The following is a 52,984-nucleotide window of genomic DNA, read 5'->3' on the forward strand; positions in this document are numbered from 1 at the left end:
AGCTCTTAGAGGAGAATAACACTATTTTGAGGCAAGATATAGTAACAGCCTTATCAGGATTGGCTTCTGTGGTCAAGAAGCTTGACTCCAGAAGAGGTTGCAGATAAAGTAGATCTCTTGGAAGATAAATTTGAAGATATGGAAAAAAAGATGGAAATCTCACAAGATGATATTCTTATGTCTCAGTATAGGGAAATGGAATATGCCCTGAGAATCAGGGGTCTGAAAGAAGATATGAATCAAGATTTGATAGAGATGGTGGTTAATGACCTTGCTGTTGTTTTGAATAGGGATAAAGATGGATTACGTAGAGAAGTGGAAAAAATTTATAGAGCTAACTCTTGGGTTGCGAAGCAAAGGAATTTACCAAGAGATGTGGTGATTTATTTTGCCAAGAGATCTCTGCGTAATGAAATCATACAAGCTTTTTATAATAAGAGGTTCCAGATTGCTGCCCAAGATGTCATCATTCTAAAGGAAATCCCATCTAAAATTTTAAGAAATAGAAAAGACTTTGCTTTTTTAGCTAATGAACTTAAAACAAGATTGATGCCATTCAGATGGGAGATTCCGATGGGTATTGTTGTGAGCCATGCGGGGACACGTTACAGACTTAACACTGTTACTAAAGCAAAAGAGTTTTACAACTCGGTCCTGGGAGCAGGCTCATCTTCATCTATGATTCAGAAAGTTTTGGATGGTAAAGAGGTGGAACAGCAGTCTGAAGGATCAGGTCTGATGGTTGCTGGAAAGTCACAGGTTGAATGGTTGCGACAAACAAGAGATCAAAGAGCAAAGAATGACTCGTGCAGCACATAGACTCAAGGAATAGGAACAACAAAAGAAAGAAGTCAAAGAATCGTCTCAAGAAAGTGTCTCGTTGCCGGTGGGAGGAGCAAGACCCAAGAGTTCTGCAACACATTCTTCAATGGCAGACCTTCAGGTAGTCTTCTCCAGGCTTCTGGTTAAGGGAGATGGTAAAGTTCCTGACCTGGAATGTTAACGGCCTCAACTCCCCCCAGGAGAGAAAGAAAATCTTTCATTACTTAAAGCAACATAACAATGATATTATTTGTTTGCAGGAAACAGATATCTTACCTAAAGATCAAAAATACTTAGTCAATGCTCATTTGGGATCTCATTTTGTATCTTCTGCTCCTGGGAAAAAAGGGGGTGTAGTTATCTATGTTAAGCAAAACTTACCAGTCTGTTTGGTAGAATCAGATCCTCAAGGAAGATATGTTATGATTGAACTTGGTTTATATGGTAAGAAAATACTTATAGTGGGATTGTACGCACCAAACCAACAACAGGAACAATTTTATAGATTGCTACATCAGAAACTAAGTTCGTTGGACTATAGATCTGTGATATTAATGGGAGATTGGAATGGTGTTTTAGATACACAAAGGGATAAAAAAGGATTTTCTACTTTTTTCAAACAGGCTAAATTACCCAAAGCTTTTTTTGATTTGAAAGAGGACTGGGAGCTGAGAGATTATTGGCGTGAATGTAACCAAGAGGAGAGAGACTTTACCTTCTTTTCAGATAGACATCAATCTTTCTCGAGAATTGACTTTTTCCTGATTACAACTGACTTATATTTCAGGGTAAAGAATGTAAAAATTTTTCCTAGGTCGTTGACGGATCATAGTCCAGTTTGGATGGAGTTGGCTGATGAAAAAGAGGAGAGGAGATCGTGGAGGTTGAATGAGAACTTATTTAAACAAGAAAAGAATGTTCAAAAATTAAAGGAGTATTTAAAGGATTATTTTGCTTTAAACATGCATAAGGGGACTTCAATGTCAATGGTATGGGATGCAGGTAAAGCTTTTATGCGTGGGATTTTGATAAAAATGAATAATGTCCATAGACAAAAGCAGATCCAGAAACGTAAGGAACTGGAAGATGAGATTAAATTAAAAGAAAAGTCTTTGATTTTAAATCCTACAGATGAAAAGGTTAAAGAATCTATAAAGTTGTTAAAAGCACAATTCAATATGTTGATGGCGGATCAAACGCAACTAATTTATTGTTTATGAAACAAAATACATTTTGCAATGCTAATAAACCAGGGAGATGGTTGGCTTACCAATTAAGAAAGAAACAGAGACAGAGAATTATAGATAAAATAAATTATAATGGTAAATTAGTGTATCAGAAGGAGTTGATCAAGAAATCTTTTTTAGATTGCTATCAAAAATTATATAAGAGTACTAATGTACAAACTTTAGATATAAATAAATACTTAAGTGAGGCCAACTTCCCTAAATTAACAGAAGATCAGAAAAAAGAAATTAATGGTCTAATTACCAATGAGGAAATTGTGACAGTTATTAAGCAATTAAAATTAGGTAAAGCACTGGGTACGGATGGTTTGACATCCATTTATTATAAAACCTTGGTAGAAGAGATGATTCAACCTTTATGTGAGCTTTTTAATAACATACTACAGGGCTCAGAGATTCCTCCGTCATGGCGTAGAGCTTTTATATCTTTGATTCCAAAAGAGGATCAAGATCTCACTTTACCAAAGAATTATAGGCCTATATCTCTTTTAAATGTAGATTATAAGATTTTTGCAAAAATTTTAGCTAATAGGCTTATGAGGGTTTTGCATCAGCTTATACATAAGGATCAATCGGGTTTTATAACTGGTAGGTATATGAAGAATAATGTTAGACAAATTATTAATTTATTAGAATATTTAGATAAGAATAACCAAATCTCCGCAGGGCTGATATTTTTAGATGCTGAAAAAGCTTTTGATCAATTGAATTGGCAGTTTATGTTAAGATTCATTGAGGAAATGAATTTTGGAGAAAAAATATTACAAGCTTTTGGTGCTATATATCAAAAACAAACGGCACAACTTATTGTTAATGGGGGTTTGTCAGAGGTTTTTACAATAGAAAAAGGTACAAGACAGGGATGTCCATTGTCAACGTTACTGTTTGTTTTAACTCTGGAAATTTTGCTGATTAAAATTCGAGAGTTGCAGGAAATAAAAGGAATAGAAGTTAACAAAAAAGAATATAAATTAAGAGCTTTTGCAGATGACTTGGTGGTTACTTTGTCTCAACCTACTTATTCTGTAGTAAATTTATTACAACTGATTTACCAATATGGACGGGTTTCGGGTTTTAAAATTAATAACAATAAGACTAAAATATTATCTAAAAATATGACTAATTTGGATAAGCAGATTTTGGTTAATCTGACAGACTTTGAAGTTGTTGATAAGATAAAATATTTGGGGATTACCCTATCTGTTTCCAATGTAAAATTGTATAAAAACAATTATGAAAGGCTGTGGGTCAGGGTACAAAAAGATCTGAAAAATTGGAAGAACTTACAGTTATCTCTTATGGGAAGAATTGCTGTGATTAAAATGAATGTCCTGCCAAAATTTCTCTTTTTATTTCAAATGTTACCTATTTTAAAGAATGAGGTTAATTTAAATGAATGGCAGAAAGGTATTAACAAATTTATTTGGGCAGGGAAAAAACCAAGGGTAAAGCTTAAAATTATGCAAGACTTCCGTGAGAGAGGTAGACTCAAGGTACTGAATCTGAAATTATATTATGATGCTGTGGCTTTAACACTAATTAGTGATTGAGTTAATTTAACAAATGTAGAAATACTCCATTTGGAGGGTTGGGATTTACTTTTTGGATGGCATGCCTATTTAATTTTTAATAAAAAAGTGGACCGGGTTTTTAAATCTCATATTATAAGGATTTCTTTACTTCGGGTTTGGAGGAAATATTATAAAAGTGATTTTAAAATACCATATGGGCTATACCTTGGCATGCGATAGAGGGGATAAGGAGAGGAGTTAAGATGGATAGGGTTTCTTATATACAACTACTTAGATGGGATGGTCAAAATTGGCAGTTAAAATATTTGGAAGATTTAGTACATGAAAATATTACCTATTCATGGTTTCAGTATAGACAAATAGTGGATAGATGGAAGATGGATCGTAATACGGGCTTGCTTAGAGAAGATGAAAATCTTTTTAAACAAGTAAAAGATCAAAGGCGAACCCATATTAAGAGAATTTATGGGGTTCTAGTAGAACTGGATTCAGAATCAGAACTAATCAAAGATTGTATGATTAAATGGGCACAAAATTTTGGTGAACCAGTTCTACTGGATACCTGGGAAACTATCTGGGTGAGGAATGTTAAATTTACACAAGCCCAGAACTTAAGGGAGAATTTTTACAAAACGTTTTATAGATGGCACCTTGATCCACAAAAAATGTCTCGTATGTATCCTGACCTACAGCCTAAATGTTGGAGATGTGGTTGTTTGGATGCTGCTTATTATCATATTTGGTGGTTGTGTAAAAATATAAAAGTTTTTTGGATTAAGATATGGTGGAATATTCAAAGAATTTTTAGAAAGAGGGTAAAATTTACCCCACAATTGTTTTTGTTAGGTATTGTTAATGATTGTGATGCTAAGGAAGTTATATTGATGTTAAATTTGATTACGGCCACTAGGCTGTTAGTAGGGCAATATTGGAAGAAGGAATCTTTGCCTACCTTGTAAGAGTGGTTTTTAAAAGTTTCTTATTTGGCGGAAATGGCAAAGATTTCGGCTTTCTTAAAGGAGCAATCGCAAGAGAAATTCTTTGCGGTATGGGAAAAATGGATAAATTTTATACAATATAAATTGGATATAAAAAAATATCATTTAGCTTTTTAATAAGTTGTATATAAATTTTAATATTTTATAGATTGTACTCTTTTTATATCTCTTTTCTTCTTTTTTCTTTTTTTTATTATCTCTTTTTCTTTCAAGTACTTTTTCTTTTTAATACTTATGCTTTTTTCTTACATATATTTTATTGTTAATTACTTTATAAGTTGTTTATGTAAGGTATTTAGATATATTTATGATTTATACTTTTTCAATTTTTTTAAGATTCTTAAAAATTTTAATTAAGCCTATACTGAGCTCTGGGAAGGTTGGGGGGGATGGAGAGGGAGGGTTGGGGTGGGTGGGTTAGGGTTGTTTTTTTTTTGTTTTTTGCTTTTTGTAAAAATATTTAAAAATTTTCAATAAAAAAAAAAAGATGTTACCACCTCCAAAGCTGGTCTCTAGCCCTCTCTCACCACTATTGGGAAAGCTGTGTGTTCTTCGGATAGAATTGATTGTTGAAACCTCACCCTCAGTCTTTTTCCTAGTATCAGGCAGTACAATTGGGGTGGCTCGGCTCACTTGTTCCAACAACATCCGGTCATTCAACCTCACAGGGAAGTTGGTAATATTCCAGACTCTGACTGAGATCCATCCTCTAGCCTGTCACAGGGCCTTTGTGGAGACCACCTCTGGGATTACGTCTACTCTGACATTCTGTCTTCTGGGGTCAGATTCAAGGTTGATGTAGGGCCCAGGCTGCTTCCAGTCTAGTCTGACAGAGGCCCATAGACATGCCACCTCCCCTGATTGTAGTATTCGTTGCTCAGTTCAATTTTCACAGTCGCCCCACACCTTCTGCAGGGGCCTGTTGCTCTTGCATCAGGTGTCAGTATGCTGCCTGCAGTGCGGGATGAATGACCTCTATCACTGAGTCATTTCCTATTGGGACAGTTGGAGTGAGCAGACGCCTAACTAAGTTGGTGTTCATCCCCACAATCAGTGAGCCTTGGCTAGCTCCTGGGGGATGGGTACATACAATGGCCAGGGTGTCGAAGGTTTCAGTGTATCCAACAACTGGGGGGGGGCAAAGGATAGCTGATACCCATCATATGGGAACTTCTCTGTTCCAATGTCCCAAATCTTCAAATTGCCCAATTTTTGTATGGGTTTGTGTGTCAGGTGCCTGTCATGGAAATCCCGGTACAGTAATATCACTTGCATACCTGAGTCCAAGAGGGCCCTTGTATAGATGCCTTCCACTTGTACTGGCACCACTGAAGAAGGGCCCACCAAATGTGTAGGGATTTTGGTGGTGAGAGACATAGCATCTGGTCTGACAGCTCATGCTTGAGTCCCCGAAGGCTGTTGCTGAAGCCTTGTCACTTTGACCTCTGTAGGCCCTAGGATATGGGAGTCCCTCACTAAGGGAGATGCTCCCATCATTCCTATCACTGAGGGGGGGCTTTGAGGGAACTCTGTTCATGAAGGGTGACACCCAAGGCTGCACTCAGCCACTCCTTTGACTGGAACTAGCTAGTATTGCTGGGCACCCAATTTGCTCTCTCACTGAGGCCCCTCTGTAGGTTCCCAACTGGGCCGAATTTCATGGGTTTTGCGGCTTTGTACAAGTATGCTTGTAATGCCCTGCAGCCCCATAGTTATAACATATCACTGGCCTTGCCAACTTGTCAGCTGAAGCAATATAGCCCATTCCTCCACTGACCAGCCTAGCCATACCTCTATTCAAAGGTGAACCATCCATTCCCATCCACAAGGCCATCATATTGGTTAAATTGGATATTTGAGCTTGCATAGTGGTGAACCGGGCATCATCACCTCCAGCTTTCCTCACTTCTGTGCCTGAGGGCCATTCTGGTGGCGAATCAGCTGTAGTCTCTTTGGCCTCCTCTACCACTTCTGTTTCCCTCCTTATGGGTTCATGATACCCCCAGGTGCTCCCTTTGGCTTCAGTCTTTATTTGATTCCAGACTGAGTCAGAGACTAAAGCACCCTGTGACAGTTGCTCCATCCTGGCCCATTCTACTTCAGCTGGATCCATCCCCTCCCTTTCCACAATTTCACATAGTAACTTGTTCAATTGTCTTATGTACTCATACAGCCTTTCACCTCTTTTCTGGTACATTTGCTCAAACTTAAACAGTAGGCTAGAAACTGTTTCGGCAGATCTGAATTCATCACCCAGTAAACAGAGGTAATCATGTACGGTAAAATGCCCTTGGCTGAGTATCAAGCTTCTAATGCAGCGGTTCTCATCCTATGGGTCGTGACCCCATTTGGGGTCAAACGACCATTTCACGGGGGTCGCCAAACAACGCAGTCCGCCATTTTTTTCCCCTTTTCCTTAGCTGTGCTATTCCCTTTTATGCTATTGGCTTTTGAAAGCCAATAGAATAGACTCTCTTGAATAGAGTCTAATTCTATTGGCTTTCAAAAGCCAATAGGAATTGTCCAGGCTGTCTCCGCCCTGCTGAGCCCACCAAAAGTCCCATTCTGCAAACGGTGCTGCAAGTTGTCTGCAGCGAAGGCGAGCTGTCTAGAAGTTTCCACCCCTCCCTGCTGAGCAACTACTAAAAATGTAAGTAAAAAGAGGGCCAGGGGTGGGTGGTGGGAGGCCGGCGAGTGCAGGGAGGGTTGCTGGTGTGTGTGGGGCCCGGCCGGTGCCTTAACTCCCTTGGGCTGGGCCAGCTGGTGGCCCAGCCGGTGGTCACCCTGCGCCGTCGTTGCCCTCGCCAGCTATGCCTCGGCTGGCGCAGGGGGCGGTGCCACGCATGCGTGGCGTTCCCAGGAAGAGAAAGTCCTCGACTTACAACCGATTGGGTAGTCCTTGACTTACAACCAGTTGGGAAGTCCTTGACTTATGACTGGTTGAGTAGTCCTCAACCTATGACCGGTTGGGGGTCACGGCATTAAAAAGGTTGAGAACCACTGCCTTAGAGAGCATTTAGTGGAATTGAAGAGGCCTGGGATCATCCATGAATCTTGGAAGTCCCTACGCCTTTCCCATGGTGGTAGTCTCAAAGAAGAATGGGTCACTGAGAATGTTTATAGATTACCGTACTCTCAGTCGGTGGACCATTTCAGATCAGTACACAACTCCTTGAATTGATGAAGCTCTGCATTGTTTATTGGGAGCAAAGTGGTTTAGTGTGCTGGATTTGAGAAGTGGCGATCACCAGATTCCCATGCATCCAGATAATAGAAAACTGCTTTCATCTGCTCCTTGGGGTTCTATGAATTCAATCGAATGCCTCAAGGGTTATCAGAGACCCTGGCAACCTTTCAGAGACTCATGGAGTGGACTGTGGGAGACATGAACGAGATAAAGATGCTAGTCTATCTAGATGATATCATTATCTTTGATAAGACTCTTGAACAACATGAGGAGCGCTTGGAGAACGTTCTGACTAGGCTCCATGAAAAAGGATTGAAGCTGTCATTAGAGAAATGCCAATTTTACTAACCATCTATCACATATCTGGGTCATGTTGTCTCTGCAGAAGGGATATCAACTGATCCCAGAAAGCTTGAGGCTGTCACTTCCTGGCCCAGACCCCAAAAGTGGCTGAATTGCTATCATTTCTAGGGTTCTGCTCATATTATTGGAGGTTTGTTGAAAGATTTGCAAAGATAACCGGTCTCCTCAATGATCTGTTGAAGAATGAAAAGATAGAGAATGTGTCTGGTCGTTCGAACCAGGTCCATCAGAATAAAGGACCCAGGAAGTCTCGAGAATCCATTCAGGCAGAGTGGACTGAGCAGTGCGAGCAGACCTTTGACCAACTGAACAGGAGACTCACAATTGCCCCCGTCTTGGCCTACGCAGACTCTAACCAGCCATATGAATTACATGTTGATGCTAGTCAGGATGGTCTTGTGAGGGGTACTGTATCAGGAATATGATATACACCTGAAGCCCATTGCATGCATCAGCAGAGGCCTCACTTCAGCCGAAAAGAACTATCCCACCCATAAGCTGGAGTTCCTGGCGCTTAAGTGGGTGGTAGTAGATAAAGGATTATCTATATGGAGCAGAGTTTGAGGTTAAGACAGACAATAACCTACTCACATACCTGCTCACAATAGGCAAACTTAATGCCACAGGGTATTGGTGGCTAGCTGCTCTCTCCGGATTCAGGTTCAGCCTGAGGTACTGGCTGAGTGTGAGGAACAGGGATGCAGATGCCCTGTCGAGGAGACTTTACAGTCTTAAAGCACATGTTGAAGAATGGATCTGATTGATTCCTGATGGTATTCAAGCCCTGTATCAGGGAATCAAACACTGAGTTCGAGGAGCAATTGTGGCAGAAGCAGTAGGAGTCACTACCACAGGTGTTCCTAAGCTGTACTGCAACTCCATTCAAGTTAGAGGGGAGGGCATGCCTTTTTTGACCAAGAAAGACTTGAAAAGGGATCAGGCAGATCCCTTTGTGGCCTGTCTGCAAGGACCTTGAGAAATGGTCAGCAAGAGGCCCTGCTAACTGATTCACCAAGAGGAGCTTAGTTGATGTATAAAGAGTGGGACCGGTTACAGCTCTGAGAAGGTGTGGTTTATTGGAAGGGCCCTTCAGATGGGCCCGAGGAAAAGTGGCAACTGTTGCTCCCAGAAAAACATAGGGAAGCAGTGCTGATTGCACTACATGATGAGCATGGACATCTGGGGCCAGAGAAGATCTTCGAGTTAATGAGGGATCGGTTCTACTGGCCTAGTATGAAGATTGCCTGTGCTGTATCCAAAGAAAGACCCTACTGTCCAGGGCTGCACTGATGGGCCACCTTCAAAGACATGGGCCCATGGATCTAGTTTGCATCAACTTCCTCTGTCTGGAACCAGATACAAGTGGACAGGGGAATGTATTGGTTGTGACTGATCTTTCACTCGCTATGCAGAAGACTTCCCAACAAAGGATCAGCGTGCTACCACAGTAGCCAAGATATTGTAGAAAAGTTCTTTGTACACTATGGGCTACCTCAGCACATACATTTTGATCAAGGCAGAGATTTTGAAAGCAAGCTTGTCAAACAACTGCTGGACATATTGGGCATTCGGAAGTCACACACCACTCCCTATCACCCCCAAGGAGACCCATAGCCTAAGAGAGTCAATCATATTCTTCTTGACATATTAGGGACACTGACTGCAGAGAAGAAGCAACATTGGACACAACACATTTCTACCGTTGTGCACGCATATAATAGCAAGAAAAATGATGCTATGGGGTAGTCTCCATATTGACTGATGCTTGGCAAGGAGGCTCAACTGTGGGTATATATAGCATTTGGCATCTCAGTGGATGAAACCTCATTCAATTCACACCACAGTTATGTGGACAGGTTGAGGATGAATCTGAAGATGGCATATGAGAAAGCTTTAGGCGTTTCAGAAGTTCAAGACCAGAGAAATAGGAGGAATTATGACCTGAAGGTGAGTGTTCAAATTTGCAACCTGGTGATTGGGTATTATTGAGAAAATTGGGCATTCCTGGGAACCATAAACTGGTGGACAGATGGAGTTCTCAGCCATACATTGTCAGTGAGAAGCTACACAGATTGCCAGTGTACCAGATTCAACCGGAAGGGAGTTCAGGGCCTCTGAAAGCATGGCACCAAAATCATCTATTGCCTCTAAACGTGGCAATACGAGCCTCTTGGCCATCTGCTCCAAAAGCAACTGAATCCTGCCTGACAAGGAGACCAGTGACTCGAGCACAACCTGCTCCATCTGCAGAAGGAGAAGAGGAGGACAGTGTAGAAGAAGAGAGCTGTATGAACTGGCTGTGGTCATCTGAAAACATTGCAACAGCTTCCCCCGCATCAGGCACTGAGATGAATAGCTCAGGCCAGATGCCCCTGAGTTTGTACTAAAGCTTGGGAATGGGGAGAAGTTCTTAGAGAACCCAAGTGGAAGGCTGGCGAGCAGTCTGAGCCAGAACTGGAGAGAGTGCCACCAATTACAAATTACAAATAACTTTATTACGATCGTAGATCAGCAATAGCTATCACTTTTTACAATATATTAATAATAATAATAATAAATAGTACTAACATTAATAGTAAATAATAACATCCCTATTAAGAAAATACATGTTCTCAAAATGTTAGGGTCACTCCCTAGTTTATGTGAGTGGATAGTCGATTAGTTTGTGAGTAAATATAATGTTCCAAACATTATTAGAGATATCTCCAAAAAATTGGCACAAGTTGACAGCTATAGATCTGTAATCAATTTTTTTCTTGTGGATATTGCCGCAACACAGTATTTTGCCACTGCATGCGTGATAGAAGGGTTTGAGTCCTGGAGGAGAAAGCCTACATAAAAATTGTCTGCCCTCCCTGGCAATCTCTCCAATAAGGGGAGAATATATACTGTCCTATAAACTCGGTATAACTCACAGTACAATAAAACATGTGAGATATCTTCGACTTCTCCTTTACCACATATACATACCCGTTCTGCTATTGGTGTTCTCTTATACCTGCCCTGTAGGAGTGCTGAGGGAAGAATGTTAAATCTGGCTCTGAAGAAAGCTATTCTTTGTTTTAGGAAGGTCAGATCATTCAGATATCTTGCCGATTCCCACACACCCTGTTTGATTCTATCCCTACTGTGGCAAGGCAACCTATTTAGTTCTTCTTGGAACTCCATGTCCTTTATTCTATTGGATACTACTTGCTTTGCTTGGTCAAAGCCTAGGGACATTAAGAATATCGAAGAGATTCAGGTTCTGGGAGCACGCTCATCACCACCTATAATGTTTAAAGTTTCGGAAGAGAAGAAGGTAGAACAGCAGTCTGAAGAAGCTGTATTGATGAAAGTTGGAAAACTACAGACTGAGGGGTCTCAACAAGTCGAGATGAAGGAGCAGAGAATGACTCGGGCAGTATACAAACGCAAGAAAAAGGAACAACAGAAAAAGGAGGTTAAAGAAGTATTACAAGAATTTGTTTCTGAGCCTGTGGGAGAAGCAAGACCTAAGAGCTCTTTGGTGCAATCTTCAATGGCAGATCTTCAAGCAGCTTTCTCAAGGTTATTGGATAAGAGAGATGGGTAAAGAATGTAAAGATTGTTCCAAGGTTATTGACAGATTATAGCTCATTGGGATAGAACTGGTTATTGGAAAAGAGGAGAGAAGATTATGGAGACTGAATGAAAACTTTAGATAAGAAGTGTATGCTTAGAAACTTAAGGAGCATTTAAAGGAATATTTTGTTTTAAATATGTATAAGGGAATTTTAATGGTATAAGTAATGCTTATATGTGTGTTGATTGTGATGACAAAGAAAGATGGATAAACTTTATATAATATAAGTATGATATTAGAAAATATTGTTTAGCTTTCTGAATAATTTATATTTAAATTTATACTTAAAGTTTATAATATTTTAATGGTGTACTAGATTCCAATTAATTTACTTTATATGAAATATGATATTTTGTAATGTTATTAAATTAGGGAGATGATTGGTTTATTAACTGTGAAAGAAACAGAAGTTGTGAATTATAGATAAAATAAATTATAATGGTAAACTGGTAGGATTGTAATGACAAATTATTTTAATGTTAATTTTTTTCTTCTTTTTCTCTTTCTGTTTTTCATACATAATGGAGTTAAAGTACTTAATAATTCGTTTATTGAATGTAATTATATTTGTTTGAGGTTTATTTGAGTTTAAAAGTTTTTCCTTTTAAGTTCTAGTTAACCCTGTATTCAGCTCTGGGAAGAAGGGGGGAGGGTTTTGGGGAGGGTTGGGAGGGATTGGGGAAGGGGGTTTTTTATTGTAAAATTGTAAAAATTTATAATAATAATAATAATAAAAAAAGAATATCGAAGAGAGCCCATAAGAGCCCAGTTTATGATCTATCGCCTGCCTCCAGGGGGAAGGAAAGTTGTCAATCAGCACTAACGGAAAGAAATGCATTTTAAGCCAGTGAATGATCATCATCTTCCAGGCTCTTACCTAGATTTGGAGCATGCCTGTCTCAATTCTTAATTGGGCATTTGGGGTTCCTTTGGGTGGAGCTAAGATAGCTCGCAGGAATTTGGATTGTATGGTTTCCAGCAAGTTTTTCTTTGCAAGGATTCCTGTTTGTGCCCCATATAGAATTTGCGCCAATGTTTTGGCCTCAAAAAGTTTTAAGGCAGCAGGTACTAATTGACCTCCGCCTGTGTAAAAATAATGTTTGATTGCATTTAGGGACCTATTGGCTGCTTGCAATGTATGATCCAGGTGTGCCTTCCATGTTCCTTGAGAGTGGAAAACCACTCCAAGGTATCTAAATATTCTAACCTGTTCCAAACTATATCCTTCTATTTTCCAGGAGTATTGGCTGAGTCTTTTAGCAAAAACTAAAATTTTTGATTTATCAAAGTTAAGGACCAACTTGTTCTGTCTGCAGTAGCCATGTGTTGCCCTAATTGCTCTCTTCAGTCCTACAGGAGTTTACAAAATAATGACCGCATCGTCAGCATACAGAAGAATCGAGATTTTGCGATGTGCTAGATTGGGTGGATGCAGATCAGGATTCTGTAAGAGATCGATCAGGGGGTTGATATAGGTTAAAAAGGGAGGGAGGCAGGATGCAATCCTGCTGTACCCCTTTTTGTACCCTTATTGAGCCGGTTAAAGTCCCTTGGGGATTACACCTCACTTTCAAGGTGGAATTGGCATACAATTTTTGTATGAGGGAAAGGAGTTGTTTATCGATAGTAGTGCCTTCTAATTTCTCCCATAGGGTGTTCCTAGATATTGAGTCGAAGGCCTGTTTAAAATTGAGGAAGGCCACAAACAGAGAGGATTACTAGATGGTGAAGTACCAAGATATGATCCACTGTTGATCTTCCTTCTCTAAAACCGGCTTGTTCATCTTTAATTATTCCCCCCCCCCAAAAAAAATATCCAATCCTGACGTTTATAGTTTAGATGTTTGGCATACATTTTACTAATAACACTCAGACGACCAATGGGTCTATAATTTTCTGGGTCATTTTTACTACCTTTTTTATAGATTGGTATAATTGCTAATCCCCAATCTCTTGGCATATGGCCCGTTCTATCTATAAATGTAAACAGAGATGCTAAAAGTGGAGCCCACCAACTGGAATTATTTTTTATTATTTCTGGCAGGACATTGTCAGCACCAGGTGCCTTATTAGCCTTGAGGGCTCCAATCAATCGGGATATCTTGCCTGGTGTAATAGGGGGCCAATAAGGGGTTTGGTCCAAATTAATTTGGCTTTCATTAGTTACATAGTCAGGGTCTGCATATAACTCTCTAAAATATTCTTCCCAGGCATGAATCGGTACCTGATTAGTTGGAGGTAGGGGGGATTTCCCCAGCCCTCTGGTGATGTGCCAAAAAAGGGATGTATTTTTTGTCCTGACTGATGCAATTAGTCTATGCCAAGACTCCTTCAGAGCCGCCCTTTTCTTTTCTTTTAGAAGAGTCTTATATTGTGCCTTCAACTGCTTTAAACAGTGAGTGTGATCCTCAGAAGGGACATTTTTACTTTTTCTGTATTCCTTTGATTAGTTGCACGCAATCCCTGTCAAACCATCTTTTATTCTTTAAAACTGGCTTTTTGGGGTGAGCTAGTATTCTGTTAATGAGAATATATTTCAAATTTAAAATTAAAGTTTCAAACCCCTCTAAGTATGATCCTTCAAACTTATTCCTTAATAGAGATGTGTGTAATTATATGGTTTCTGGGGCTAACATCCATTAAGTAACTTCCTTTGCATTTTTCTCTGTCCACTTAATTTTTATCTGGGTATTTTGGTTCTCTAACCTGGGTACATAGGTTGAGCCAGCCCTTAGCAGTTTCTGGTGTAATGTAAAAGTAAGGATTAGTGGATCGTGATCACTTTCCAGTCGTGAGTCTACCTCCATCTTCTGCAGGAACTTCAGGAGGTCATATGATGAGAGTGCCACCAGTTCCAGAAGCTCCTGGGCTTCAGGAGCTTGTGGAGAAAGTCTCAATCCTTCCACATGCCTCACAACAACTAGAACCAGAGAATGGGTCTCCAGCCCCAGAGACTTTTGGATGCGAGAAGTCTCTGGAGGAAGACTCATTTGTTATAGCTGAACTCAAAGTACAAAGACTAAAGCGGGTAATACATTCCCTTAGGAAACTGACATGATACTCTGGGCCACAGCACAGAAGAGGTGGTAATCACTGCTAGATGAAAATTTGACACATCCCAACACTGCAGATTCTTAGTGAGCACTTCCCACTCTTTGGGCAGGGGAGTGTGTAGCGGAGGTAGGGTGAGCTGAAGAGGCAGTGCTGAGAGATGCCTGGGGGAGGAGTCAGTGAGAGGGCAGAGAGGCTCTGCTGAGACCCAGATTGGGGAGGGGGGATAAGCCCAGCAAAGAGACAATAGGGAGGAATGGGAGAGGCTTTTATGAGGTAAGCCTGAGCAATAGGGAGGAATGGGAGAGGCTTCTGTGGGGCAAGCCTGAGGGAGAGAAGGGGATAGGAGAAGAGAGGTTTCTGTGGGGAGAGAGAGAGAGAGAGAGAGAGAGAGAGAAGAAGAAGAAGAAGGAGGAGGAGGAGGAAGAGGAGGAGGAGGAGAAGGAGGAGAAGAAGAAGAAGAAGAAGAAGACTGAGCATCACCCCACATTATCTGTCTGCTGAGAGAAACTGACCACCACCTCATCACGTGTTCCAGTCAAGCAGAGGTGCCTAATTAAGGGATTACTGTAGACCGGCCAAGAAGGCCAGGAGAACTTGGACTCCAGTAGCCCTTTTGGGGGTAACGCTATCTATATAAATATCTAAACCAATAGTGTCTCAGAAAGAAGGTTAGCTTCCTACTTGTGGCAAAAAAATAAATCCTGACCTATTGCAAAATTACAAAATATCACTAGAAAGTTATTCCTAACTATCCAGTTGCAAAGTCAAAGATAATTAGGCACAGGAACCAGCAGCTATCAATTTTCCAGCTAACTACTGGACATGATCAGCTCTTACAAGGTCACCTGCATATCAGAATCTCTGTTGTACCTCTGCATGATAAATCATACAATCTGTCCACCTTTTATTAGCTCTGTTGGAGATGGATAATTCAGTATATTTCTCTGTGAGGTGTGATTGGAACATTTAATGATGCAACATCACTTCTGAAAGAGGAACAGCCTATTGCAGGGGTAGGCAACCTCGGCTCTTTTATGACTCATGGACTTCAACTCTCAGAATTCCTGAGCCAGCACAGCTGGCTCAGAAATTCTGGGAGTTGAAATCCATGAGTCATAAAAGAGCTGAGGTTGCCTACCCCTGGCCTATTGTTACTTTGGTTGAGACAATGTTTTGGGCTGGCTGCCTTAGAATCTAAAGCTACAGAGCTACAGTTTTTGCAGAAACTGAATATAAATACCTTCTCAGGAAAGGTTACACTTACTTTTATGGAGGATGAGAGTAAACAGAAAAAATGTAACACTTAATAGTATTGCTGTAGGAACACTGAAAACACAACTTTTAGGCGAGAGATCTATGAAAGGCCCTCAGCAGAATTCCCCAATCTAATGCTGCCTTGTTATGCTTTATTACAATGCCTATCATCCCTAGAGAACATTACTGTTAACACTGCCTTAAGGCTAAAGTACAAATAGCTTGAGAGAACTATGATTGGTTCTCCAGACATATATTCCTTTATTGCAAAAGGAATAAAAGCTCACTGGCTATGGAGGTTGCTAACTTCTTGAAATGGCAAAATACAACAGAAGAGTTTGTTTTAATCCCTATGGTGATTTCTTGATTGAAATGGGTTCTTGAAACAAGTATAAACTCCCTGAATGATATGAGAGAACCATCATGGTGGTTTGTTTTTCCTGAACAATAATTCATAGCAGCCTTGTGTAAAGGACTAGCAACCTTCTCTCCCTTGTTACTTTCTCAGTTGAATTACAACCTCCATGCTCAAGCTGCAGGTTATTAGGGAAGACTAACAATCTACAGAAAAATGCATCGGAATATTCATGACATATAACATTGTGCTTCGTTGCTCCTCCTACACCTCTCCAACTTCAAGATGGGTTAGAACTGGTAGGATTCATGAAGTCCCAGTCCATTTAGGCTCCAGATTTGGAAAGGCTGTCCAAAATCAGTAGAAAGGAGGAAAGGGGAAAATAGTATTAATAGTCCAGTTTCAGAACAAACTGTGGCTAGAAAAAAAAAAGCAACTTAAGAAGTTGCCTGATAGGAATTCTGTCATTTTACATTTGCTGGCCACAAAAAGTACAGGCATTTGTAACTAAGCCAGCAGTGACCTGAAATCTGGTTTACCTCTAAGGCAAAAAACAAGGTTAGGAAATGCTGCAAACCCTGAATCGAGAGAAATGGAGATACTGATTTGGAGAAGTGAATATTTTTTAAATTATTGGTGGGTAAAAATGTTCAGATACTGGATTACACCAAGCCATGGCTGATCTAGAGAAGGCAAGCAGACTCATAATTGCCAAGAAAATTCCAGTTCTGCAAACTCTTATGGGAAATCCATTCTGAGAGAAGTTGGTAGCGAATCACTTTTGTGCCATTCAGGTGAAGAAAAGAGCATGAAAGCATGCAGCTAGCCACAGAGGTGGAGTTCAACCTAACAGAGACTTGCCTTTTTTAAAAAAATATTTTTAGGGTTTTTTAATCCCATCTTTATTATTTTCATAAATAACTCAAGGCAGCGAGCATGCCTTTCTCCTCCTATTTTCCCCATAAAAATAATTCTGTGATGAAGTGACTTGGACTGAGAGAGGGTGAGAGAGAGAGACAGTGACTGGCCCAAGGTCACCCACTGGCTTTCATACCTAAGGTGGAAATAGAACTTATAGTTTTATTCCTGGTGCCTTAGAAAATCAAACTGTTTTTCTTTGGTATTATATTAGACATTATAAGGAAGACCAAACATAGGAGATCTGTTGGGATGTACCCTTGGAAATCTCAGTTAATTCAGACATGGGATTTCTGGAAGTAAAAATTAGTTGTAAGGTGCCTGATTGATGATGTATGCATTAAATCCTCAAACAAGCTTGCCTCATTCCTGCATTACAGCCTTACTGAGAATGAACCTAGTTTCCTTTCCTCAGGTGTTTTAGGAACCAGTTTTATAGATCTGAAAGGCTGTTTCCCTGCTGCTTTTATTGTGATTTCATCTGTGGCATTTATTACTTGTTCTTGTCCTTTTATCTTCTGCATTTGCTATTGATGCTGTTAGTTTTTATACTGTGTTTTATTGTCTCATACAACTATTGGTTCCAGACTGCATTTTTTAAGTGACCAGCACACTATCCAGGAAGATAAGGTGGATCAGAAATGTAATAAATCATAGAGCTTTCTTTCATCCCAGGATCATAATCAGGAGAGCAAGATTGTCAGTGGCACACTATGACTCACTTTCGGGGATTGGTTAGCAATGGTAGCTCAGAGTTTCTCAAACTTGACAACTTTAAGACAGGTGGATTTTAATTCCCAGAAATCCTCAGCCAGTATGGCTGGCTAGGGAATTCTGGGAGCTGAAGTCCACCTGTCTTAAAGTTGTTAAGATTGAGAAATACTGGGTTAGCTCAATGTACAAAAGTAGCTTAAGATCAGTCAGGGACAGGGAGGAGAACACTAATATAATTATCATTTCTTTCAATTTTTGTCATTTGTGTAGTTCCCAATGTTGGTTTTCATAGCTTTACTTTTTAATATTTTAATTGACTATACGCATCAGGTTTCTGTTATTGGGATACAGGAGGAAAAGTAAATAAATTGTGTCTCAGGGATGTACTTTTACCTGAATCGCTACCGTCATTTGTTTTGAAGAATCAATAATTTATTTTCTTTTCCCTGGATTCTTTTATATCAAGTATATTTATATTGAATGCAAAATAAGAAAACCTTGCTAGATCTAATTAGATTTCAATCAGCCATCTGAACTGGGGTTACAAGGGAAGATTTCAATGCTGTTCTCAAGAGCTATTGTTTTAGATAGGAGAGAGACAGCTAGACTGATGGAGCAGTTACAAATTACTGGAAACAATATTTTTATAACAATCATCTCTGAAAACCTGTATGCAGGAGTCCCTACCTAGTTAACTCTAGTAATCTGAATTTCATTTTGCACAATCCTCTGATCAGCAGGAATAAGGGGATTACCTGATATTCTAGAAATGCAGCATTTTATATCAAGAGATTTCCACTTTAATTCATGGAATTTTTGTATCTAAGGAAGATGGCTTGGCAAATATACCAAAACCTTGGTTTTTTTTTTTTTCAAGGCATGTAAGTACTGTGTTTTGCAGTCAAAAGCCTCAGATCTTTAATCACTAACAATTCTCAGCATTATGCAAATGTACACAATATAGAATTTTGATTGATTTCCTGGTTGCCAAGTTTTATTTTTCCAGACATTGCTCCTCTGTTTTTAACAGAAATTTTCTTGCCAACTTAAGCAGGAAGACTTTCCGCTGTCTCTGTGCCAGGAAAAACTTCCACCCTTCATTTGAATGTTGCTTAAAAAAAATAAAAATGTACCCATAAATTGGCAGTGCTAATATTTTCTTACATGGTTGCTTATTTTTAAAAATATGTAAATTTTCCCAATACTGAATGTCCTTGCCATGGTCCTTTGCTTAGGAAATAAGCTTTTTTGAGGAAAGCAATAGGTAAGGAGTATTGGTAGAAGATGACATCTGCAACGTTTCTTTTCAACTTGAACTCCAGTGTTCACTGATCCTTCCCCTAATATTAGGTATAGTGCCTAATTTTCTTAACCAATTGTCATGTTGTTGAGAACAGAATGTGTACAAGTAGTCCTTGACTTACGACTGGCCCCATAGGGACTGTCAAAATTCTGATGCCCCCCCCCAAAAGGGGGCTTACAACCCAGTTCTGACAGTCAGGCCCCCCTCAACAGTCATAGGACTGTTGATTTCAGGAGTTTGGAAACAAAGCTGCATTTATGACCGTTTGCAGTGTCCCATGGTCACATGATCATGTTTTTACAACAGTTTTGCTGAAAACCAACATTTCTGGTTTTTGGCAAAACCACACCCATAGTGAATCATTGGTTCACTTAATAACTGCAGCATTCATTTAACAGCATTTACTTAATGCCCACCACAAAAACATAGTACAATCTTAACAACTGTGGCATTCACTTTATGACTGCCGCAAAAAAGTCACAAACACAGGATAATTTATGACCATCACAACATATCATCATAATGGGAAGATTCCATTACAGCTGTAGGTTGAGGATTACTTGTAATCAGGTAACTTTTGGACTGCCAAGAGTTGGGTAATGCAGCAATCAGAGCTGGGTGAAAAACAGCAGTTTTGAATAAAAACATATAGAAGCTTAAGCATCTACTTGTGGAAAGGCAAGTCGATTAGAATGGTAAATGCAGATGAAGCACCAGTGATCCTCTAGATACCACCTCACTATGTGGGCTTGGAACTGTAGCTCAACAGCAATTCCTACTGTCTACAAGTAAACCTAAAATGTGAATCATTATAGCGGTTTAATCAGACCACCTCTTACCAGAGTCATACTGAGTATTGGACCATGAAGAAGTTAACCACATTTTAGCCTTATACATTGGCTAAATAAACCAAGGCCTTTAAGGTTTATGATCAAATCTGTCATGTGAAGTCAAAACTTTGGGCACCTCAAAACACATTTCAATTAGTCAAGTATCAGTACATTGTGCATACATAGTTCACATGAATGATAAAGAACCTGTGACCTTTCAGGTGTTGTTAACTACATCTCCCAGAAGACCAGCTCACACGGCAAATAATAAGGAATGCTGGGTGTTGCAGTTCCTCAATGTATGGGAAGCAACATATTCCCTACCCTTGCCAAATTTGAATGCGTACATTTAAAAAAAATGATTTCTATCATTACCCCTCTCAAGAAGTTATTTTGAGTGGCATACACCATACATGGAAGTGTAATTCAGAGATAGAGGGAAAAACAGGGATGGAACTTAGTTAAGGGCTAATCCTGGGGCTTTTTCTTTCCTGGCATGCCTTCCTGTCTGCTCTTTGCTCACTTTTTCTCCTAAAAATGAGTTATTAGAAAGAGAAAAGACAGCTTCACATTCAAATGTACATGGCTTAGTTGATTCTCAATTGATGGTTCCTAGCTATGGATGTGACTCCCAGACTTCAATTGGGAAATGCTGTGTTTGAGGTGACATGCAGACTCTGGTAGGTGGAGCCCTTTGAAGAGATTTGCATACCATTCTTTTGATGGTGACATGTTACATCTTAAGTCTTCTGTTTAATGGCCCTTATAACAAGAGAGAATAGTTGCTTTCTGGTACTTTTTTTTGCCAAAATTAAAACTCTAGTTTTTGATATACCAAATAGATAGGCCTGTCTCTACTTTTCTTGAAAACGTTGTTAACAAAGAGAGCTGAAAGATTCCAATGGTAGATTTGCCTGATAAGATACCCATAGTTTGTATAGTATTTGCAAGAGTGGTATTGACTTGCTATTTTCTTCATGCAACTGTGATGTGAGAGCTATCCCAAGCGTTACATATATTTTACTTTTTGTATTGCTTTGTATATGGCTCACATTTTTTTAAAGGCATTCTTACTACTTTTGATAAACTGGATCAACTGGATATTTGCTTTCTCTTTGATGAACTCAATTACTACATGGAGTAGGGTTCTATTTAAAAAAACATGAATGGAAATATTTCAAATATTTTTTCATTTTATTTTTGCACAGAGCTTCAGAGCAGCTAAGCAATATATAATTGATCTACTACTAATAGTCAGAAATATCAGCTATGGTGTCAAACTGCCAGTCCATGGGCTGGATGCATCACAACAAAACCGCGCCCACACTATTGCTGGCAATGGGAAAAAAGTTGCGATATGTCGCGTGACGTCGCAAGTTTGACACCCATGGATTAGATTATTAAGCATGGGAGGACACCTGCAGGGAACATACTAAACCTGGCATGCAAATATTTTCAGAAGGAGCTTTCAGAATAGGCATTGCCACTGAAAAAGGTCCAATCTTTGGCTGCCACGTGTTTAATTTCAAAAAATATGTATATTTTCTTCCAGGTTTCAGATTATAATTGCACTGAGCAGGAAAGCTTAAAGTGGGGAGACTATCATGGAGACTTGAGCTGAGGCCTTAAAAGCTTTAAAGGTCAAAAACAGCAGTTTGTACTGTGCCCTGCAACATATTTCAAGAAGCAGGCAGACAGGTTTATACTGTCCAAGGTTTGTGTTGTTGTTAGATAGCACTTTCATAGCCATCAGTGCTCAGAAGTAATCCTACAGCTGTAAGTTTACGTCAAACAAACTTAACAGTTATAGAATTACAGTGAGGGAAAAAGTATTTGATCCCCTGCTGATTTTGTATGTTTGCCCATTGACAAAGAAATGATGAGTCTATAATTTTAATGGTAGATTAATTTTAACAGTGAGAGATAGAACAACAAAAAATCCAGAAAAATGCTTTTCAAAAGTTATAAATTGATTTGTATTTTAATGAGTGAAATAAGTATTTGACCCTTTTGCAAAACATGACTTAGTACTTGGTGGCAAAACCCTTGTTGGCAATCACAGAAGTCAGACATTTCTTATAGTTGGCCACCAGGTTTGCACACATCTCAGGAGGGATTTTCTCCCACTCCTCTTTGCAGATTCTCTCCAAGTCATTAAGGTTTCAAGGCTGACATTTGGCAGCTCGAACCTTCAGCTCCCTCCACAGATTTTCTATGGGGCTAAGGTCTGGAGACTGGCTAGGCCATTCCAGGATCTTAATGTGTTTCTTCTCGAACCACTCCTTTGTGGCCTTGGCCATGTGTTTTGGTCATTGTCAGGCTGGAATACCCATCCACGACCCATTTTCAATGCCCTGGCTGAGGGAAGGAGGTTCTCACCCAAGATTTGATGGTATATGGCCACGTCCATCATCCCTTTGATGCGGTGAACTTATCCTGTCCCCTTAGCAGAAAAACACACCCAAAGCATAATGTTTCCACCTCCATGTTTGACGGTGGGGATGGTGTTCTTGGGGTCATAGGCAGCATTCCTCCTCCTCCAAATACGGCGAGTTGAGTTGATGCCTCACTGTTTTCATGATCATCGAAACTCCACAAGGTGAGATCTTGCATACAGCTCCAGACTGAGGGAGATTGACAGTTATTTTGTGTTTCTTCCATTTGCGAATAATTATACCAACTGCTGTCACCTTCTCACCAAGCTGCTTGGCAATAGTCTTGTAGCCCATTCTAGCCTTGTGTAGGTCTACAATCTTGTCCCTGACATCCTTGGACAGCTCTTTTGTCTTGGCCATGGTGGAGAGTTTGGAATTTGATTGATTGATTGCTTCTGTGGACAGGTGTCTTTTATACAGGTAACAAGCTGAGATTAAAAGCACTCCATTTAACAGAGTGCTCCTAATCTCTGCTCGTTACCTATATAAAAAACACATGGGAGCAAGAAATCTTGCTGATTGATAGAGGATCTATCATTTCACTCATTAAAATGAAAATCAATTTATAACTTTTTTGAAATGCATTTTTCTGGAATGTTTTTGTTGTTATTCTGTCTCTCACTGTTAAAATAAACCTACCATTAAAATTATAGACTGATCATTTCTTTGTCTGTGAGCCAATGTACAAAACCAGCAGGAGATCAAATACTTTCCCCCCTCACTGTAATGTCTTTCACAGTGGGAATAAAACTGCCACACCACATTTTGCATCAGTACCACTGATACAGTAGCACAGTGTTTCTCAGTCCTGGCAACTTTAAGAATTCCCTGGGATGCTAGTAGGGAATTCTGGGACTTGAAGTCCATACCTCTTAAAGTTGCCAAGGTTAAGAAGTACTTCAACAGCAGATAACCAGATAAGTACAAGTTAGCACCAGAGATTTTGCTTTTTTCTGTATCATTTTCTTGATATATAGTTGTCTAGATTTCTGCAAACCCAGGTTGGGGAGGCTTCTGTACTTGATGCCACTTGGGCTTCTTAGAGCCCAGCTGGTGTTCAGACTATGCAAAAGGAAGAGATGAACTATTAGCCTGAACAGTAATGAGTGAAGCATATCCATGCTGCAGGTATTTGCCTCTTTGCTTTTACAGTTTATAGAAATAGGATTAGGAGGTAGACTACTCAGATTATGTGCTTTTGCACATTAAGAAATAAAATATTGCCTTTGTTTACAGTAAGTGCATGGTGCCAACTCACTCCCATCAGTTTCACATAACTCCCATCTTGGATATCTTATCTCTAATAACTGGATTAGGATAAGCCTGATAAAGCAGCATTTTCAAATTCAAACTATATTGTACACATTTACAATTAAGTGTAATAATTATGCAGGTCATATAATTTTGATAAAAATATTCAAATCTATTTCAATTTATTTCAGCAAAATTGTTTCTTTAATCATAAGAATATGAAAATAATGTCTTACTATACTTGTAAAACGTATGTTTATTGATATAAAAAATATCATAAAGCTTGCCAGCTCATTGGCTTTTGTAAGCAGCACCATTTCATGACAAAAAACTGTCCCATGAATTTATTATTAAACCTGTTTAGCTTCCAGGGAGCTGGTATTGGAGTAACTTATAAAATGCTGATACCATTCACTGTGTTTTAAGATGTGGCTATGGTGTAATTCAAGTGTTTATTAGTCAAAAACCACTATTTCCTTTAAGAGAAGAACATTGAGAAATTTGAGTAAAACTTCCTTCTTACATTTTACTTGCAAATAGAAGAATTTTAAATGAACTCAAATGTTATGTCAAATGCCTTTTACCTTAGTCAGAAAAAAAAAGATCCCAAAAGATTGCAGATAACTACACAAACACACTTTATCAGACTATTTGTTGCTGCGATTAGAAAGAAAAATGTCTAGACTCCTTGTATGTGAGGATTTTTAATCATAAATTTAATATTTGAATTCCTACATGCTGAAAGGCACAAAAGTTTTGCTATGGACAAAATTTTGCCAATCCCCAGAAGGAAAAAAATTCAGCAACAACAAAACTATTGCCAGATCCACACTGACTCTTAACTAAGCAGGAGTTAAGAGTTACATACAACTCTATAGTTTCTGCAGTTGTGAAACATATTTATTCATATATTTTACACCAGAAAAAGTTGGGCTGAGAAAAAAATGCTACCTTTTATAAATTATTGAAAATCAAGGATATAGAAAAAAATGGATTATGATTTCAAACCCAGATTGGGTATTTCTGAATGAAATAGCAAGTTATTTTGCCTGGCTTCCACCTATAAGGTATGTAATCAGCCAGACCACTTCCTTTCAGAAGAGCTCTATCATCTGTTGCCTTGGAGTAGAGAGACAAGCAGCATTTTATTCTAGAAGGCACAAACTAAAAATTCAAGACTTCTCTCTGGTATCACAGTTGGAAGTTTCACCCTTCCTGCAGTTTGGCAGCTGAAGGGGTTTGGATGACATTACACCCATTCCTAAAAACATCCTCCCTCAAACAAAGCAGAGAGCTGCTTTTTCATTTCCCCCAAACCTGGATGAGTCTATCTTCTGACAGTGGCTGGAAAGCCCCTTCCAAAAACTGCCAAGTCCCCGTCTTAATCAACCTCCTCCCATTTTCTAAGAATGAATCCTCAGATATCTCAGCCTCCACTACAGAGCAGTAAGTTTGATTTATAGACTTTGGCCTTCAGAAGGCTGTTTTTTTCTTTCAAGCTTCACTTGTGGAGTAGACCAACCACCCAACTGTGTCTTATCTTCCCTAGGTGGGGGGGGGGGGAGAGGAATTAAGACAATCCTCAACCAACTTGGCTGATGAAAGGGAAAAGTGAACAGTGGAAAGTAGCAGGGTAAGGAAAGTATCCATGGGACAAATGAAGAAGGGGAGAACTAATGATTGAAATGGCTTCAGAAAATAAGGTCTTGAACTAAAATGTATCTACAACCTGAAATAACCATGGCCCATCATATAATTCTGGGACTCCAGTTGAATCAAAGAGCAGACCAATCAGCAGCTCATTTTAATCTGTTAATGCAGAAAGGTTTTAGTAGCCAATACAACTCTAAAACATGGAGTCTGTCTAATCACTGCAGAGAGCTCTGCATTTTGGTTAAGAAATCTAGAATGCCCTCCAGACAAGTCCATGCCTGCCTCCTTGCCATATGAACTCATTTTCACAATTAAACTGAATGCTGCCTGTTGTCTTAATCGTTGAGTATTTCTAATTGTTAGGGGGTTTGAATATTAGCCCATAATTTACAGGTACAGCTCCTTTCTAGATTCTCTCCCAGAGAGATCAGACTGGTAGGCATGAAGTGAGGCCTTTTTTCTGTCACAGTGCCCCTCAGTATTGGCCCTTCTATTCCACAGAAAATGAAGACTTGCTTTGTTCCTTACATATCTTAATGGTCAGGTTAAGGCTGACCACTTAAGGATCACTAATTTTGTTTTATATTGGCTTTAAAATTTACCTTGTCTATTTTTTAGAGGATGACAGAGATTTATAAGACAAGCCATAAAATATTTACATATTATTATCTAAACAAACTTGTCTAATGTACTACTAAAGACATTTCTTTTTTAAAAAAATAAGGAGGGGCAATTATTAGGAGGAAAGAAAAATATAAAATACTATATACTATGAAATTGAACAGCATTATATATACCAAGACTATGTGTGCACCACAATAGAGTAAAATGAAATACAAGTTTTGTGGTAAAGGCAGAAGTCTGTATTCACTCAATTCCCTCCCATATTTTTGTAGATTGAATTCATCAAAACGATAACTTGCTTTTGCAGAATTAATGGAATAGTGTTGGGAACACAAAAGGATCCCACTTTCCTTAATATTTAACACTAAAAAAAACCTGTCCAGTTGATAGCTTGGATAAAGAGGCTACACAAGTAAGAACTTATCCATGTTTATTTGAAAGCAATTCTCAATTTCAAGTGGGAGTTGCATTGAAAGAAGCTATCATAACTGTGACAGATCCTACGATTGCTTAGATTTCAGTCCCATCAGTTTCAGCTGACAGTTCTAATAGAAAATGATTCTTTTAAGATTATGATTCCTATAACCAGATTACACTAGGCTGCCTGATGCATAATATCATATCAGAAACTTTCATAATGTCTGCATGTACACATGATCCTCTTTTATCTGTATCACCATGATCTTGGGGGGGGGGGGAATTAGGCTTCCTATATAGATGAACTGTCCAGATAGTTGAAGAAAGTGAGCTAAGGCTACCAAACTAAGATAAAGACAGAATATCTGGCAAAACATGTTTGGTAAGATAAATGGCTATATCAATTTGGCCAGCAAAATGAACACAAAGAAAAAGCATTGCAAGCTATTAACTGGGATGGCCACTGGAAAACTGCTTTTTTGGCTGTTGATCTAAATTACAAAGTTGAATAGCACAGCAAAGTCATCTTATCCTATCCAAACTAAAGCCTGAATTTTTAAAAAAGAGAAAGGTGATTTGCCATTTCCTTCTCCTCAAGTGTTATCTATAATTACTTATTAAAGCAGCAAAATAATTTATGGATAAAAAGCAAGCAATATCTCTATTCAACATTTTCAGTGACAGAAAACAGCAGTTAGGCAATAGGATTTGAAAGCTCCACCTCTACTGCCTTGGGCAGGTCACACCTGCCCATCCTCTGACTCTAAAGTATAAAGATGGAAACAGAGACTTACCATGCAGGTTTATTGTGGAGCCAAACAGAGTAGTTAAACAAAGTAACTTGCTTTGGCAGCTCACCCCCCTCCACCCACCCCATAATTATAAAACATATAACAAATAAAGAATGCTCTAGTAAATATAGTAAATTTGGACTGTGGATGTTTTTCTTTGGTCTTCTATTAGACCAACCACACAATGGCTTAGAATAATCCATCCTTTCCAATTCATATTCCTTTAAAGTGAGTTGCCTGGAAAAATTATTCACAATATTCTCTGCCAAAAGAAAATATTTTGAATTATTTTTCTAGAAATCACACCAGAATAATTATGCTGACATGACCTTATTTATTTAAATTCTTTTCATGTATCTGGGTAGCCTTTCCCCCCCAGAATGTGACTATTTTACATGTTCCTTCCCATGCCCCAGTCCCTCTTCACCAATGTCTCTCCTTTATAAGGATCACAAATTCTGTTTCATATGAATCCGATGAACTTTTAGATTTTTTCCCCCTAGGAATGCTGGATATTCTGTGTTCTTATTTTAAAAAACAAATCCCAAACCCCTTGATTACACATAATTAAAAAAAGAGCACGCACTATATTAGAACTATCTTCAAAAACAGTGTAAGATTGTGAATTTATTCTGATTAAATCACATAAAAGTCCTGTTTCTATGTGTGTGTGTGTGTGCGCGCGCGCGCACACACACACACACACACACATGTGCACCCCACAATATGAATACAGCATCTTGGGATGGTTTCTGTCCAATTCCACTTATGTCCTCAGAAAATGTTCAGTTTCATTCTCCCAGTTTAGAGAAATTGTTCTCCTGTTCTCTGCCAAGTTCCTTTTCTTTCAAGAGTTTCTGGTTCTCAGCTCTCAACCTGTCCAGTTCCTGTACTAACTGACTTACCCTGGGGTCCTCTGTTGAGTCCCCTGTAAATTTCTTGTTCTCCATCTGTAGGCGATTGTTCTCGTCCTCCATTTTGGAAAGACACTTCTCCAACTCCAAATATTCCTTGATCAACTCCTGTTTGCTCATATTCTGTAGGCTCTCTACATGATATCTCTCATATGTCTCTGAAAAATCCTTCTGAAGGAATTCTGTACCATCCCCTCCCATCCCATCACTACCCCCATCCTCCTCTTCCACAAAGTCTTCCTCACTGGTTTCATCTGACTTGGTGGCAGATCTTTTGGGGTAAAGGCTTGTTTTCAAATCTGGTTCTTCTTGATCATGATCCTCCATCAAAAACTGTGTGGTATTGTATGGTGCAACAGGCTGTCCTTTAGCAAACATCTCTGCCCGCATCCTGGAAGCCCGTTGACTCTGCTTCTCATCAAACTTCTTCTTCTCTTCCCAGCTGAGTTTGTAATAAGGCTTCCAATGTTTCTTCTTCTTTGAAGGGCGCCTTCTATGTTTCTTTTTGCCCAACTGTTTTTCCTCTTCTTCACCAGACTGGGATCTGCAACTCTGGTCAACAGGCCCACAGTATCCCTGCTCCTGTAGGTCTGGCTGTTCTTCATCTCCTGCATCTTGGATGTCTGCAGCCACCCCAAATGTCTGGTCCTCAATCTGATTAATCTCTGGGGTACCCAGACTTTGGCTTCCTCCAACCACAGGAACTGTGAAATCTATACCAGGGAAGGAAACATCAGTACTGACCGGCCTGCCATCCTGCTTAACCACCTCTCTTGATTGCCATCTATCGGCAATCTCTCTTCCTTGGAGCAGTTCCTGGTTAGTGGGTGGAGATCCAACAAAAGGTCCCCCTCCACCACTATCTCCTCCACCTGCATCCCTGCAGGGGGAAAAAGTTGTTTTGCCATTAGGCTGTTGCCTCAGATTGGCAGAGAGGGCAGCATCAGCCATAGCTGGTGCTTTTAGCGATTTCCTCAGTCCGAAAAAGATTGTTGGCTACTAAGTCCGAGGGGTTGACTCCCTCCTCTCTTGAAGGAGGGAGAATTTAATTAGCCGACAGTGCCTTGCGATGGGGTTGGGAATGCCAGCTTCACAAGTTCTGAGAAAAAAAATACTTTTAACACTTCAGCCCAACTTGCAAGCCTTTACAGAACTCTTACTGCTTAATCGCAGAATAGTTATCAGGAGTATTAATCTGGAAGCCTTTCTTGTTCTTTCTTAAATTTCTAGACTGTTACAAACATTAAACTTTGCAGGAAAAGAAAGACCGGCAAGGTGTCTTGGTCATCAATAGTCTTTAAATGTTCATTACCTTCTGGGAAGTGTGGAAGTATCCGGTTTTTTCCTGTAGTCTCTACTTCTCCTGTTTCTCACACAGTAGAAAAGTTGCACATCTCAAAGTATAAAAAGATTAAAAGCAAAAAAAAAGTTCCAGCTAAAGAAGGAGCCACCGCAACAGAGCCAGTATGTCCTTAAAACGCCTTGTAACAATAATTATATTTAAAAAATGAAGATACGAGAGACAAAAGGCCACTCACTGAAGAGTTAAGCAGCAGGGTTCTCACTCCAGCGCAGGTGATAAATGTTAAATGTCCAAATCCACACAATCAAGGGTTAACAGTTCAGGTACGAAAAAGCTGAAGGCAGTTCCAGTGCCAAGAGTCTGAGTATGTAACAGTTCTTCTTTTTTTCTCAACAATTTGGACCTCAAAAATCGCTTGAAAAATATTTCTATCCCAAGCTTCAGCTATTAAAAATTCTCCAGTCCCGAACGAGTTAAAAATGGTTTCCACTTCGGAGAGGAAAGAGTTAACTAAATGAGAGAAGGATGACTCCTCCACGCACACCCAAAGTTCGAATCTCTCCCTCCCTGCAGTTAACCCCACCCCTCCTTCCACCGCTTTCCTCCCTTACTCAAGCGCCGCCAGTTCTCAACTGCTACTCCGAGCGCGTTTCCTCGCCTTATATAAACGAACCAGCCCCTTCACCGCAGTGCGCAGCCGCTTCTCATTTTCCTGGTCCCAAGGTATCTCGGGATTTGTGGTTTCTCCTTCCGATCGATTGCCCAGTTCTCTTTTAACAGAATGACTACCCTTCCCAGAATCGCGGTAAGGGACTGTTGTTTAGCCAATCAATATTCAAGGAAGGCTGGGACAACAAGGAAGCCCTCTCTGGTAGGCTGCCTAAATAACTAAACCATCAATGGCTAAAATGGGAGTCCTTCAACATTAACTGAACCAATCAGAGGAAAATAGTTGGAGGCGGTGTAGGAGGTGGGAATTGGAATATACCAACAATTTATGAGAATCTTGAAATCTTAATGCGTATTGAACCGATCTTCCTGAGGCCTGCCAGAGCTCCTATTCAAACGAATGTCACCTCAGGCACTTTATCATAATAGCGTTGAAAAAAAATAGCTTCGTAATTTACCCCTCGACAAAATAATTATGGTAGTGCCCAAAAAGTAGTTCCAATATAACTCTAAAGATTAAGAGGATTTTGTAATGAGTCACTCACTTAAGATCGAGAAATTTCAGTAACTATTCGAGAATTTAGGGAGAGCAATGATGTCATCTAGTGGTAAAAAAGATTTAGACTGGAGAGTTAAGTAGGAAGCTGTTTGCTGGCGGAAGGTCACCACTAGTTGTGTAAAGAAATCTAGATATGTTAACCTATGACGGTGACTGATCTACGTGGAGGGAGTTGTAAACAAACCGAAATTGGAAACTAGTTCCGTCTTAAAGGCATAAAGGCATTCGTCCCGCTGAATCAAATGATGTAATTGAAGGCCTGAAAAGCGGATTGTAGTCTAGTGGTTAAAGACTAAGATTGGACTCTTTTTTTTCCCCCTTTCGTCAGAGGAAGATATGCCCAAATTGCAACAGATCAAAGCAGAAAGAGTTTATTAACCGATTACTGCTAGTTTTTCTTTCTGGCTGTGAAGAAAGCAGGGTGGAGAATAAGGACCGTGACTGAAAAGGAAGCTGCAGAACTTGAGGCCTGCGAGCGCCTTCCTTCTAATGCTTAGAAGCTGGCTCAAGTTATCATGAAGCAGATGCATTCTGTATATGCTCAGAGACCAAGTTATCTTCAGTTGTGTTTCACCCATTTCAAGCCCTGTGGGCTGCCAGATTAGGCTCCATAGCTACCTTGTTCTACAGTTCAACAACGAAAGAAAATGGGCCCTCTTTTCCACTCAGCTGAAGCTGGGACCCAGACAGGCTGGCTTTTATTGCCTCAGTGGAGGGACTCATCTTTTGCAGAACCTCACCTGAAAGGCTGCTTGGAGGAAGAGGATTTCCTTTGCCATCCACAACTGCTCATCTCTTCCATCCCAGAATCCTGACTTGTCTGCAGAACTGAACTGGCGTGACTTCACTGCTGTTCACATTGTGGAGTGGTAACAGGACACGCTTTTGGTTAGCTTTTACAATGGACCCAGGTGCATAACAATTTGTAAAGAAAAGGTAAAAAGTATAAACTGAGCATGTTGGAGCCAAATATTGTAGACTCTGTAGACAGAGCCTTTGGGAATTGAACCGGCCTCTTGAAAGTAACTTAGAATGATAGAAAATCTGAGAAGTCATTAAATTTAAAATGCCAGCATGTTTATCCTTTTCTGTGAAAACATGTTGGCATGACTGTAATGGCATTAAGCTAATTATATAAAACCTACACTTTTAATGGCAGAAAGTAATAGTTTTAGGCATTGGGTTTTTGAAGATGTTTAACAAAAATCAAAAACACAGTTACAACTCAAACTGACATGAGGGAAGTTCAAAAGTAATGTTAGAAGGTATTACTTCGCAGATAGAGTGGGGGAAGCTTGGAACCAACTTCCTGAAATTTCAAAAAGTGAAAATAGTGTATTTACTGCTGACTTATTTCACAATGGATTTAATATATTATCAGAGGCATATAAAGCAGGACAGACAAAATTTCCATATCATACAGTAAAAATTTAACCTGAACAGCATAGCTTCTTTTTTGTGATTTTTCCCGAATTACCCTCAATTACAAGTGTGAAATGACAAAATTTCATGCCACTATGAGGCAGACTACACAGCAAAGCTATAGGATAACTTTGAAGATTCATGTAATGCTGTTAATGTAAGAAATTCTCCAAATTCAGGAAATTACAAAAAGTATTGTCCCCATTATTGGACATCATCTTATTTATTTTGCATGTTAAAATACCTTCCAGCAGTAGTCCTCCCAAATTTGTTAAATATGATCCTAGAAACAAGTTTATTGATGCACTGCTATTTTGCTTAATAATAGTTTGTAGATTAAGTGGTTGGGTTCATATATAAATCATAAAGCCAAAACTAAACAAATATTAATGACTAGATGTAAATATTAATGACTAGATGTAATTGTATAAACCTAGTTAATTGTGACCTATTTAACCAAGTCTGATTGCTTAGTGAGATGTGAAGTTTTTCTCATTCTAAAAGGCCAAATTTTCCAAAACGTATTTTGGAAACTCTACTATTCTTTGTTGCAGCAAGCTAACTGAACCAAAGAATCATACAGTGCTGAGATTTTTGAAAGATCTTATCCTGAATGGAGATTTTAGAAATTATTGATTGACTAGATAATTAATAGTATTTCACCAAAATTACTCAAGAAAAAGATGAAGACAGACAATAAATGTATAAAGATGGTTAAGTCCTATGAAAGTAAAATGGAGAAATTGGGCTTGGGAAAATACAATTGCCTAAGATCCTCATCCTATGGCAAAGTCAATCGTTTAAGTCAGATTCTAGCTATAGAGCAGGGGTGTCAAACTCAATTTCACTGAGGGCCGCATCAGCATTGTGGTTGTCCTCGGGGGGGCTGGGTAGGTGTGGCCAGGGTGGGCACGGCCTACTGGGTGGGCATGGCTGGAGTGAGTGTGGCTTACTGGGTGGGCATGGCCAGCTTTTCATTGTTCGCATCAAGGGTACCTGTGGGGGCCTGAGCAGGAGTGGGACAGATCTGAGGTTCTCTGGCAGTAGGGGGTGAGACCGGAGCAAGCGCCAAGGCATTGTCCACTGGAAGAGCCTCACTGTTCCTCTCAGGCCATGCGGGGGGCCTAGATGGTGCCGCGGGCTTCCCGGAGCCCTGGGCAGCAGAGGTTAAATGCCCAGCCTGGCCCTCAAGCACCCGCAGCACCAAGCCCAGCCCCACTTCCCCAAAGGGGTGCCCAGCTGCACTTACCTCCTCCTCAAGGCTGCTGCTGCTGTGCTTGCTCTCCTTAGCCAGGTTGCTCATGATGGGTATGAGGGCAAAGTCAGAGGGAGGCCCATTCCCTCTCCATGGGAGGAGACCCGGCTTTGTATCCAAAGCATCCTTAGCAATAGGATGGGAGACCCCCAGGATAGGCCAGGAGGAGGGGACAAGGGGATGGTGAAAGGGCAGCAGGGCAGGACTAAGGCAGGACTTCCCTCAGGCCCTCCCTCTCCTTCCTTCCTTCCTTCCTTCCTTCCTTCCTTCCTTCCTTCCTTCCTTCCTTCCTTCCTTCCTTCCTTCCTTCCTTCCTTCCTTCCAACAGAGTGGTGAGAAAATATTTGAGATGAGGGAGGGAGAAAAATAGGCAAGAAACGCAGCTGGGGAGGTGTCACCCTTTGTGAGGAATGAAGAAATGCACCATTGCCTGGAAGTGGCCAGCACATGGCCCTTGCCTACTTCACATATCTGGCTTGGTGGGCTTTGGGGGAGGGTACTGTATTTTCTGCAATAAGACTGAATACAATAATCCAAAAGAATAAAAATGAAATTCTCTGTATAAAATAGTGTATTTCTCAGTATATTTATTAGATTTATGTATCACTTTTTATACAAGAGTTCATGGTGACCTTACATAGTATTTCATCCTGTTTTTCTCTTTGACAAGAATTCTATGAGGTAGAATGGGCTTGAAAGAGTGTGAACGTCCCAAACATATGTAGAGAATACATTGGAATCTGGATTTCCCTACTCCCGGGCCAATATCTTAATCATTATCATATTGACTATAATGGACATAATCCCACATTTAGGAACACATTTAAAATGACAGTCATTAAACCTTAAAATTTGAGGAAAGGTGAATGCTTTCAAAATATTATTCCCAGATTAATTTACATTTTGAGAATAATTATAATATACATATATCTGACAAATATTTTCAGAAACTAAATTCTTTGTTTAGAAAATTTTCACTTTGATTCTGAGATTACCTTTACAGAAAATGCAATTACCAATTAATGAGAGGGATTCAGGTTTCTAAATCTGCAACATATCACCATGCTTATCTATTGTCAAGTATCAAATTTTGGAGGCCAATAATAAGTGTGAATTTTCAGATTTGGGCAACTGGAGTATACACATATAGTATCATTAATTGGATGGACAGTATTAGGATCTAAACATTAAACTCTAGTATTTCTGGAAACAATTGCATCAGTTAGAAAATTATGGAAAGTAATGTCTAATAAAAATTCAACCCTTTCCCCCCCTGCTAAATGGACTAAGGGAGAACCCAACTTTAATAATATAAAAATATGAAAATATGAAAAATATGATATGGAAAAATTGGCTGGAAATGGAGATATTGATTGTAGTTTATCAAACAGATGATGATGAATTTGCTGTGTTAAGAGACAAATATCATCTACCCGATGTAATCCAATAGCAATATTTACAGTGACAACATTTACCAACATTGTTGGAACCAATAGCACTCCCAGATTTTGAAACAACTGAGAACTTTTTATATCATTTAAATTTAAGAAAAACTCAATTAGTATAAATATTTGTTATTAATAAATCAGTTTGATATGCAGATGTTAAATGAGTAGAATAAGGAATTATAGATTCCTGTATTGCTTAGACTAGAGGTCCCCAACCCCCGGTCTGTGGACTAGCACGGGTCCACAGCAGGCCAGCAAGCGGGCCACACAAACAGGCAAAGCTCCATCCTAGGGATGCAGGCAGTATTCAAAACCACACCTTCTCTGGTCCATGGAAAAACCTTTCTCCATGGTACCGGTCCCTGGTGCCCAAAAGGTTGGGGACCTCTGATGTAGACAACTGGAGAGAGTTTTAACTTATATACCAACTATGTCAAGTATCTTAAACTATGATAACAAAATACGTAGAATTTATTGGAGTACAGTTATATTATAGAACAGGATTATCTACAACAGAATTTTATTGGAGATGTAAGGATAATGCTTCTTTAAAATATTTTTACAGTGTTTTATATTTATTAAATTTTAGGAGAAAAGTAATGGACTATATAAATGTGATTGTGAGACAAAAGCTAAAACTTTCAGTTTATAATATTCTTTTGAACTACATACCTAATATACAGAATTTGACAGCTAGGCAACATAAATAGATTCTCCATGTCCCTGCTATAGCCAGAATGCTGATATTCTAAACGATATGGGTGGTAGATAAATCTAATAAGTAAATACATAAATAAAAATATAGCGTCATTGGAAATATAAATATATGCCCCTTTTGTTCAGTGGTTTGCAATGAGCCGATTGCCTATAGACCTGGACTTTGTATGAACAAATATAATCTAAATTCTAATAGAATAAAAAATAGAATAGAAAAAATAAAATGACCTAATAATGCAAGCCTTGAAAGTGTTTACTCATAAAGAATTCTGACTACCTAATTAGTGCTGTTTACTTTGCCTTGATCTATCCACATACCATATACAGATAGGAGTAATGGGAGTTGTGGTCCAAAGACTTAGTGATCTCAGATTATGGAACATTGTTAGATTGTTTATTGTCAATGCAGAATATCACATGTAGTATGTTGTGAAAAATGAATTTATCATGTAGTATCGATGTGTCAATAAAGTAAATAAATATATTTATATTTCAGAGCATTCCAAGAACTCACTCTTCCTCAACTTTGGCAATGCCTATTTGAACAAGCTATTTTGGGACTGTACCAACAGAGCTGGTTTGGGGACTTGAAAGTTATGGTTAGAAAAATCATGTTTCTGTTCTGCATTTTGCAGAGTCAATCATCCTTGGTTCTTTTGTAAAATGATAATAACAATGCCATCTGTCTAAATAACATAAATATAATAAGAATAATAACAAGAATATTAACAAGAAAGCTAATTTTTGTAGATGATAAGAATGGATTCTTAATATTTCTTTTTATAAACCAAAAATAGTCCTGTTTTTCAGAGATGCTTTTTTCTTTAATTCCAGAGAGCTTTCAGAGATGCCGTTTTCTCTAGTTCCAGAGAATCTGTTGTATTTTGTTTTCCATGGGAGCTGAATATTTATATGATTGACAGCAAAAGTGTTTTTTCCTTCTAAACTGCAACCTGAAATTTAGATGCCTGCTGTTGGGACAGTCTGTTCCTTCATTGTATTTGGAGGGCACACTAAAAACAGAATAGAACACCACTAGAAAGACATCTCTACAATTGTCTTCTTGTTTTTTTTGCCTTGCATATTATGAGAATCCTTTTGTACTCAGAGGGAAATGCAAGATCTAATCCTTTCTTTCTCTAGGGTTGGTTTTTAATTTGTTATCCCAAGGCCTAGTTCTACCAACAGTTGCTTAGTGCAGGGCTGGTAGAAGATCAATAATGTGGCTGGGGAGAGGTTTATTTTAGGTCCAGATCCAGATAGAGCTGATCTCTAGCCTTAGAGCCTTGCTATTCAGTACTGACAAAGTTGGAATGAAACCGTGACATCAGCTAAGATTTTTAAATGCCCATGGAAAATCAAAACAGAAACAGGCCATGTTCTCTTGGGTCACAAGAAGCGTTTGCTGGGCAGAAATCAGCAGATTAAGTTGTTTATAACAAATACTACTCAAATTGCAATTAAAAGGCTCATAAAGAGCTCGCAACCCCACTCAACCGGATTTAATTATACATAGCCAGCAGCAACAATCTATGTACAAAAATACAATTTAGCATAGGGAAGGATGTGAAATTCCATAAATTAGCACCTGTTTTTAATTCCCATGTAGCAAAGTGGTTCTAGATACCTTGGCAATGTACTTGGTTAAAGATTTCTGAAAATACTCATGACCAGAATACAGTAGGACAGGGGTATCAAACTCACAACATCACATGACATATCACAATGTATTGCAACTTTTTTGCTATTGCCGGCAATGGGGTGGACGTAGTTTTGCTATAATGCATCCAGCCTGCCAGCCGGCAGTTTAACATCCATACTGTAGGAGGTAGGTTGATTATTTGATTTGGGTCTTTTTTTTAAAAAAAAAAAAAAACTAGGACTTCCGGTTTTGCCCAGTGGCGCACAGTCACGGGATTACAAAAGCTCTGCTTCCCGCAATTCTTTTCGCCCTGCCACGGGACCCTAAATGGGTCTAAAGCTGCCCCGAAGAGGCGGCGAAGAAAGAGGGGTGCCCCAGCGATTCGGGAGCAACAGCAGTCATCCCGTTAAATCGGGAAATTCCTTCTAACCCAACAGGAGAAAGGCTGGCCCCATCTTGGTAACCAGCCCAAGCTACTTGCAGCCAAAGTCCACAAGTACTCAACATCGGTGAACAGCATGCTGAAACTGGGTGAGAAATTTGATCTTCTCTCTCCTACTCTATATCCTGAACTTTTGGAAAAGATACCCCAAGAAGCAAAAAAGCCTCCAAAAGTGAAAAGAAGGGGGAGCTTTGCCCCACCCTCCCATGGAAGGAAGCAGTGAATTAAACTATTAAGGGGGACAGAAAACATACTGTTCTGACATCTAGTGGTAGAAGAGAATATATATCTTTAGCTATTTCCTTATATGTATTGGCAGGCTGCCCAGAATGAGATAACCTACTTCTTTGATTTTTAAACAGAGCTAAACAAAACATTCTGGGCCAGCCACAATAAGCAAAGATTATAATTGAAAAAACATAACTGACTTTCCTGGATGATAAACACCTATTGACTGTGACTTTAAAGCTGTTTTCAGAGAAAGAAATTTTTTTGAATTCTAGCTATCATGGAATCTCAAGAGCTTGCAAAAAGAACGTCAAGAAAAACCAAATACTTTCCAGAAGGAAATGCTCGCCATGTTGCAATTAATCCAAACAACAATGGCTCTAAACCATAATGAAATGAAAAACAACTTTGATGACATAAATGGACATATCTTTATGTTAACCCCACAACATAAGAATTTTCAGAAAATGAAAATCTACAATGGAAGGGATTGTGATTTAACGCAGATGGAGGAAAACACACAAGACGTGACTGAAGCACAGGAATTGGAAGAGATAGTCCACACCCCAGAATCACAAAACAAAGCCAAAGATAAGAAGAAAAACCTGACAAAATAGATTAGAGAGATATCAAAAAATCTACGACTTGAGAGACAAAAAAAGATAAAAGAAATCAACATCTTACCTGATTTGTCTCTCCTATCCGTAACAACATCCACAAGAAAATGGATGTTTTAACTATATGTGAAATGTAACTGTCTTATCAGATACAATTTTTAAAGATTTATTTGTTTGAATATGGTTAAAATATAACATGGATTACTTAATTAGTATATGTCGAATGAAATAGAGTTAAAAAATGAAAAAATGGATATAAATGAATTTTAGTCTGAGAGAGATATGTTTTTCTTTTTCTTATTCTGACTAGTATTGTATTTTTTTTATGATACGAGAAATGTAATTGTTGGGAGGATTATTGTGAGGGAAACAGCTTAGATTTTTAACCATAAATCAACTTTGAGAAAATCTTAACAGATAAAAATGATTTCAATTTTGTGGGGAAAAAGTCTAAATGAGAATGTTGAAAACTGGACATATAACACAACCAAGAGGACTAACTAGAAAAGAAGTTCTATATTGATGTGATTACTGATTGGCTAAATGATAGAACAATGTTTATATTTAACCTCTTTGTTACTAAAATACTAAGAACTGTATTAACCTAATGTTTGCAAAAGAGAACAATATAGGAAGAAGAGAAATCAAGGAAAGCTGTTATGTAGTAGAGTACCATATGATAGAAATTGACTATTATTGATTGTTGTGAAACTGAACCCAGATAACATGCTGTTTACTAAGCACCAGGTTGTTAGTTTTTAAAAAAATCAATAAAATATATGTTAAAAAATAAAAAATCTAATGATGACTTCTGGTCTTGCTTTGTAGTAACGCGGCCAAGGGATTGCGGAACTCCGCACCCCATGGCTGGTTTCACCCTGCCAGGGGACCCTAAAATGGGTCTAAAGCCACCCCGGAGAAGCGACAAAGGAGGCCTCCCGCTGATCATGGAAATGACGGTGGTCAATCCGTTTGATGTGGAGGAAGCCCTCCAACTCAACAGGAGAAAGGCTAGCCATACCTCGGTGATTAGCCCAAGCTACTGGCAGCTGAAGTCCAAAAGCACTAACCAGAACAACTGTGAACAGCGTGCTTGGAACTGGGTGAAAATATCGATCTTCTCTCTCCTATTTTGTAACTGATTTCGTGGAAAAGATCCCCAAGATGCAAAAAATCCTCCAAAAGTGAGAAGGGAGGGGATTGCATCCTCACCCTTTCATAGACGGAAGCAACGAATTAATGTTTATGGGGGACAGAAATATATTGAAATAAAATTAGTAATACTACAATCTTGATAAATCTAGAAATTATGAAAACTTAAGATTTTACATCTGAAAGAGTATTGATGAAATTATAAGAAAATAATTATTTGTCTTAAAAGTTGGAAAATAACTACTGACATCTAGTGGAGGATTAGAGTATAAAACTAGAATTAGAGTAAAACTATAGGATTAAAGCAGGGATGTCAAACTGCCAGCCCACGGGCCGGATATGTCATGCCAAAACCATGCCCATCCCATTGCCGGCAATGGAAAAAAAGTTATGATATGTCACGACATGTCATGTGACATTGCATGTTTGACACCCCTGGATTAGAGTATAAAACTACAGAAATTGGCAAGACACCCAGAAATAGAGAAAAACTTGTTCCTTTGAACCTCAGTGACTTTTAGCCAAATTAAAAACAGCTGAACAGAGGAAAGAAAATACACTGGGCTATCTACTACAGAGTGAGAACTACATTTATTTTAAAAACTGCTGACCTTCTGGGATTATAAATACTTACTGAGCTGTGATTTCTAAGATCAAAAACTGTTTGCAGAGAAAAAAATTGTGACTTTTAGCTAATTTTCTAGGGGGGAGTTTACTGGAAAGCTCTTAGGTGGTTAAACATTCTGGATTGCAATTTTGATTACAGTCAAAACAGAACTGTTATAAAACACTGCTTTCAATTGTGCTTTGACAATTGGAAACGCATTGGATTACAAAAATCATATATAAAAATAAGAACTATATAAGAATTGGTTGTTTGGATTTTAAAATTGGCTGTTTTGACAAAGCTAATTACAGAGGCTATGGTACCGGTGAAAGACTATCTGAAGGGGGGAGACAAAATGGATGTTGGATACCTAATTAAAAGTGACAGGAAACCACATCTAATATTCCCTTCTGAAGGCCCCAGCCTGAAACATGGGGGATTGCAGGAGCAACACTCCAAGACAAGGCAAATACTTTACAGGAGGAAATGTATGCAGTGCTGCAACAGATTCAAATGACAATTGTTTCAAACCCTGATGAGATTAAAAACAACTTTGATGACATAAATGAGCACATCTCCAACCTAAACTTACAATTAAAAAACAATAAAGAATGAACAAACAAATCAGCTAACAGAACATAAACCAGAGGAAAGTGACCCAAATAGAGAAGCTACAAATAAAGAGAACCATAGCTTAATACAAACAAAAAATCTGCAAGATTTTGCCACAACAATGAAAAGATATTTTATCTTTCAGGACTTCAAAACTTAAGGATAAGAAAGAAGATTTAACAAAATCGATTATAGAGTTGCCAGGTGAATCATTAGAATTTGGAAGACAAAAAATGTACATTCTATTTAACTTGTCTTTCCTATTCCCAACAATATTCACAAAAATACAGGAAGAATCTCCTGGCAAGTAGATTATACTGACACGGAAAGCTACATGGCAAAAGAAGAAGGTTAAAGTTAGATTCAAGAGACTCGATTCGACTTACCAGATGGAGTACTATATGATTAAACACTTGTTTGAATATGGTTAAAAGAACAGATAAATTTTGAATATAAAGGAGCCCTACAGTAAGAGGAATAAAATATATAAGTAGTATAGTATTTTTTATAATATATGAGATGTAAAAATACTGGGATGGGATATGTGAATGAAAAGTTTGGATATTTAAAGGTAATTAATTTTGAGAAAATTATGACTGATAATGGTTTGAATACTGAGGGGAAATTAAGCTTAAATAAGAATTTTGAAAATAGGACACATAGTGACTTAATAAGTTGACTTTTACAAATACAATTGAAACAAGCCAATCAGAAAAGATGTTATATGTGGATGTTATTGTTATTTGTACAAACACAAGAAAAATGTTTATATGCAACCTTGTATGTATTGAAAGTATTAAGAATTATATTTGCTTAATGTTGATAAAGAAGAGAAAATCAAAGAAGAGAAGATCAAAGAAATATATCATTAACTAATATATTGATTATGGAATTATAGAAATTATTATTGATTGTTTTTAAATATATGAACTTAGACAACACACTGTTTACTAAGCACTAAAGATTGTTATTGTAAAAAATCAATAGAATATATTAAAAAAAAAATCTAATGACTAACTTCCATTGATGGGGTTGCCCTGACTATGACTAAATGGACTATGTGATAGAATGTATTCTGGATTCCCATGAGAAAGGGTCTGCATTTTGGGGGGCAAAGAGACAACAAAGCTTAGATAGTTTGGTCAGAAGAAGAGAGTTAAGAAGTTTCTTCCCTAGCCATTCTCAGAGTATTATCTATAGTAATTCAAATAATTGCCTTAGTTTGGTAAAATTTTTGTCTATAAGTGAGGAACATAAAAGAAACTGCTCAGAAGTAATTCTGTGTGTCTTCCTTGGTTCATGGGGCCTCACAGGCTATAACTCATTAAGATTAAGCCAAGCTGACTTTTATCTTTTTATAGAGTAGCTCAACCCCTATTGAGAGAGGTCCAGTGCATTTGGCAACGGAAAGTAAATGTATGTGATTGAAAAGCTGACATAGACATACGGTAAGTCTTTCCCAAGGACTATGCTAATATCTATGCTACTTAGGTTCAGTTATGTTACATAAGTTAATTATCAATATTTTGAACTATTGAAAATTATACCTTAGATTAATTATTTATCTAATTAATTACTTTAATGGCTACCTTATGGATTAATTTTTAAGTATTTTCAGGGCAGCTTACAAAATTTAATAATAATAAAGTTGGAAGGGACTCTATAGGTCATCTAGTCCAACCCCCTGCTCAGGCAGGAAACCCTATAAAAGAATAGCAATGAATGTTGTTTTCTTTTTTTGGCTAAAATAAACCAATTGTACTCTTTTAGTCACAGTAGCAATTTTATCCTAAGCTTTGGATGTTCTATGTTAATGTGTTCTATGTTCACATTAAAACACTTGAGTGCTCTGACTTGAGCAAAATATAACTTTTACTGTTTCCTCAAATTACCTATGCCTTTTGTTGGAGAGAAAATTCTGCAGGATGATCAGGAAATAATTTGAGAGCAAGGATTTGTTGTTTGCCATGCTAAAAGTCTGGACCACAGCGAACATATATAATTTATGAACTGTAGATCTTAAGAACCTTAAGAAAATGTACCTTGAGTTAAAAATATAGTTGCCAATCAAACCAACTGCTTTATGAATTGAAATGAGGGTCTTATCTGCTGATTTATTATATTAAATATATATATGTGAGTGCAGGGTTTTTTTTTCTCATAGAACGCCCAGAACAGAGTTCCGACACCTTTTTTGGATAGAACCTTGTAGGGTAGGCAAGGCGGGTTGTATGATGTGTGTGAGTTCCGGCACCTTTTTTTTTTTTTTTAGAAAAAAAGCACTGTGTGAGTGTGTCAGTGTTGACCTCTAGTGACTCTGAATTAGTCCATGGTTTGCTTTGCCTTCTTCCTGGGGTTGAGAATGTGACTTGGCCAAGATCAGCTGGCTTTGTGTCTTAGGTGGGATTAGAACTCATGCTTTCCCAGTTTCTAGCTTGGTGTCTTAACATTCATTCATTCATTCATTCATTCATTTATGAGACTTATATACCGCTTTAAGTGCAAGCACTCTCTAAGCGGTGTACACCAGTAAGCAATATATATATTTTACATTGCCCCCAACAATCTGGGTCCTAATTTTACCTACCTCGGAAGGATGGAAGGCTGAGTCAACCTTGAGCCGGTGAGATTTGAACCGCTGACCTGCTGAACACAGTCAGCTAAAGTGGCCTGCAGTACTGCACTCTAATTGCTGCGCCACTTCGGCACTTCAAACTGTCTCTTTAATTTAAATATTATATTTAATACAGGTTACTTCCTGTTCCAACTGTTCTGCTTGTCCAGTGAGAAATGGTAAATTGTGAGATCTGCCTAAATAAAATTTGTTTATTTAGAGCTAGAGACAGGTCTTCAATTTTTTTTCTATGAACTCCCCCCCCCTTTCTCCCAGTTCATAATAAATAATTAGTCTATGTTTATGTCAGAACTAAACAATACTTGGGGGACAAGAGCACATCTAGGTTTCCAAGAGCATGTTGCAGCACTCTCAAAAAATAGCTGTTTTCAAAAATCTTTTGTAGTCATAAAATAACATCTCTGATATGCAGTAAAAAGTCTGTGGGGACCACAGGCCAGAGTTACCAACAAGGCTATTTATCCCAGATAGTTTTTATCTGCCCAGTCTGAGTGAACAGAGAACACAAGTTGAAAGTTTCCACCTATGTATAAGACCAGTGAGAAGGGTGCAAAAGCTGGTTGTCGCTGCTTTCCTCCTATGAGATTGAATGTAAGCATAAAACTGCAACCAACCATTCTAGTTTCTCAGGATTTTTCATACATTTTCAGCTTTGTCCCTTGTCTCCATTTTATTTTATTTATAAGAACGCCTATTTGTCTAGGGATATTCTTGATAAGAAAGTTAATGCTAAAGAGCGGTACTTCTTTGTTTTGCAGAATGCTAATTTATCTTCTTTTAAAACATGTTTCTATTTTTTTAAATTCAGGAATGGTAGGAAGCCTGATGGATACAAAGGGAGAGCACATGTACCTGGATGCCTATCCATGTTGTATATATCTTAAGTGTAAAAAAATATATGCTCATTTCCTATTTGACTTTAGGCAGGGGCAATGGCATTGCTCATATTGTTTGTTCATTATCACCATACCTTCAATTTGTAGATGACTAATTTATGAAAACATTCCAAACTGTTTTCTGCAAGTTTATTAGAGAATCAGATTGCAGGGGCCATACATGATTATACATTTGAACTGGGTTTGCAAATGTCTGGAAATTAGTGGTGAGCTGCCCAAATATCATATTGCTGAAATATAACCATAAAAGACAGATTTTTGAGAGCCCAATCTTTGTACCTTTTGGTACTGCTAAGTTTTATATCATGTATTTTAGTTGAAACCACAGAAGAGCAAAACATTTCAGTTCTGCCCATTTTGATATATTAATGCATAATTTGTCAAATACCTGTAAGGTTAGATGTCCCTGAAATATTAACAACTAAAAGTGCAACTCCCATGCCATAAAAAAGTCAATCAATTCTTCTCTAAGTCAAAAATGGTTAATTATAATAGTTGGTTCACCCACGTGCTAAATCATAAACCAGAGATTAATTTAACAACATTTAACATGGGGTTACATATGATAAGATTGGGGGGGGGGTTTCATTTTTTTCCCAGTTTGGGGTAATTTTAAACTATCAGTTCTACTATTTTAGACGTTATATTATTTTTTGTGAATTTTAAAATATCACAGGTGATCACAGGGAAAGTGTATTCTAGGGGGCTGCAAAAAGGGAACAGAGGCTATATGCAGCATAGGAACACTTGTTGCCCTCCACTGCTGTTAACTGAGTTACAAACAAAATGGTTCAACTCAGATTTACTATTCAGAAAACTGATGTAATCTCTGGAGGTGATAGTGGCATGAAGGTTGGAAGAAGAGAGAAAAAAAGACTACTTGTACCATGTCAAGTTATCAATCCCTCGTTTCTAGAATCGATGGTAAGAACCTGATAGCAGCGGCTGTGGAAGATTCCTCCCATTATGTGGTCTTTTCAATAGCATGACACTCACCTTAGGCCCTTGAACTGAGAGCTTGACCAGTATTCCCAATTTTTGATCCCTTGCTAGAGAAATTAACAGAAATTTCTTCTTAGGAATTATTTTTTTAACCAATTTTTTGGGAACAAGTAGGTGTTATAGACAAAGAAGGAGACCACAGTTTCTTTATTTAGTATCAATCTGTTTCACAGCTGGAATGATTTTAAGCCCTCTGGGACAAAAAAAGACATTGCCACATTCATTTCTCCTTACATGTTGGGGAACTGGTAGCAGAAATGTTCCTTCCTGGATTAGTTAAAACTTTGTTATCATTCCCATGCCATTCAGAATTAAAGTAGAGTGAAAGGTTCCTTTTTTAGAGAACCACCACAAAATTGAAGTCCATTGGCTTATTAGGATATGTTGCCCCCTAAAGCATCATTTTCCTTTTGCACCTTTCTTCATGCTGACTGAATAAAGACTCTGTACTTCAATTTTCCTTTGCATTCACCTTCATCTTTATTTTATATTTAATTAGAAGAAAAGCAAAGTATATTAAATATCTTCCACTTTAAACCACAGGATTGTAGCAAGGGATTGATAAACATGAAACGTATGGTCATTGGTAAATGTTGCTAGGAGTCTAATGTTTGAAGTTCAAACCCAACTTTCCAGGCATTTCCAGGAAGTTTTTCTCCCTTACTATTATCAAACGACAATAAGGAATTCATTGCTTCTGTCTCTGGAAGTACCAAAGTAGCCGCTGGACAACAAAAGGCCAAGCCAGCAAGAAAAACCAGGTATGAGGAGACAGATGTACAGGCCAACTTGGCAGTTCCTGTGAAGGGGAGGGGTAAATATTGTTAATAGTATTAGAAAACATTTTGACATAAGCAGGGGAGAAATCTTATGCTTTACTGTCTATATTTCTTATTTAAAGTTGCACTCCTCTCAGAATTATGTAGTACCATCTAGATACCTGCTTGTATCAATGTATTTGTAAAATTTCTCATAATAAATCCCCATACCTTTGCATCAGGTACGTTGGAAGGAAGGCAAGGTTTCAACATAGATGTAGGATGCTGAAAGACAGAAAAATCAAGATGGTTGTGATAACTAGAGCACCTCCCCCATTCTATTTTCTAAGTGATTTTGTTGAAAGTGTATTTCAGATATCAGAATAATTGGGGATAGGTTTATACATGGATGGGAGATGATAAATACATTCAAATCCTTGGCAATTGTATGTAATTCTACATCTCTTATCTATATCCATTTATATAAAAATGTGAATTAAGGCAGATGCATTTTCATTGTTTTTGTATTTGTTTTAAATACAAGTGTTTTATGGTTTTTTTATGGGAACACTTGCTTTCCTCTCTTAACACATTTTGCCACTGCCAGCTAGTGTGAAATCAGGCAATTATCAACTTATCCAGATGGTCACTAGAGTTATAAAATAATGATCATCATGACCGAATAGAAATATCAGTACAACCTGGAGGAGGAGGGGGCTAGGTATGACACAAAGAAAGATAAATGCAGTGCCATTATTGGGACCTAAGGTGAGAATTTAAAGCTATATAGACAACAAAACAGAATAATAATACAAAGCAGAATTCAGCAGTTATAGCTAAACCATTGTGGCCCTATATATGTCAGCTTGAAAAAGCTCCCTTGAAAGTGAATTCAGGGACCCTGATGCAGCCAGCTAAAAAGATCTTGCCCATTTTTCTCCAGAGCAATACATACAGCTTTGATGCATATCAGATTCTTTTCTAAAGATCTTAATACACAAGCAGTGTACTGATGAAGTTAAGAGTTCCAGCATGTGAAAAAATGTGCCACAATACTAGAAGAAAATTAGGATCTTCTGTTTGCATTTTGATTCTAATGTAGTTTAGGATTTTATCCTAGTAAACTAATACAATGTGGGCAGCCCTTCCCCCTTCAGCACAATAGCAGCCTATTGCTCTTTTAAGGCTGAATTAGTTTATAAAGAATTTGTTACGGATTACTGCATGCTTACAGTTCTAAAATTGTAATTCTAAAATTTTCCCTGCCATTCTCCCCACACTTCCTTTTGTGATTCACTTCCCTCCCTCTCTTCACCCTGTCTCCTTATTTCCATCAAACAGGTCAGGACACATTGATCTTGTAGAACTGCACTTTTCAAAATCTCTATGCAAGAACTCCAAAACTTTTGATTTGCAACTTGTCCCCAACATATTCATTTTTTTTACTGAAAATTTTTAATCCAACATATTCATTTTTATATGTTGCTTTTAAAGCTTTCTGAGCTCAGCAGTGATTTGTACTTTATAAACCAACATGATTGTCAGCTGTTAGAAGAAGCAATATACCTGCAAAGCTGCCCATGATTCCAAATAGTTGAGTCTTTCCATCGCTTTTTTCATATCCTGCTGCAAAGCTTGAATGGTGCTCATCACCTGCAGGGTCATGTCCTTCTGGGTCAAGACACTTATCTGACTTTCTCCGATGGTTTCCGGGCTTTGGTTGATCTCAGGTGGGGCCTTCTGCTGGTGTATAAGATGAGATGGAGCCAAAAGGTCCGTTGAAGCTGTAGCAAAAAACAAACAAACAAAAAACAACAACAGAGAGATGAGATCCTGATATTTTAAATGAAGTGAGTCCCACAATTTAAATCTGTCTGGATAGCATGTCCTTATGTGTCAGATTTAAATGGGAAGGCAGAGAATACGATTTAAGGGACTTTCATAGTTTTATTTTAATGCAGCATTTCTCTCTTATTTGAGCCTCTTCCCACTTGCAATATTGTGTGAATAGCCTAAATATAAGAGATTCCAATGCATCAAAATGAATGATATGTTCATGCATTCCACTGAAAAAAGCAGAGCCAAACCTTGTTCCCAGTCCCTAATGTTTGAAGCTAATCAAACGGGGCAATCAAAAAAAGCAAGGCAGAGTGAGTGACAGGAACTAGAAGGAAGAACAGTGACCAACTGAATCTACACTGTTATGTTACTAATTAATCTTCAAGGCCAAGACTTGAGCTGATCAGGAGAATCCTCCAGCATAATCAAGTAAGAAAGGATATCTCTGCATTATCAGTTGAAACATATGCTGTACAAGGCCAGCCCAATTACTTTGAAGGACACTTATAGTCAAGGTTTGCACATTCTGCTCCAGAAAACCATTATCTCCAGTTTCTTGAACAATACCAAATTTCCTCCAGGTGGTAATGATTAGTAGTGGGTATCTGACTGCTACACACTTCTGGTGTTGAATTTACAAATGGCCTAGAACAGTTTCTGGAAGCTAGTATACAACATGCATGTTTTGAATAGTAATTTCTCTACTACGCTTTTCCCTAACTGGATATTATCTAGGTGCTTTGAATGCTCTGCTGGCTGAAAATTGTGGAAGGTATTGTCCTAACATATCTATTGGAAGATATTATTGCTAAAAGAATCAGAAGAGTGCAAAAGGATGTAGGGTAGGAGCATAGGGTAAGATTATTAATTCCTGATGAGTAAAACTTGTAATTTAGCTTTGGAATGGAATTACTTTTGCATATTTCCCACTCTTTTTTTAAACAAAAGATCTTAGATTGGGAAGACATATTTTCACTACATTTTTAAAATAAAATGCTCCTTGGATGTAATAAACCATCAAATCAGGAGGGAAACTTGTGTATATCTTTGTAAGAGGAGTGATACTGAATGGAAAAGGACTTTCACATAATGGTTATTCAACCTGCCAAGTTCAGCTCTCATCATGTTTTAATACAGCTTCTGAGATTCAGTTCTAGTTCCAAATGATCTTAGCCTTGGCATAATTTCCCTCTTAACTCTATTCCACTGTTTAATCTGTAAATGGAAATGGATAATAGATTTTGCTCATACTCCTTATTGGTAAAATAACTGGGCAGAATTCTGCAACATCTCTCATTTGTATCTTATTCTTTCTGAAAACTGACTTTTATGTCTGCCTAACTCAGTATCAAACCCTTCCCATTTACTTTTCTCATCTTTTCTCTCAAGGATTATTTCTGCTGTAGAATTACAACAGAATATGTATTGTGGACGTCCTTCTAGTAAGGTTGCATTCAATTGAGGGGGGAGCTAAAAACATATGTTCTCTGCCAAACTTAAGACATTTTATCTTTGCCTTCATTACTTCAGAATGAAAGCAAATTAATTCTTTTTCAGACCTGAAATGTAAAATTTAGTTGCCAAATGCATGAGTCACATAGGCATGTCCTAGACCTGTTTCTGTACTTTCTTTCTGAAGCAAAAGATTAGATGTCCCTTCTATTTATCTTCCTTCTCCAGCTAAGGATACTTTAAAAACTTACATCCTGTTTTCTCTGTAGCTTGACTCCTGGGAGAGTTGCTCAAGGGAAAGCTTTGTTTAGCTGATAGTCTTCTGGCCTGTGCAGAAAGAAAAAGTAAAAACTAAATTTTTAGAATCTGTTTTTTAACACTTTAATTATTGCAGTGTTTCCCTTTCCCAATTTAAATTAAAATGAAGTGTAATTGTTAGGAAATTATCTAGTTTTCTGTTGAAAATCTTACAAAATGCCTTAAGGGATTACAAATGTTATTCTGCAGAAAAGGAAGTCACAATATAGTCCAGCGGCTCCCAACCTTTTCTATACTCTGCACCCCTAGAACACTTCTGATATATTCTCGCACCTGTACAAAAGTTCGAAATAACAGCAACAAATTATGCACATACACTATAATTTTGAAAACCCAAGTTTTTGCACCTCCTGGAATATCATCTTGCACCCCCAGGGAGTGCGAGCACCCCTGGTGGGAAACCCCTGATATAGTCTTAGAGCTACTGTATCTGTAATAGGTGGCCTGAGAGGCCAACTGTTCAAGTGGAAGGATTGGCCTTCCTTAGCAATACTGTGGGAAAAATCCCCTGTAATCCAGTTTTTTTTATTGAAAGAATACTAAAAGCCAAACATGAGATGCCTTTTATTTCCCCATTATTATTTCTAATATGTTTTCAAATTTCACTTCACACAGTTTATATATGTGTGAATAAATAAAAATTAAACAACCAGGGGTTTTGACTCAGTCCATTTGCTCAGATCTTGCAAGCCTTAATGTCTAAAAAAAACCTCTTTGTTACTGTTGCAAATTTTATCTTGCCTAAGTTCACGGATCTAGAAAGGAACTTTGCTTTAGTTTAGTTGAACAGCTCAGATTACAAGTCACTCATTATATATCCTTAAAACATGGGTTTTTAGCTAAACATGGTTTAGGAGTCACGGACTGATTAAATGTCTTTTAAAAGAATCTGATCACAGCAAAATTAGTTCTGTGATATAATTGATTAGATATAGCAAAACTGACAATAGGAGAGCAGAAGATAATTTCTTGCAACTTCCCTAAACAATTATCAGGATATTCTTCTCAGGGGACTCTTCCTCATGGTTTTCCTAATTGTGCTAGGACCCTGGTTCAGTGACCATTTTTATGTTTTGTCTTCTTAATCTTTATCTCCTCCACAGCCAACAGCTTAAAGCTGTCTTTAATTGTTCCAGTTTTAAAATATTTTTTCCTCTTTTGCTGACACATTTTTTGCTGTGGATATGGTCCATCAGTGATGTGATTACTGATGCAGTCACGAGTGGGATCTGTACAGTTTTTACTGGCTTCTTTAGATTCATAGAGGTACATCTACTTCCTTCTTGCCCCTGGGCATTACCCTCCAAAGTCATTCTTGCTTGGGCTGCAAGAGAGCCTGGACACATAAGACTCTCATGTAATGCCCATATAATGCCTGGTAGGGGCTCTCTGAAACACTTGTGAATTCTTACAGAGATTCCTGGCAAGTTTTGTGAGAGCTCCAGTTCTGTGCTGCAGAGTGGTTCTGTCACAAGTGAATCATTATAAATTCACTCCTACTGACAAAGGTAATTTGGGGTATTTTTGCCCACTGAATAGGATACAGTACTTTTAGGTCCTACTGGCCATGGCCACTTGATGGCAGTAGTAGTTGAGATGAGATTTGCTTATTATTGATGGCCCTCTCCTGTTTCATCTGTGGCTTCTCTCCACTCCTGTAATTTGGCAGCTAGATTATTTTTGACATGGGTTTAGCACTCTTTCAGAAAAGTGCTATGTTTAGAACCAGACCAACTGACAAGCAGCATGGAGCATTTCTGTACCTGAGCTGTTTATTTATTTATTTATCAAATTTATATAGCTCCCCATCTAGGTGCTTGGTGGGAGGAGAAATAAAACAGAAGAATCCACCAAGTGCCTTTTAAAAAAATTGCTTCATATTTGAACAACCTGAATACCACCACCCACCATCTTTGTTACTGAAGCAGAATAGTGATCAGCAGTAAGGACAACATAATTTACGATGGCATACTTTTCTAGCAACCCGTGTACTGGATGATAGCATTTTAGCATAGGCCATTTGGCTGTGTTTAAAGGCAGAGTTTTTAAGTTAAGCCACCTCCTTCTCTTTTCATTTCCACTCCTTGTATTGTTTCATCACCTGATGAGATTCCACCTGTTCTAGGCTATCACAGAACACCTCATTCTTTGAATCATTGGTCACTTGGCTGTTCTTCATAACTTTGTTGGCAAGGCCAGGTCCTGCGAGAGAAAAAAAAGGCTCAGAATAAAAATAATAAAATAATAAATAATAAAATACAATCAGAAGAAACCGAGAAGATATGTATGCGTGTGAATACATGTGCAAGTGATTATATCTTACAAAATCTGAAAATCCAGATGTGAGATGTTATGGCTTTCCCCATAAATTAGGTCCAATAAGGGAGGCTCAATACCTTATTAAATTTTTAAGTGTTTAGAACTGATATTGTGGACATATTATTTAAGTTGGCTTTGCAAAATGTCAGGTCCATGAGAGTCTGGTAATTGCATTGGGTATACATTTTTTATAAAGAAAAATAAATCTAAATTACAAAGTGACCTAATTTGATTTACAAAAGAGAAGGAAAATAATATACAGTGGTCTGCTTTGATCCCATTGCTTAGCTGGGCATCAATAAGCCAATAGGTTTATGGAAGATTATTGAATCAAATAGAAATGGATTTGGAGAAGTGGAAAAACTTTCAATTATCATTACTAGGAAGCATAGCAACTATTAAGATGAATATCCTACCCAAATTGTTATTTTTATTTCAGACGGTTCCTGTTAAACTAAGCCAGAAATTTTTTGATGACTTAAATGCAACAATAATGAGATTTATATGGCAAGGGAAAAAAGCAAGAATTAAAATTAAATTGCAACAAGAATCAAAAGACAGAGGGGGCTTTGGGCTCCCAGACTAGAGACTTTATTACCAAGCCACTATTTTATTGTGGCTTAAAGAATGGATCACACTGAGAAATAAATGACTTCTTTACTTAGAGCAGTGATTCTCAACCTGTGGGTCGGGACCCCATTTGGGGTCGAACGACCATTTCACGGGGGTCGCCAAACCACGCTGTCCGCCATTTTTTTCCCTTTTCCCTAGCTGTCCTACTCCCTCTTATTGGTGGCCACACCCACTTGGGGGTCACCACAACATG

The 52,984-nt window shown here is 38.3% G+C and overlaps 2 protein-coding genes across 4 annotated transcripts in view; both read right to left on the reverse strand.

Annotated features, from left to right (window-relative positions):
- Window positions 1-24,555: 24,555 nt before the first annotated feature.
- On the reverse strand, window positions 24,556-30,204 carry HEXIM1 (HEXIM P-TEFb complex subunit 1). Its single transcript, XM_039331409.1, has one exon. It carries the CDS (start codon window positions 29,215-29,217, stop codon window positions 28,144-28,146), a length of 1,074 nt encoding a protein of 357 aa, XP_039187343.1. The 5' UTR covers window positions 29,218-30,204; the 3' UTR covers window positions 24,556-28,143.
- Window positions 30,205-45,927: 15,723 nt separating this feature from the next.
- The window catches only part of ACBD4 (acyl-CoA binding domain containing 4), a 23,829-nt gene continuing 16,772 nt past the window's right edge, over window positions 45,928-52,984 (reverse strand). For 2 of the 3 annotated variants that reach the window (XM_039331509.1, XM_039331510.1), the window contains exons 7-11: window positions 51,941-52,041; window positions 49,773-49,848; window positions 47,797-48,014; window positions 46,462-46,515; window positions 46,161-46,271 (exon numbers count right to left, since the gene is read on the reverse strand). In XM_039331509.1, the coding sequence (XP_039187443.1) occupies window positions 46,161-46,271; window positions 46,462-46,515; window positions 47,797-48,014; window positions 49,773-49,848; window positions 51,941-52,041 (560 nt within the window). Of the gene's footprint in view, window positions 46,272-46,461; window positions 46,516-47,796; window positions 48,015-49,772; window positions 49,849-51,940; window positions 52,042-52,984 lie in introns of all 3 variants that reach the window. The other variant, XM_039331511.1, reaches the window with a different exon arrangement.

This window comes from Crotalus tigris, unplaced genomic scaffold (assembly GCF_016545835.1).
Source record: "Crotalus tigris isolate CLP2741 ecotype Arizona unplaced genomic scaffold, ASM1654583v1 scf7180000024437.13266115, whole genome shotgun sequence".
In the NCBI taxonomy this organism is placed as follows: Eukaryota; Metazoa; Chordata; class Lepidosauria; order Squamata; family Viperidae; genus Crotalus; species Crotalus tigris.

Coding starts and splice junctions, on each gene's coding strand:
- HEXIM1 (XM_039331409.1), bottom strand. CDS start 29,217: ATGGCTGATGCTGCCCTCTCTGCCAATCTGAGGCAACAGCCTAATGGC.